Raw genomic sequence first — 72,089 nt, 5'->3', positions numbered from 1 at the left:
GTGGAAAGATCGACATTATGACAATAAATGATCTTGTATTGAAGTTGATGCTATTGACCATTAACCAAGTAGCTAGGGCTCAAGCATTACATGAGTCCAACAAAACCCATTTCCAATATGTGGTGGACTGTATGGCGCCCACTATCTTCAACTGGGTGGAAGCCAGGAAAGTGAACATGAAGTGGAAATTATCCAAATGAAAAGCAGGGAACCTGAGGAAATTTGGATATGGCTTTGTTCTAGTAACTTTCTTCTTGGAACGAATCCCACTGTTCCATTATCAGCTGGCGGAGGTGAATCCCCCGGTACCACGAGATCCATGAATGGTTCGATTGAGTGAGCTAATGCCTAGATCTGGAGGGGGCTAGCACATGTCTTACAAGCCCACCTTCTTTGTGTGGTTGAGGCGACAACTGATCATTGTGGAGGATTGGCCATATAGCGGGACTGACTTCCATGGTGATCCTAACATGTCACTCCCAGAGGGAGAGGACTTAGATGATGGAGGTGAGAAAAATAGTTTTGTTTTTTATTTTTTATTGTTTTTGAATATATGTGTTCGTGACACTTTGACTTTGTAATTGTAGATGTTGGACCAGAGAGACCAATCGGGATGTCCCCAATAGCTAGATGTGTAGCTCATTAATTCGAGGTCACTCCTTACAAAGGAGTTGATAGTGAAGAGGAGATTGATCAAAATCTAAATAACCTGAGGAGAGGAATCCTAGAGTATGCATGTATGGAGGAAATTCCACTTCATTATCAGCAGCACACGGTGGGAGTGTCGGATCAGATCCGCCGATCACTGACTCATGTAGTACGAGCAGTAACATGCTATCACGAGCATCACACAAAGTAGTTTGTAGTTAGAATTTACATTTTTGAGGCCTGCGAGCCACGATGTACTTGGAACACATATTTATTTTTTGGATTTTGATGTATTATACTCAAACATTATCGACATATATATGTTATATTTCCTGTTTACTATGATACAATGTTTTTTACATATTGCGTAAATGTCTGTCTAACACATAATTAGCCAATGCATCTGTTAATGTATTCATATGCCTAGGAATGTGATGATATGTAATATAATCAAAATTTATTTCCAAGAGATGAATACGCAAATACATTCTCAATAATTGAGGGTTTCTAACAGAATATTGCCCATTGAGCTGAAGACCCAGATATTCCACCTCTTGTATTCCAAAGAAACATTTGGAGCTTTACATATAATTGTTTCTCCTCCAATAGTTGTAACACCCTATCAACATGTTCAACATGATCCTTCCAAGACTTGCTGTAGATTATTATATCATCAAAAAATACTAACACAAATTTTCTAAGGGTTTGAAAATGGAATTCATCAAACCTTGAAATGTAGAAGGTGCATTAGTAAGGCCAAAAGGCATGACCAAAAATTCATAATGAACCTCATGAGTTCTAAATGTTGTTTTAAGAATTTCTTCAGTCTTCATTCTGATTTTATGGTATCCTGAACGAAGATCCAACTTGGTGAAGTAAATTGATCCATGCAATTCATCCAATAATTCATCAATGACAGGAATGGAAATTTATCTTTAATAGTGAGCTTGTTGAGCTCCCTATAATCCGGAAACATGCACCATTATCCATCCTTCTTGTGCACCAATACTATTGGAGCAAAGAAAGAACTTTGACTAGGTTGAATTATACTAGCCTCTAGCATTTCTACAACCATACGTTCAATTTCACTCTTTTGGGCATAAGGATATCTGTACGGCCTGATGTTTGGAGGAACACTTCCTAGAATCAAATGAATAGCATGATCTTGATCACGAATAGGTTGGAGACCTTTGGGAGTGTCAAATACCTTGGAATGATTGTCCAAGAGTTTTTGGAGATCTGAAGAAATAGATGATTTTGATGTGGAAACATCTAGCGAACATTATTGTGCAATTACACCTCATTGTTCCTTTTATAGAAGCTTTGTCATACCATTAGAGCTTATTATCTTTCCCGGTTTCCCTGCAATACCCCTTAATTCAACTTCCTTTCCTTTCGCAGAAAATTTCATGAAAAGTTCTTGAAAATTAAAAGCTATTGTACCCAAGGATTGTAGCCATTGGACTCCTAGTACAACATCAGCACCACCCATTGGAATGGAAAGCATTGGACTTTTCAATACATATTCTCCCATGAATAGCTTAATATTATGGCACTTTCCAAAGCAATTTATGGTTCCTCCACTTGCAACCATCACTTGACACTCTGGTGCTAGATATAGGAAGCAATTCAATTCTTTTGCTATCTTACAATGAATAAAATTGTGGGTACTTCCTAAATCAATCAACACTATTACCTTTTTCTTCTTGATATATCCTTCTATCATGATAGTTTGAGGAGTGGTAATTCCATCCAATGCATTACAAGATATGGTCGGATTTATTTCTTCTTTATCTAGGGTTTGTTCCTGGAGTATATCCTCTTATTTTGACATTTCTTATTCATTTTCTTCCTCCTCTTCCTAATCTATGTAGAATAATTTCTTCTCAGCACACTTATGACTTTTAGTGTAGTTGCTATCACAACTGTAACAAATCCCTTTTGCTATTTTTTCTTCCAATTGTTGTGGTGTCAACCTTATAGGTTGTGGAAGGCTAGGGGTAGCAGAACTTCCATCTTTATAGTTGTGAGTTGTAGGCTTCCTGGTTGCCATAATAATGCTTTCCATTTTTCTTGCTAACCTTAATGCCTTCTCCAATGAATCGGGTTCACAAAGGCGAACCTCATGTTGGATATTATCCTTTAAAGTCCCTATGAACACATCAATCCTATGCTCCTCTGGAATATCTTTTACCCTTATGTTCAATTTTTGGAAGTCCTCAATATGCTCCATCATTGAACCCTTTTGTTTTAGACTTATCAATTGGCTAAAAAGGGTGTTTCTTTTTGTATCCTCATAATGTGTTGTCATTTCTTCCGTAAAAATTGCCCAAGTGACAATTTTTTTACGAGAGAAAAGCCATCGATACCATACACAATGATTTGGTTCCAAATATAAAGTTGCAATACGTACCTTTTGTGTGTTTTGCACATTATGTAAATCGAAAAATTGCTCCATTTGTAGTATCCATGTTGCGGGATCCTTGCCATCAAACTTCCTCATATCGATTTTTGGAATATGGTGGGTCTTCAATCCAACATTAGAGTCTATGAAATCATGATTAACATTTCTTTTGTTCTCATCATGAGTTTCCTTTACTACCCTTTCACCATTAGTGACCATTTCTTGTAGCAACTTATTCAAATTTATCTTCAATTCTTCCATCTTATCGTCCATGCCATTCATCTTAGCTTCCATCTTAGCATCCATGCCATTCATCTTAGCTTCCATGCCATTCATCTTAACTTGCATGCCATTCATATTAGCTTCCACGCCATTCATCTTGGCTTCATTTACCTTTAGTGAGAGTGAAATTTGTTGTACTTGGTCTTGTAATTTTGATATATCATGTTGCATTTCTTCCTCTTCTTCACGAGTCATGCTAGAGCTTTCAGGTTGCTTACTAGGTGTTTCCATTTTCTTTCTTCGGGGCATTAATTAATGCTAATAATTCTTCACTATTCCCTTTGAATTCCTTCAAACTAATTTTTCCAACCAATCTTATGCAAAATAAAAAAATTACACACCTTTTTTTTTCACTTTGTAAGAGCTCGATATTGAATCTATTGTATCTCTGTAGCCGTGGATCTCGAATATCTAAAATATCGTCCTCTGGTAACCCTTTGCGTCCTCTTTCTAACCCCACAAATTCGATCAAGATTGGATTCTCCATGGAAGAGTTATGCCAAATCTCCCACAGTGACCTGATTATAGACTAGTTCAGTAGAGCGAACTTGTATGACGTGTCGCGGCTCATTGTTTCAACATTAGGTTATGAAAATTATACTCACAAAAACTACAATCCATCCTCTTTCTTTAAATTCTTACGAAAATTCAATTTGATATTCAAAGCGAAGATTATGACAATTTTCCCAAGGTGACCTATTTGAAATGTAATAACCCTAACTTACTCATATCATATCTCCGAGAATATAGTGAGACAAGCCCTGAAATTTGGTCCCGAGGTTCAACATGATTTTTTCTCAAATGGGTTTTTTTTTTCACTTCTGAAACGTTGCAGAAAAGAAGTTATAGCTAAAATTATACGATGTCCTGTTTTGAGCAGCAAAACCCTAGATTCCAAAGCTCTGATACCAAATGTTATGAAACCAGCTCACAAAAAGATAGAAAAGATAGATCAACGCCTTAGAAATAAGCCTCTTTGAGGGGGAAACCTCCTTTACATTACACAAATGAACAATTCTTAGATGATTCAAATGACAAAACCTCATTTCTATATATAGGAGTCTAAGGGGTCACAATATAACCAACCCAACCTAACAATAATAATATAAAGGCACAAAAATAGCAATAGAGGGATTCTATGGGGCATAGTAATAACAATATGGGGACAATAGGGGCACAACAATATTAATAAGGAATACAACTACAATAGTAATGGGGGAATCACTAGTATTATAGGGACCTAACAGAATATTTTCCCCCAAGTAACTGACGAGTTAGAATGTAAGTCATAAGGTTGCAATCAAAAATCATGATTGTAGTATGGAGGAGAATATAATGCCGAAAGTGTTGAACAACCTTAACAACAGCCAAATCCAATTTCTCGACATGAGCATAATGGGTCTCAGTGTCGAGGAGATTGCGACTAAGGTAATAAATGACATGTTCATGATCTTCTTTGTTGTCTTGCACCAGGACCATAGCAATAGTGTTAAAAGCTGTAGTTAGATAGAGGAAATAATCATGATGATAGTTTGGAGGATGCAATAAAGGAGCATTAATGAGGACAACTTTCAAGTCATCAAAAGACTTTTGGGCAGTCTCATCCCAAAGAAATGGAGTTCCTTGCTTAAGTAATTGGGTGAAACCTGAAGCTAGCTCAACATAGTTAGGCACAAAGAACGAAATCCGATTCTCCTTTCAAACTCTGTAATTGATGAAATGAAGAGGGAGGGGGTATATTAAAAATAGCCTTGACTTTGATAGGATCAAGATGAATACCATCTTTCAAAACAATAAAACTGAGAAGTCATCCAGACTCAACACAGAAGACACACTTATGCGAGTTAAGCCGAATGTTATAATGTCTGCAACGAAGAAAGATTTGTTGAAGATGATCGGGATAGTCATGGTGCTTACATGAATGAGTAGGAAGATCATCTAGATAAGGCTGAACGACTTTTTTAATGTCATGGAAAGCATGAGACATTGCCCGTTGGAAAGTAGCCCCAGCATTCTTAAGGGCAAAAGGGATTTTCTGATACGCAAAAGTCCCCCTTGGACAGATAAAGGTGGTCTTATATTGATCAGTTGGTGAAATGTTTATCTAGTTATAACCAGAAAAACCATCCATAAAGGAGAAAATCTCACTCCTAACACATTCATCTATAATTTGGTCTATAAAAGGAGTGGGATAATTGTCCTTTAGACAGGCACAATTAAGGTCATGGTAGTCAACATAGACGTGAATGGTGCCTTGTTTCTTAGTCACCGATACGATGTTGAACGCCCAATCTATCAGAGGTATAGGATAAATAAAACTAGTTTTAAGAAGTTTTTCAACTTCCCCCTTAATGGCAGCCGCTTTTCTAGGGTGCACAGGATGAAGCCGTTGATGAACAGGGTTCACGTTATGATACATTGAAATTTCATGCATGACTATACTTGGGTCAATTTTGGGCATTTCTTCATACAACCATGCAAAAACATCTCAAAACTCTTGAAAAAGGTGAGTATAAATCTTGATCTCATCAGGAGAACAAGTCACCCCAATATGAATGTTTTCAACGATACCAGGTTTAACAAAAATGTCAATAGGCATCGTTTGGGTAATATTACTGATGTTCCCTTCCGACCAGACTTCATGGGTCATGAGAGGCATTTGAAGTGGTTGGGTCAGGAAACGATAAGAGAACTTCTCAAGGCAGGTAGACATGACTCTCGGGCCAGGTAAGAACGAGGAACAATGATGAGTATCACTCCAAGGTGCTTCCTCAAGGGACATAATTTCCATGATACTTTCATCAGTAGGAAATGTCTTGGTTAAGGGATCGAAAGAATCTGAAGAACCAAGCCATAGGGATTGAGAATACACGTCAAGATATGTGCTCAAAGTAGTGTGAACAATAGATACCGAAGCTGAAGCCAAAATGATCTCCACATAATTAACCTCAGTGGGGCTTAACGGGATGAAATCATGCCATGAATCAACACGATCAAGAGGGGGAATGACCCAAGGATCAGACTTAACCGAGATCATGTTGATTGAAGTGACATTCAGAGGTGGGAGAGGAAAAATACCCATTAAGGAGGGATATTTGAAAATTCCAGCCCCCACACTCTCATATGGATCATCGGTATGCTTCACGTATGGAACATTGCCATCTGAGGAATAAGAGGCAAAGAAAGACAATTGGTTGATCGTGACAATTTTCACTGATGAGGAAAATGAAGCACGTGGAAAAGAGAGGAGGCTACAACATGCATAGCATGGGTCCAACTTCGTCAGAGTAGAAGATTATAGTTAATATTTGCATCAACAATTTCTACTTTGACATTAACTCTCTTACCTTCCAAGTTAATGGCAAGATTAGAAAGGACATTGAATGGCTGAGAATTGTGTCCATCAAAGGTTTCCAATGTGTTATGTGATTAGTTCAAGGTAGGAGAATTGATTTCCTTCCAACAAGACACAGACATGATGAAGGTGGAAGCACCTTCTTCAATGACGATCCTATGAATTGTATTTTCATTAATGATCACTTGAATGAGAAAGGAAATCTGATGGGGTATGTGCGGAACATGGTTTTCCAGATAAAAGAAAATGAGATTGGAATCAGATGGATCAACACCTCCAATAGCTGACAGCAATGCTTTCCGCTGAGAGGGACAGCTTTGAAGGACCTCAAGGGAAAACATGGTCAAAGGTGCTTGAGCCAAATTCTCAACAATATTGTAATGTTGAGCGGCTTGAGCATTTGGATTATACAAGGAATTTCACAGTACACCTTGAGAGGGTGATTGAATAGCAGAATCGGGACTAGGTCACTCTATATGGAGAGGACCAGAGGTAGACAGGATAGAGGAGGAAGGGGTACTTTCATTCTCTTTCCCTACTGTCGGAGTAGGTGTTTGATAATCTTTAGATCTGGTAGCCACATTTATAGGCATATTCATCATAAACACTTGAGAACCTGTGGAAGTGGAAGACTGAGGCTGGTCTACCATTTGGGTTTGCTGGGATGGAAAGGGTTCTTTTAAGACAGTTGAGGTCCCTTTTAGCAAGCGACTAACTTTAGATCATCGAGGACAATCTTTAGTGTAATGATCCTCCTCACAGATGAGGCAAGGATACTTTGGCTTTCTTTGAGAAGCATTGCCAGCAGAAGATTTAGGAGGGCCCTATTTCAAGGCAATTGCTTTAGCCTTGCCTTTTCCCTTCTTTTTACCCTTAGAAGTTTTGTTTGTTGCGGTAGACTAGAAAACATGAACTTTGGAGGTCTTACCAGGACCAGATGAATTTCAAGAGAGATCATTGGAACGAGTGTTCGTGACTGATTTCTACTTTGAAGAAGACTTCGTGGGAGTGTGAGACATGGAACCAATCACTCCATCAAATGGTGGTGTATCCGGAGACTTTGATGCTGTCAAATTAGATGATGGTCTTGGAGCATTAGGCAATATCTCATATAATGTTCCATATTGCGAGTAGACTAGGTCTAAATACTGGGCACGAGTGATGGCTTGCTCCTTAGTAACACACCCACCCATAGCTATGTCTCTAGAAATTGGGCTGATGAATGATTTTGTGAACCATTCTATCAGCAACTGATCAATGATTTCAAACTTGATTAGGCGACACCGACGTCTCCATTCATGGATGTGATAGGAGATATGGGTAATGGTGTTTTGCTTAAGTGATGTAAGCATATAGGTGCCAGTTTCATAGTGAATTGGCAGTTGGAAATGAGTGAGGAAAGCCATAGCAAGAGATTTTAAGTCATTGTAGGTACCTCGAGGTAATTCGATGTACCACTTTGTTGCAGCACCTGTGAGAGTTCTTTGAAAAAGTCAGAGATGGATGGAATCATCAACATACGAATTGGAGGAGCACCAGAGGTGATATGTCATCATGTGGGCTTGTGGATCCTCCTTCTCTTTTCCCTCAAATTTGGGGCAATCGCTTGGAATCTTGGACAGAACTAGAGGCCAGTATGGCAAATGAAGAATGGGATCATTCGTAAGCCTGGAAACATCAGGCAACTCTAATGTGGCCAAGAAAGGCAATTGCATATTAAATGGCATATAGGGCCTTTGAGGATAACCAAACTATGAAGTCCATCCTTGTTGGTAAGGATTTTTCCCCCATAGTGGCAGATTTTGTCCATATGGAATCTTTATTCTACCCCCACTAAGGGTTACCTTTCCCATAAGGAGGATTTGGTCCCAGGTAGGTTTGATAATGCCCTGCCATAGGCTGCTGATAAGTAGTGTATGCAACATATGGGTTATAAGGTTGTTGAACCTGTTGACACTGGACGTAAGGATTTTGAACCTGTTGCTACAGGACTTGACCTTGACCTTGTAAAGGCTAGCCTTACTGATATGAATACAAGGCTTGCTGCTACCCGGGTTGATCCTGTTGCTGCAAAGGCTAGCTTTGCTATTGTAAAGGTTGTCCCTGTGGCTGCAAAGGTTGACCTTGCGAAGACATAGGTTGGGAGGATTACTGAACAAACTACATCTACGACTGCAAAGTTTGTTGCGACTATTGCAAGGGTTTCCCTTGCGGTTGTAGCAGTTGGCCTTGTTGCTACAATGTTTTCCCTTCCTACTGTGAGGATTTCCCTTGCTGCTGTGAAGGTTGCCCTTGCTGTTACGAAGGTTTCCCTTATTGATGCAAGGGTATCTGAACAGTTCCTTGGGTGACACCCTAAGCGTATTGATAGTTCCTGAATTGGATCTGGCCATATCCACTAGGCACAGTGGATTGACCAGGCTAAATATAAGGCCCAACTTGAGGAATGTAAGGCGGATTCACCATCACTTGTGAACCATATGGAACATAAGCCAGTTGGAATGGAACCTAAGCCATATATGGCTACTAGTATTAGACGTTACTTGACCCAAATTCACAAATAGGGTTTGGGATAGCATCGTAAGAGGGTTGATTCATTCCAGCCATGTGAGTTTGTAATCCACTCACACTGATTCCACCAGACATGATGGGGATATTCATATCTTCCCCCCAGGTGGTGGCATGGTCTGTCCACTCACTGGAGGGGTAGAAGAACTTACCGAGACCTGACTCGAGACTGTTGGTTGAACCAGGAGAGTTGGTTGAAATGACGAAACAAGTTGAGATGGAATGGTAGGTTGAACCAGAATTGAAGTGACTACAATTTGTACAATGGGTCAAGATGTCATGTTCTGAACGAACGAAATTGATGTAGGCATAGCACTAAAAGACCAGATGGGGTTCTGATATAACAATGAGGCACTAGGAGTGCCTAAAACCAACTAAGCTAGAGAGGTATAACCATGTGGTAATAAGGGCTCACTATACTCTGGATAGACACTAGACGGGATGCTTCTCGTATAAGGGAAACCTTCTGTAGGGAACTAATATCCATTCTCATCAACTATGTGAGGAGTGTGTGTAGAAGAAACATCTTAATGACCTGGAGACAAGATTGGGATCTCGCTTTTTGACTCCATGGGTGGAAACAAATGGTGACAAGGAACCGAAGATGTCCGATGAGATAACTCCAAAGGAATACCAGGTCGATCGTACGGATTGTACGAACATTGTGGAGATATCACAACAGGATTGAATAAGGTGTTCGGTGGATAAACAACCATTCTTTACAGACTTTCAGGAGTCAGCAGACTCTCGGGAGTCTCAATAGGATTATCAGGAGATTTTGGGCCAGATTCGTAAGGTGACCCAGTATCTGATGGAGGTGGAAAATATGACAAAGGTTGAATACTCAAAAAAATTCCAAGTTCAACACCTTAACCCTCAAGTGACTGCGGAAGTTTAGGGAAAGCTTCTCCATATGACCTTTTAGATGGAGGAGAGGAAGAGGAATGAGGTGAATGTGACAGTTCAGCCATGATGACTTTGTCTGATACAAAACGAGAAGAGATATTAATTTCATGGATTCTTTAAAATATATTAAGGGTATACTCACAATGTGGTCCAAAATAAAACTATCAAGAATGTGACGTGATCGTGGGCAAAAAACTTTAAGATGCTAAAACAAACTGATACCTTTTCATGCTTTAAGAGTCGATAACAAGGCAAAGATGACTCTAGTCACTTTCGCTTTGAACAAGATTGAAAGGACAAGTGATTGATGATCCTTTAAATTTAAAGAGTTAAGAAAACCAAAATGGCTGCCTAGGATAATCTAGGCAAAAAGAATTACCAGGTAACGGTGAACTGCATAATACCTCTCGGTGAACTGATAAGTACGAGCAGGCAATCTCCCTGAATGTTTTGTTCGGTGTATCTCGTTTACAAGGCAATAGACTCAGATTCCTATAGATAAAGGATTGTAAACCTAGTGGGGTCTCCCTTTATATACACAACGGTACGGGGAGCACAAGTCCATACTAGCATTGTTTAGTGCCAAAGCGAACGACAACTACTAGGTTTAAAGACGCCAGAACACGTCTCTAGCCTAGACCTCTAAATGTGAGCATTTGGTTTCAAATTCACCTTAGTTTAATTGAATATATTTTAAAGGTTTATCTTGAAATTAAGTCTCAGTTTTTAGGCCCTATCAATGTCCCCTGAAATACTCTTATGTGAAGCTATATGAGACAAAACCCTTTCAATTTAATGAATTCTTACACTAATTGAGAGTAGAGAAAACAATCAATGCAACAAACAAGCAACTGAAAGTAAGATGACCTTCACTACTTCACTTTTCAAAACAAAATAATGAAAATTATTTCCACTTATTATTTTTATCAGATGCACTTCAACTAGTCCTTTTAATAGTAAAATAAGTTCATTTCATTTCAAATGCTCATGATGATGTAATTCTAGTTTTCAATGATGCTACTTAATGCAACATATCAATTAAACAAACTAGAATGATGTATTTTCTTCAATGGAATGCTAAAATGAATCTTTCACATAAACATTTCAATGAAAATTTCAAACAACCAAACATCAATCATATGCAAAGCACGATAAGAAGAACCCCTTTCAAACCAAATATGCAAAGATTCAATCAAAACAAATTTAGAAATGTAATCTATGCTCAGAAAAGAGACATTCAACAAGAGAAGAGCAAACGAAACTTTTTCATTCGTTCAATTGAAAACAAAGCAATATAGGTATAAGGACTAAAACACAAAATGCATGACCTAGATGCCCTAGGAACACAAACCATCCAAAAACTCAAAAAATCAAGTAATGCCATCTCAAGCCAATCAAGCAAACAAATTAAGCTAATAAATCTTTCTAGCTAGGGAGAATAAAGGCAAACAAGCCAAGAAATAGAACCTGTGAGGACAACACACACTGGCAATGATTTAGGAGAAACCTTGATTTTAACCTACAGGAATCGGTGTGACTGTTTGACTAGCAACAGGCACCATAAGCGGCTGTGGCATGATTGTTCAAGAGAAACTTGCGCTGGTCGGTGCTACTGTTAGAAAATTAACAGCGTTGATCGAGGGATTCAAAGAAAAACAAAAAAAAATCACAAAGCAAAACCAAACCTGTCACTCTAAATTCAAGAATCAAAACAGTAAATAGTCTAAAGCACAAATCACAAAAAGAAAGAGTGAAACGAGAAAATTCGTCACAAATTATGAAATGAAAAACAATCCAAAGAGAGGGATGGCTCCCCAATATGTTTGCTAATTTGTGGAGTAGGAAAATTCTCTCTACAGACAGAGACAATCCCTCTAGCCCAGGGGGGAGGGTCTAGCCACAAATAAGACAATCTGACATAACTTCCCTTAGATTGAGAATGGATAAGATCCTACCTCTTGTATCGCTAATCCTTTTTCGATGAAGTCCTTGTGTCTTTGTTCCAACGATCAAGTCCTTAATGTCTATCAAGCACCTCAAACAAATAGACAAGTAACCAAAGCACACATGATATCATACAATAAATTCAACCTACTTAAGAGGCTAAGGAGTCTTAAGCTACCAAATACCATATGCAATTGATATAGGAAACAAAATATCAGTTTTTTTATTATGACAAAAAGGAAAGTACAACCTTCGCCTTAGCGTTGCAGGTTTCCTTCGACGTGTCTAGGTTCCAACACCACTATTAGCATCTCATGGTTCACCTTAAACAATGGAAGTTCAAGACTTCTTCCTCTTTGCTCCAAACCAAACAAACTACAAACTTATTCTCCCTTTACAAGCACAAACTAGAAGGCTAAAGTTATCAATATTCTGTTGGTTATTCAAGCTCCTTCATTAGTTAGCTAAGGTTGGAATAGGAGAGGTTTATATATCTTTGAGAGAGGGGATATGGATCCTCTTATGATGGGAGAGGTCTTATCTCTTTTAGTTTGTTCCATTTTAATAGGGGAAAGGATCCCAAACAATCTCTCTCAGCTCTATCTCGACTAACCATTTACCATATTTCTATTCACGAAGCTTCTAGACCTAGAAGCTTCGACTCCATTTTTAAAAATTTTCCAAAAGATGATTGATGTGGGTAATGGATGGATACCAGCACCGATCGGCCCTAGGCTCAATGTTAAACTCTGCAGATCGGCGCGGGGAAGAAACTGAGGGATAACGTCGCCCTTTAAAACTGAGTTTGAAGGAATATTCTCTGGAAATGATGTAAGAGGGAAATGTTCTGCAGACAGAGAGTGATGTAAAGACATCCTCTTCATGATGGGAAAACACATGAGGTTCACTGTAGAGGTCCTCCAGGATCGAGGAACAGGGAGTATAGGGACAATGACAAAATGTTGTGTAACACAATTGTAGTAGAAGCTTTAAGATATATTGATGGAAATGTTCTCCTACCCAAGCCTAGCTCCCATCTATTATCTTCAAAAATTTTAATCAATTTTATAGTTTTATACTCCTTACTTTCTATTTTAATACTCTAGTTTTATTGCTCTAACTTTTCTTCTATAATTAGCTAATTCTAATTCTAGTAGTTTGAGACTAGTTGTTTCAAGGTGTTAGGTGAATTCCTCGTAAACCCCCCCCCCCTCCCCACTTCACAAGTTGTAGGTATATAACCTATCATTGCTTATTGTAACTCCTCTCAAACTTTGTATCATGTGGCCTCTATTATCTAATACCCATGTTATTTTGCTTCCCTTGCTACTCAAGGCCCCTCTCCTACTATGGCTTCTAAATATGACAAAAATGGGCAATGAATTAGATCCTCAGTCTAGTAAAAGAGGCATTAAGAGGGGTCCAAGAAAAAATTCCTCAAAACCTACCCCTTATAAGGCATCATGGTATGTCACTAAAGCCGAGAAGAATGCCATAAAGGAAGTTAGGTATTTCTGTGAAAGTTTATTTGTTGAAGTAAAAGAAAAGATGGTACAATTACAAAACTCATACCTGCAAAAAAAAGGGCCATATAAAGAGTATATTGAAGCGAAATTTGAGGCTTGGATCCCTACTACAGGGTTATCACTCATAAGGGACACAAAACTCTTTAGGCTCACTAAACTTTATTGATTCAACAAAGCATTTGTAGCTCAAACTATGGAGGAAATTGGAATGCAACGAGAGGCTATTCTCCATAAATTGAACTTGATGGACCAAAAAATTGAAGTTATCTTTAAACTAGCCTTTGATATTGATATCATAGTATCCAACCCCCAAGGTAGCAACAATGATTCTCTAGAAATTCCAAAGTGCACTCAAGGGTCAAAAGGCACACCTTCCAACAAAATTCTTATTTATGAAGACCACCTAGTATTGAGAGATATAAAGAATGTCATGAAACATAAACCAAGCTATGTACGCTTGCCAATCTGATTTTGTCATGTCATGTTTTCTATGGTGCCTAAAATTATTACTCTATCATGGTTGCTATCTTTTATTTTCTAGAATGATATTAGGAGTATTAGTCCTTTTTGTTATGAATATCAAAAACTTAAAGAGTTTATTGGTTTTTCTCTAACTTGATGTGATCTTGGTCCCCTTAGTGGAAAGCCGCAATTAGATATGAATGTAATATTTTCTGTATATTATTAATACCTATCTTACAAACACAAATAGACTCACTCACTTGCAAACCAAAAAATATTATGTTAATTTGAGCATGAAATTGGAACATCTATTTATTTTTTCTATCCACTTATCTTTGGGTGTTAGATTAATTGTAGGTATGGATAATAGAGTGCAATAATTTCTTAACTGGAGGAAATAAAGTTGATAATGAACAAGTTTAATGTACTAATAATGGAAGCTGATGTATATTATATAGACGTTGTCCTTCCCATTTTTTACTCTAATTTAAAAAAAACATAACATTCAATATATAAATTTTAGTGGGCCTAGTACTTAAGAACAGGTGTTTCCTAACTCAAAAAAAAAAAAAAAAAAAAATTAATTTAATTGATTTTCTTTTATCATAAAGAAAAATAAAATACACATAATTTATAACAAAAGGTATTTCTCAAATTAAAACACTATATTTTAACAAAATTAACATAAAAAATAATATTTCAAACTATAATCAACATTCACAACTCTTTCCCCCTGGATTTGGTTGTTTGTAATTACTCAACCACTTTCCCCAACTTAGAGTGAACTCGCATTCCACCTGGAATTCTCTCCCCATGGCACGATCACCCATGTTCCTTCCCTTCTTTAACTCTCATCCTTCATCACGTCCTCGCATGCTCCAACCCATCAAGCTCCTAACCACCACCTTGTATACATTATTGTTGAATGCCATGCCAACAATCTCGATTATCCCTCCTTATCCTTTGGTTGTCTCACTCCAGACTCAGTCTTGCATGCCCACCTGTCTGGCTCCCATGACTCCTATGACCCTTGTTCTTCCTTACAACCACATTTCCTTTAGCTCCCATGATTCGAGAATGAGGTCGAGCTCAGCGTGGTGTTCATGGGCGAGAGTGATGATGCTCTCTTGCTACCTCAACAATGGAATCATAATTGGTTTTATTCAAGAAAAACATCCCTACCCACATCTATTGAAGGGTGATTGGACTAGAAGCAAAGGAGGTTCACCATGGGGGGAATTCCTCCTAAGCTCTTCACAATCTCCTTGCATGACACCTCCTCACACAGGAATGAGACCACTCCAACGCTACCAAGAGGATTTTTAATGTCAATGCTCACTCCAGCCATCTCTACTCTTCCCCCTGACATCTCTTGTGACCTAGGCATTGATATCCCTCTGGATATTCCCTCATCATCCTCTCCTTGTCCCTCTTCTTCACTCTCTATACCTCCTGTTAGCTACCTATACCAATAGGTTTCATATTTCATGATTGGCAATGAAAAGGTCCAAATATGCTCTGCTTTGATGATGCAAAGATCACATATTTCCAAGAGAATACAATCTGCGCTTATAGCTTGATGTGGACTCAATTTTTGATGGATGGTCCAACAGCCTAATCTGGATCATGCCATGTTTTAAATTTTCAGTTGTAGAATAGAGAAAGAATTTTGTCCAAACTGTTTAATCTTGGCAGACAAGTAGTTTAGGTAGAGAAGAAAGGCTCCCAACAGCTTAATCTGGGACCTTGGAAGAAATAAGGGTAGAAGTAGATAGACCATCAAAAGAAAAAAGCCAAAGAAAAGAAAAGGCAGGTAAGGGTCTGCAAGCCTAAGTGCACCCTCCAAGAAGAAATAAAAAATGCTAGGCAAGTAGATGGGTAGGCAGATGGGGTTGCAGAAGTATCATTCCTTATAATTGAAGGTATGCTAAACTATTTCACAAAAGCGGAATCAATGGATTGAAAAGTCCTTCTTCTCTATCAGGTTGCAGCAAAGTAAAGAAGCATGTCTAACTTCCCACTTATCCCCTTTCCATTCATTACTGATATCCCCTCATCAGTTGTGATTCATGGAAGAATCGATGGTTTTATGGTGGTTTTTAGTCCCTTAAAAGCCACATTTCTTGTCTAAAACTCTTTTCATTTTGCTCTACTCCCTAAGCTAAGTTATTTTCAAACAAACTTAGTGGTATCTCCCCTCATCCACTCCTTTCATCCATATTAACCCTAACTCTATTATATAATTCCGCTATATTACCCTGTCCCTAGTATTATAACACCATGGTGTATAAACCCCAAACATTGTATAAATATCCCTCCCCTTGGCATTATAGCCATATGTTCTCTGTCAGGGATCAAAATGACATCTGGTCACTTTGATAAACCTAAGTCTAACCCCCCTCCTCTCTTCTGAATCCATTTGGCCCATTAAAACCCTCATTTGCTAAGAAAACCTTGGAAAAAACCCTTTAACCATAACCCGCTTTGTATTATGAAATAACACCGCCCGCATTATTTCATTCCGAAAAAATACATTGAAAAACATTACAACACACCATATCCCTAAGTTTTTCCGCCGGGCGCAAACTCCAAAAAATATGTTATTTTAATCCTTCCCCCGCGTCCGTATCATCCGATCAAATCATCAACCCGTCAACCGTCCGATCGGGCACTTTTAATCGGATGGCTACTATGAATATCGGGTTGGGCCCGAGGTCCGACGTTTAGCACCCGAGAAACTGTCAGAGGGTGACGTCAGGCCTCTGTCATGCGTCGCCCTCACAATTTCTCGGGTCGACCTCTGACAAAACCGTCGCTGTATTGTAAGCGGTCTGAGAAAACCATTACCGCTGTTCCGCTTACCACCTGTTTTGCTGGGCTTGCGTCATCCCCACGTCACTGCCACCTCGCCGTCGCATCAACTCCTTCGTCCGCCCCCGCGCTGATATGGCCGCCACCTCACTATCCCCGTGGACCAATAGCAGCCTGCCACATCACCCGGTGACGTCATGCTGACGTCATCCGACTCCGACCCCACCCGATGACGTCATGCTGACGTCATCCCAAAACGCGCCAATATTGCCAAAAATCCATATTTAGGCCAAAATGTCATGTTTTTTCCACTTTTGGCAAAAGAAACTCTAGCTATTTTTGCATGCTGCTCACGTTCAAACCAGCGCCAACCTGCTAAAGCTGATTCCAAGACCGCCGGCGCCTCCATTGCACCTGTATTTGCAACTCTTACCGGCGAAATTACCAGGTATTCCTCAAAATCATTCCATGAGCCTGGTTTTATCCGTATTTCCTCAAGCAAACTGTTAAGAGACTGTAAAACACTGTTTGTAAAACACATTTTCACCATCAAATACACAGTGACTTGCACCCATTTTCAACCAGTGAAGCCATAAACCTCCTGCAGAGCCGCATTTGACAAATTAAGCTGAATTCACAGCTAGTTCGCGCAATCATGAACTAGAAATTTCAATTGACCAGATTCACCACAGAAAATACTCCTGGCCAGTCCTGCTACTGTTTTATCAATCCTTTAGACAGTATTTCAACTGCTGTTTATTCAATTTGCCTTCTGTTTCTTACAATTCACTTCCATTGCAAGAAAACATTCCTCTCTGTTGTTCTGCTCGATTGAAACTGGTTCACCTACAGTTCAAAAGCTTCAGTAGCCATGGAGACACCAATAGCCCTGAATGTCCAGCCTCTGAATGCCCCTCATAGGGAAATAGCATGGAAAGCCCTGGGAGATGTGGATTATCAGATGTTAGATTGGTTTCCAATGGGTTCCAAGTTCAATATTCACATGCTCAATGAACTAAAAGCCCAACACCTTGGTGGAGCTGATATTTTAGGGATTTGGGACTCAAATTTGCCCATTTACAACCTCCCTCAAGTAAATGCCCTCCCAGATTTGATCCATAAATGCCAGGAATGCTATGATCCTTGCCAGAGAGCTGTTCTCAGTCCTACAGGCTCAGTTTTGTTCTTTATCACCCCAAAAACCATCAATGAGATGCTACATTTCCACTCTGCAAGGCCATTGACCCCTCTTTCCATGCTGGACTTAATAAAGAAGGGGAGGAATCTGTCAAGTGCCCAGATTACCAAAATCAACCAGCTATTTGTACAGCCAAGCTCTGAAACTATAAGGACTCCTCCTATTGGATATCACTACCTGAATGACTTGGGCAGAATGCTAGTGGATTTGATCAGCTATGTCCTAGGCTTTAAAGGAATTGAGGATGTTGATGAGACTATAATGGCAATGCTGTCCATATTTTCTCCTGGAAAGCCTCCAGCTGTACACTATGACTATGCCACTTATATTGCAGAGAAGATCCATGAACAGCTAATGAATCTACCAAGGGAAAGGGTGTTCAGATACACCTCATGCATCTACCACCTGTTCTTGTTTTATCAGCCAGACAGTTTCTCCATTCCCCTCAAGAAACTTAATGTCCAGGGGAATCCAAGGTCAGTTGTGTTTTGGACTCCAGTCTTCCATCATGTTTCTCAATCGCCATACACATACTGTGAATTTATAGACCTGTTCATTCACCCAGCTATGACATTGCTGTATGGTGTCCCTCCTCCAAGGTTAACCGATGACATGCAGAGAATTCTCCATCTCTCCAAATCCTACAGCATTGGTGATTGGTATTTTTACCAGCATCACATAGTAATCAGAGTATATGGCTGTGAGTTGGACCCTTTTAGGCTTCCAAGGTATGTCCCCATGAGACTTTTTGCCTTAGAATATTTCAGGCAGTTTGGATATGCTGACTACTTCCATTTCCAAAGCAAAAACAAGAAGGTACAACTGAAGGTAAGGAGCCAGCTAGGCCCCTTTTTGTACAACAAAAGAGAGGAGGGATGGAAGGAGGCAGATATGATCCTAGCAAGCCTCAAATTGCAAACCAATTTCAAATGGTCACCTTATGACCGTAATCATTTTATTTCCCTCAGGAGGATAAAACACAAATTAGGTACCTATTCACATATTAAGCTACCTCATATTGAAAAATATGCAAATTCTTTAGGCTGGAAAGAGGGCACTCTAGAAGAGCCAATCTCTAGAGAGCAGATACTAGACAGAGAGGCTAGGAATATGCAAAAAGAGGCTGACTTGGAAACTTGTGGACATGTTTCCTTATCATATCAAAGGCAACTTGGAGCAGCTGCCTCTTCTTCAACAACACATCAGCAAGCTGCCATGGACACTCAATAAACAAGCAGCAAAGGCAAAGAAAAGCAGGTGGAACAAGAGCAACCACCTCCCATAACTGAAGGGCAAGCAGAAAAAGAGATGGAGCAACAAGAAGAAGTGCAGCAGCAGGGAGAGCAACAACAACAATAGGAATCACAGCAAAGAGAAGGGCAGCATGACAGAGAGCAGCCCATACAGCAACAAGGGGCAGTAGAGGCCCCAATTCTCACTGAGCAGCAGGCTCAAAACATAGTACCTCCTAGGCAAGAGGCTGTTAATGAAACCTCAGTCCTCCAAACTCCTCAAAAGGAGGATGTAAGCAGGAAAAGGGATAGAGAGACTCCCTTGACTACATCAACAAGTCATGCTGAGAAGAGGCACAGGATGAATCCCCTTTCAGAGGAAGAGATTCCTATAGGGCAATCTTTGGGTATGGGCCCGCCCAGTTTAGAGGCATCTGCAAGTTCCTTCCAACAGGAACAAGAGAGGATAGTGGGAGGAGAAGTCAGCTCCTCTAGCCAGCAGAGAGAGGGTGAACTGAGCATTAAACAACGGTTCATCGAAATAAAGAAAAGAAATGAGCCCATAAAGATACAGCTGTATAACCATTTGTTGAAAATGGCTCCCACCAACCAGCAGCGACTAATGTCTGCATATGATGTCCAGGAGGGCAAGATGATAATGAGTCACCTCATACCAACTACATTGCAGCCACAGTCCCCTTCAGATTACTTGAGGACCAATCTTGAGGTCTTGGCCAAGGACATCCACCCGATGGATAAAATTGAGTTGCATAAACAAACAGGTGAGATGGTCTATGCTTCCTTGGCAGACAAGACATTGGATAACTACAGGCTAGAAAATAGCCTTAATAATACAGCTGCCCAACTTGAGTTGGAAAGGGCATCATCACAAGCAAAGGACAACAGAATAAGGTCCTTAGAAGATATAATTATTGAGATTGGGCATGATCCCAAAGATATCAAGGGCATACAAGAAATATTAAAATTGAGGGATGCAGATATGGCAGCTTTGAGGAGAAAGATCAAACTCCCAGCCACAATTCACCCTCAAACAGATGAAGTAGCTCAACAAAGGCATGATCAAGATGCCACAGCTTTGCTGGTGTCTCTCTACAAGCAGCTTATCCAGACACAAGAAAAGCTGGGAGAATCAGAGGCTGCACAGGCAGCGTTACAAGCAACTCTGAAACAAAGAGAAGAAGGTCAGACCTCCCAGCCTCCTCCTCAAATCATTAACCTTGAGGAAGCAGCTCCAACTACTATTCCTCCTCCTCAACAGACTGAAAAAGCAACACCATCTACTTCTGCACCACCAACAACAGAGCAGGCCCCTATCTTGGATATGCAAAAGCTAAGGAATGAGATTCAGGCCCTGGAAGCTCAAATGACAGAACTGAATGAGACCAGGGAGAAATTGGCCAAAGTAAATGATAGATATGACAAGTCCAAGCAGTCTGTGGCAGAAAAGGGCAGGGAGATAAAAGCCCTCAAAGACAGGATCAAAGAGCTAGAGAATGAGCTCAGATTAGATAAGGTTGTGGCTGAGCTTAAAATAGTGCTGTGGGCTAATATTGGCCAATCTATTAATGACCAATGGCAGTATATTGAAACAATCCATGAGCAGTTAGAGCTCATTCCAAAAGCACAGACTGAAATTCAAAGATCAAGAGTTGCTCTAAGCAATATGCCTGAAATTGCCACCAGGATGATTAATGTGCTTAACAATAGAACAAGTACTCAGTTGGCTGCCATGGGAGTTTCAAACAGAACTGAGCACATTCAGTTAATCAAGAGGGTTCTTACACTGAGAAACTTGGTGCAGACATTAGAGAGAAGAACCCAGGACATGCAGACTGAGGTAAACAGGTTTTTGGAGAAGTTTCAGGTATTAGAAAACAGATGGCTCCTTAGCTTACTGAACAGCGCAGGGAGACTGTTCACACATGAGCAGTATGCCAAAAGGGTTAATGCATTTGCCACAAGTCAGATCAATGAGAAGCCCAGCACCTCAGAGGAAACATGGCCAGCCACAGGACAGACTCTCTACAACAGAGTAGAAAGTTTATTTTTTATAATGAATGAAATTAAACACCTGTTTGAAGTGCCTCCCAATTTTTATAAATATACAGAGGCAGAGGAGACTATGGATGCAATTCTCAGGCATCAGCTACCTACACTAGAATGGTGGACTAAGGCAATACAGATGATTTTATAAACAGGAAGCCGTTCAATAAATTTTGTTCATGGAAAATGCAAATTGTCATACACAGTACAGTTTAAAAGAATCAGCATGCATTAAAGATTAAAGCTGAGCCAACTCAGCAGAATTTACGGCCAACAAAGCAAGATGAGAAGCTACAGGTGTCCAGGCTGAGAAGCTACAGCAGAGCAGCTCCAAAAGCGCATTTCTCAGCATTAATGCAGATCACTACAACCGACTCGTTGGCTTCCAAAAGCCAAAATATCTTCTGACAGATAGAAAGATGCATTTATGTTGTATTAAAGGCAGCAATAACTTCTTATCTGCTGTTTTGAACAAAGTTGTTGAAATATTTATTTCTCAGATGACTCAACGCCTGAGATATTTTGTAATACTGATTGTATATATTTTCCCCTCGCACAAGCTTGCAGGGGTTGTTGTTGATTTCTCTTGAAGAAGTTCTTATGCTGTAATCCTTTCAAAGTTTAATAAAGAAAGTGATGGAATTTCTCAAAGTTCTGAAGTGTTGAATGCGTTCTGGTGTCTGTTGAAAACTGCAGGATTCCTGTGTACCTCGCAATACAATAAGTTTTTTTGTAACTCTCTTTGTTATGTGCTTCAATCTGTTACAATCCATATATGTTTCTAATTCCTAAGTATTTAGCAACAAAGAAAAAGAATAACCTTCAGGATTTATTCATGCAATACCCTGAGTTCAATCTATGTTGTTAATGAATGTTTTCTTCAGCTATAATCTTGATAAGTGTAATTCTTAATTGCTGCACTTTCAGAATATATCTTTCACAGTGACCTTTGTTTCAGGAATTCAAGTTTGCTCCTCAGCAACATGTTTCACTTTCACATCACCGGCTTAATGGAGAATTCTTAATTGCTTTCTGTTAGCTGACCATACATCACCACTTAAGTTTAAATTTTGTTTGTTTGAGATACCCAATAGGCCCTGCAGTCTGAACATCATCATTCCAGCCTTTCAAAACATTTCACAGCTCTAGACTCCATTGCCCAATGATATACTACTGTCTGAACACTACATCTTAAGCACTGAAAGAAGTCCTTCAACCAAAACACAAACTAAAAACCTGAGCATAATAGCTAGCCTAAAACACTATCAGAACAGAGACAAATTATAAAGAGAGAGCCCTCTTTGATTACAGTTTGGCTAGAAACTGTAATCCAAAGATTGGTTAGTGGTTACCCCGGCCGTATTCCCTTGGGAGTCATAGGGAACAACCTGGGTGTTAACACCTCCTAGCTCTTCTTCGCTTTCCACTATTTACATTGCAGGGCGTAATTCCCCAACTAACGACTTGTGGGACACCTCTCTCTAACCCATGGATGTGCAACTTACTAGTGATAAATTCTCTCCCCTTCACCCCAATCCATACAGTTGCTTTATCATGGAAGAACTGCCTAAAGTGGGCCCCTTCAGCCCCGAGAAACTCAATGGTTATTGGTCCTTCCAATGGAGAATGCGCTCAACAATAGAATTTCCATGCTCCCTCTAGCTTATGTGGTGCTAGCTTAGCTTGACTAGGTCCACTCTGTTGTTGGTTTTGTTGTCGATATTTATTGTCACCAATTTTTCTCACAATCCAATGTTAGATAAGTGGAAGTGGCTCTCTATCATTTACTCTTCCCAACCCTCTTGTTTTGGTTTTGCAAGACTCTTTAACTATAACAATGGCACTAGACTTCTACTTCAAGAGCAGACCATCTGGTTTCTTCCTCCTGGGGCAGATTGTCTCCCTTTTGCATCCTTCTATGGTGCCTTCGGGTCATGACTCTTCATGCTTATTTGCTTGTGCTCTATGTATTCCATTTTTGTTAATATAGTGTAAATCATTTGCCAAAAAAAAAACATTTGCAACTCTTTCTCTTACAATATAAGATCAATACAATAAAATTGAAATAAACTATATAAATTTAATTATTATTAACTCAAAAATCTATTTTAAATTTAATTTAATGGGTTTTCTTTTATATGGAAAAAAGTTTACATAAATATAACTAAATCAAAATCATGATGATATTTTCAGCAAATTTCACAATAACAACCATATCTAAATTCAAATATCACAATTTATTTCATCTTTTGAAGTATCACACTTTGGTAAAATAAATAAATAAAATATTATATTTTTGCAATTTATCATATTGCAATTTTGGCAAAATAAATAAAAATTATTATATTTTTGCAACTCATTATGTTGAGAGACACCCTCTAGCCCAATATTGAAGAGATGTTGTAATGTCTTGTCTTATGCATTTTGATTCGATCAAATTACAAAATAAAATAAAATTAATAATTATAATTATAATTAATTATTAAACCAGCTTAATATATTTTAACTCCAAATTTCTTCATGTAAAAATCTCTTTTAAAATAAAAGATATTTGATACTTTTAAGCACTCAGTAAATCCAGAAATAAAATAAATTAAAGCTAATCATATTACAAATAAAATATAAGATTGTTTTCAACCAATTGTAAAAGGTGTAATATAATTCAAAATCACATTAAAACAATTATATGTGAAAAAATTATTTGTGAAGATTTTTGCCAATTATATTACAAATAAAATATATGGTTGCTTTCAACCAATTGTAAAATGTGTAATATAAATCAAAATGACATTAATACTATGATATGTGAAAAACTTATTTGTGGGGATTTATGTTTTTCCAAATCAATAATTTTTTAATAGAGAAGTATTATAGCCAGTATACTTAAAAACACATACAACACCAGTAGCTCTAACCAACTGATTAACATGTGCATCTAGAATGTTCCAGGTCCAAGTATCACAAATGACAACTATAAAAAATAGAAATCTTGGTGAACTGCCAAAAAAAAATAGAAATCTTCGAAAAGCTGCCAAAAAAAAATACAAATCTTGGAAAAGATAGAAGGTGGTGGCTTGCTCTTGTTCCTTAACCCACTATTCTTTCAATCATCTCCTACGTTCAAAACTATAAGATTTGGTTACTTTGTAACTAGTTATTGTCAAATCAATATATGTATTCTCATGGGTCTAGAATTGACAGTGATTAGTGTACTATTAAGTTATTCTATGATGGGAAGTTTACTGGTTCAAAATTTTGTGGAAAAAAAATCTAGCCATGTTAAGGGCTGGTGTGCCCTAAGCCGGATAATTGGACTAACTCATAGAAAACAAAAAAATACACCAAACAAAAACAAAGCAAACAAACCTCAAAATGTCTTCTAAATTTATTAATTCTAGAAATTTATCCATGATTTTGTGTAAAACAATGAATATTATTTAACAATGAAAAATGTTATGAATCCACATGCATGTTTCTATAATAAACTTATATTGTTATGCATATATATAACAAATTTAAAATTTTACATTGCTCTGTATCATGTAAACTACTATCTATCATACTACATAATTATGCCATACTACATCATTATGCCAATTTATATAGAGCAATTTTACATGATTTGTTAATTACTCTTTCTTTTTTCTAGTGAGCAGTTTCAAGATATTTATTGAAGATTATGTCCATAGACTACAAAGCAGATCCCTCAATTCTTCAACTTCATTGGTGTCTTCACCATTGTTAGACTAGTCCATAACCTACCTACTCGACCCAAAAGTGTTGATATTAGAATCAGAAACAACATTACCAACTTCTAGTGGTTGTGTAAATGGCATTGTTGATGCAATATCTGAAGCAATGATACCAACTCTTGGTGATTGTATATATGGCATAGTTAAAGCTTGCAAAATCTCCTGTGATTTGATAAATTGAACATCCTTGTTGGAAAAATGAACATTAAACATGGGATCATTAGATATGGACCCGTAGGATATAAATTACTAAATGTGGAAGTTTCTCGAGTTATGGTAGCATTTGTTGCATTTGATTGCTCGACAAAAAGTTGTGGCCTCGACTCAATAGTATCACTAGAAATACTAGTTGCATTGCGCCACCCCATGGGGAATATTTCAATACTACTAGTATAACTAGTTGTGTTGGGCTCACAAAGTGGATTAGAAGAAAAAACCAGCATCAAATTACTTTCAATAGAAGGAAAGGGATGCAGATATTGGGTACGACTTGTAGATTGTTCAACTAGTTGTTCTTGTTGTTCTTGGTGCAATAAATCAAAGCTAGGATATTGATAAGTTCTTGATTGTTTAGTATCAAATCTGGGAAACTGATAAGTTCTTGATTGTTGAGTAGGTAATAAAGGATCAGGATGAAACTCAATGTTACTCCCAATATTCATGCTCTCTAACCTATTAAAGAAGCCATTTCCAATCTTCTCATTCGTTTTGATTCTGTAATTTCAGTCTCTAAATATTCTACTTCCGAGAAACGCCTTAACCTTCTTACTGGATCACCAATGTTGATATCAACTTTATCAATAGAGCTTTGATCTTTAGAATATTTGATGCCTCCTAGAGTAAAGTAATTATTGCAATCCAAACATTTGTAGATATTTTTCTTATATATACCACCCTAAGCAATGTATTAAGGGTTGGTTGGTTGGTTGTTAGTTGAAAAACTCATTCTAGACTTGCGCTGTATATTTTGAGAAATTTTATGAACAAAGATAGCTGGAATGCTTTGCTTTTGAACTGTCTAGTGTGGATTTGAGGGCTGAAGAGATGATTGCAGAATTCTAGTGCTACTTCATGGAACAATAAGTCTTTCTTACCTGTTTTCAGTTTCTATGTTTGTAATATCATCTATTTGTCATGATCTAGGTTGCAGGAAGAAAGAATAGTTCAGAAGTTACTTAGGTGTATTCTGCTCTCAATTTCTGTGATTTATCTATGTTTTTCTTTTGAATTAGTCCTGAATATGAATACTTCTTTGCTCATATTTGAACTAGTTCCTTCATATATGAATGTTGTTTAGGAATCCTTGATTGCTCCTATATAATGTTCACTCACCTTCCCTCTATTAGCATAATGAGAGCTACTTAGTTTCCTTTCATTCCCTGACCACCATTTCACCCTTATTCCAGCTTGAAATTGTTCCTTGTTTAGCTATCTTGCTCTGTAATCCTTCTTTGCCAAAGAAGACACACCCAGCAGCCCATAATCCTTGACTCCATGCCCAATGGTCTGAACTTCTCACTTTTCATCCCAACTCTGTTTGAAAACACCACCCATCCCACCAAACTTAAAACAAAACCCATGTACACCATAACTAGCCTAAAATCATATCAAAACAAAGCTAAATTACAAAGAGAGAGCCCTCTCTGATTGCAGGTAGGCTAGGACCTGCAATCCAAAGATTGGTTTGTGGTTACCTCGGTCGTATCCCTTAAGGAGCCAAGGGACAACCTGAGCGATAACATCATTGGTGACTCCACTGGGGATCTGAATCATTTGTTTATCACTGCACGTCTAAGTACTTGATCAGTTTGCCTCTTGAATAAATCATAACAGTTGTTTTGAAAAATCACAAAAAAAATCTAAATAATCATAAAAATCTCAAAAATATCTTGTTTCCTGGAGAAAGTGCCCCTTTTCTACAGAATTATTTCACGTTTAGATCTGATCTGTGTTGGTGGACAGGGATTAGACACACAAAGGTTAAAATCATCCACCTGGCGACTCCACATCATTTTCATAATAAAGACTCCACTGGAGGAACGAACCTGAAAGAGAAGTATCAAAATATTTTTGTTCAAAGATCCAGAGCCTCAAGTTTCAAATTAATTCTACAACCAAATAATCCCATTTCAAAGCATTAACATTAAGATAGGATGACCGGGTTTGTGGAAGACCATTCAGTAGAACAAGTTTTAGATGAATCTAGGGAGGTGTTATTGAAATTTCAGCCTGATGAAGAATTTTTAGGAGTGGTGTTTTTAGCGGCCAAAACAGCAGGATGTCCGCATGAAGTCAATATGTATCTTCTTGATCTAGTTGTTGAAAAATATGAAAATGAAATTGAACTTTTGCATTCTCAAATTCAGTCATATGATTTTCACGACCCTAAAGAATTCTTGTGAAATCTTCCTTCTCCAAGTCATGGGGAAATTGTACTACCTTCTGATTTGCAGATTGAGGATAATCATGCTTTCACATCTACTTTCCAAAACACGTTTTCTACACCTTCGTCCACTACACATACTCCTTCTATTATTTCCTCCTTCATCCCAGGTGTTCCAGCTATTCCATTTCTTCTTGCTATTTCATTTATCCCTGTAAATATGGACCAAGAAGACCCAGAAGAAGCTATCACACATTATGCTTTTGTTGATCCTATAGCAGATTATATGGAGGTTCTTCTCAACTCCAAATCTTTAGCATGTTTTCTCTATGAGGACCAAATACATCAGCAGCGGCCTTTCTGTGTCACAATTTTGATTATAGGAGCACATGATCCAATTATACTTCTGATTTCACCGACTATCAGTCAAGCAGTTCATTTCTTTCTGCAGTTACTTGATTGGCTTCATTGGCACTTTTGTGTTGTTTAATTCAACCTGGTTTTCAATAAGAATAGAGTAGGTAGGATTTTGGCGTGGATAGTAACTTGTTGTAGTTGAAGCCCGAAGAGAAGGCCCTAAGCTCTACAAGTGTGCTGTCATGTTCATAAATAAAGCAGCCAGCAAAGGGAAGTTTTCAGTTCACAGCAAACAGTCAAATATAAGGCCATCTGACCTGCTGTTCTTGACTTTTCACAAGGAAAATCCATCCCCAAGTGGAGCCACCATTAGCCTCCTATTACAATAGGTTTCATATTTCATGTTTGACAATGGAAGTGCCAAAAATGTTCATCTTTTCCATGCTCCAAAAGTTCCATTTTTGAAGGATTTCTCAGTTAAGGGAAGGCCAAACAACTTAATCTTGGCTTCCCTAGGTTTAAATTTCTTGTTTTAGAAGATAGAGAATAAAGATCTGTCCAAACTGTTTAATCTTGGCAGATTGTTAGCTAGGTAGAGAAGCAAGGGTGCTCAACAGCTTAATCTGAGCCCCTGGAAGATATAAGGGTAGATTTAGATAGGAGGATAGCCAAAAGAAAATAAGAAAAGATGGGTTTGCTAGTTCAAGTGCACCCAAACAAAAGAATACAAAATGCTAGGTAAGTAGGCTGGGTAGGTAGTTTTGAGGTGGCAGAATCAAGGATTGTGATCAGTTTTGTGTTTCAAAGTGCTAATCTACTTCAGATCACAAGTTCAAGGCAATTTTCCCTTGGAGCTGCTCAAGCAAGGCATGACTAACTTCCCCTTCATCCTTTACCCCAAATCATTCACTAATTTCCCTTAAAGATGTTAAGATCTGCTTAATATCTCTAAAATTCATCATATTCCATTAACATTTGCCTAAGTAAAGATCTGATTTACTTAAGGATGCTTATATTTCTTCTACAAGTCCTATTTCCCCTTTTGTAGCCTAAGATTTCTATACTTATCGCTTTCTTCACAAAGTCCATATTAATTCCTAACTCTATTATGTAAATCCCTAGCTATTTCCCCTTCCCCTACTAAAAATATGTTAAATATTCCCCTTATATACATATCCCCTCCCTCTGGTTGAAACATAACCATAAATATGCCTTGGGAATTACTAAGTTTAGTTGAAACTTAGTAAGAACCCTCATTTTGCTCAAAAACCGTCTTCCTATGCATTTGGACCCCTTCCGATGCATTAAAAATCCTTCAAAAGCATATAAAACCCCCCCTCTAATTTCATAAACCCTTCTCCGATCAAGGGAATCTCCCTCCGATCACATTGACCCTCTTCCGATTGAATAATTCCTCCTCCGATGAGCTTTCCTCCCCTCTGACGCGATATCGCTGTCGGAGGTCGCAACATTCAATTATCGGCCCCCTTTTATAACACCCCGATATCATTTCGCCGATGCGATTTCGCAGTTGGCAGTCACAATGGTTTAATGCCCTTTAACATTCGTCCGATCACTTCCGCCGATGCGATATCGCTATCGCATCCAAAGCGATATCGCCGTTCGTGCGCCAGCCATCCGATTGCCCCCGCTCGTCCAACCGTCCAGATCATGTCGCATCGCCCGTTATATCGCTCATAGCTATTTGTTAAAGCCTCCACCCTCGATATCCGATCGCTGATGCGATATCAACGATCGCTATGTCGCAAGTCGCATATATGTAAAAGCCTCCTCCCCATTCACCCCACCGATGCGATATCGCCGATCGCGCGGTAGCCATCCGATCTGCCCTCAGATCAATGGTCCACATTGTGTCGCAAGCCCCCATTTCGCTATCACATATATTCAAATCCCGACCCCTCGTCCTCCGCCGATGCGATATGCCGATTACACACCAGCCGTCATCGCTCATCGCTATTGTTTAAAAGCTTCCACCCCCAGGTCCCCGCCGATTGCGATATTGCGACTTATCCTCAGCCATCCGATCTGCTCTCCTCAATCCGACGATGGACGGAAACAGCAAAGTGGCGGTGCGTTAGCGTCCGATAGAGGGTGGTTTTTCTCCTATACGCAAGGATGCGTGCCCTGTTTTCATTGTGTCGGGTCTCCTCTGACACTTACCGCCCCCGTACAAAAGGCGGTCTGATAAAACCACTTACCGCTGTCTGCCTGCATCCCCGCCCTGCCACCGTGTCACCGCCACATCATCGCCCAGTCAGCTGCCACATCATCTTGCCGTACTCGGGACCCGTCGATGACGTCATGCTAACGTTATCACAAAAAAAGGCGCACCAAAATGCCGTGGAAACTCAAAATTGCTCCAGAGAACGAGCACGACCTCAGTATAGTCATGTTTTCACAAATCCTTTGCCATTTTTTGCAGAAATTCTTCCTTTTGGACAATATTTTGATCGGCCAATGCCTAAACATTCCCAAAGTCCACAGAAAGCGCAGCAGCAGTCAAATCTCACCATAAAGAGGTAGGCAAGGGCGATTTTGCAGTTAAAGAGTATCAGTGGGGCAAAAGAGTCACGATTCAGCGAAAAGTGTATCAGTTCAGCAGTGCGTTAAAGAGTATCAGTGGAGTAGTAAAATCCAAAGCAAATGAACATTTAAAAGGATCCAATAAGTCAAAGAGTATCAATACAGAGTTAAAGCCATTAAAAACTAAATTAGATCAGAGTTAATGAGAATCAGAGCCACCTAAGAGCAGCGGATCAAAGCCCAAAGCACAGTTATTGCAAGCTGGCCAGCGCAGAGCTCAAAGGACCCGTATTTACTCATTTTTTATGCTGTTGCTTCCAGCGCAACATTAGATAGATATTTGTTACATTTATTGCAGGATAAGGTAGGTTAATCAGAGTTATTGCTCCAGATCTTTTATTAGATCTGTTTTGTAGATATTTTGCTTATATATACCACCCTGAGCAATGTATTAAGGGTTGGTTGGTTGGTTGTTAGTTGAAAAACTCATTCTAGACTTGCGTTGTATATTTTGAGAAATTTTATGAACAAAGATAGCTAGAATGCTTTGCTTTTGAACTGTCTGGTGTGGATTTGAGGGCTGAAGAGATGATTGTAGAATTCTAGTGCTACTTCATGGAACAATAAGTCTTTCTTACCTGTTTTCAGTTTCTATGTTTGTAATATCATCTATGTGTCATGATCTAGGTTGCAGGAAGAAAGAATAGTTCAGAAGTTACTTAGGTGTATTCTGTTCTCAATTTCTGTGATTTATCTATGTTTTTCCTCTGAATTAGTCCTAAATATGAATACTTCTTTGCTCATATTTTCACTAGTTCCTTCATATATGAATGTTGTTTAGGAATCCTTGATTGCTCCTATATAATGTTCACTCACCTTCCCTCTGTTAGCATAATGAGAGATACTTAGTTGCCTTTCATTCCCTAACCACCATTTCACCCTTATTCCAGCTTGAAATTGTTCTTTGTTTAGCTATCTTGCTCTGTAATCCTTCTTTGTCAAAGAAGACACACCCAGCAGCCCATAATCCTTGACTCCATGCCCAATGGTCTGAACTTCTCACTTTTCATCCCAAATCTATTTGAAAACACCACCCATCCCACCAAACTTAAAACAAAACCCATGTACACCATAACTAGCCTAAAATCATATCAAAACAAAGCTAAATTACAAAGAGAGAGCCCTCTCTGATTGCAGGTAGGCTAGGACCTACAATCCAAAGATTGGTTTGTGGTTACCTCGGTCGTATCCCTTAAGGAGCCAACAGACAACCTGAGTGATAACACAACGCAAGAAGGAGGAGGCCAAGCTCAAGATGACATAGCTGACCGAAAAGAAAAAGAAGGAGGTCACTAACAAGGCCCAGTTGGAGCGTGATGCTACTCAGCAGACAACGAAGCAAACAGGTGTAACAGATCGAGACTCTAATAAAGACACGAGGTCACCTTCACCCGAGACAGAGGAAGAGATGGTCAAGCAAATAGAGCAGCACGACGCAGACCCACAAGCAACATCTGCCCACATCAAGCATCCAAGGGAGCAGGAGAAAGGAGGGTCAAGGAAGAAATCCAAGGCCACTAAGACATCGCTGGACCCAATCACCCTCACAGAGGGTGATTTGCATGACATCAATGACATTATGCGAGATGTCACCGTGGAGGCCCTATAACAGTTTGAGCAGTAGCAAAAACTAATCTTGGGGGCTATCTAGATAGGTCTGCAGAATCTTCAAACCCGTGCATCACAGGCTAGCACGGTGTCCACCAGCCTTGCTATCGGCACTTCAGAAGTTGCCAAGATACTATGCACAAAGGCCTCCAGTGCGATAGTGCTACCTGATGGAGCACTAACCATGGAGAATGAAGCTAATAGACCCACTATCAGTGCCCTCAAGGGGCTAGGGTTGAATTTGGCAGTGCTCCCTGGTGAAATGCTTCACCTATTGCAGGATGGAGTGATTGCAGATTTAAGGGCCCATGAGCACCGTGCCCTACAGGTGGTCAGCGAGCAGCAAATTAACAATGAGTAGATGGCACTACAAGGAGACTCTACCATCACCATCGTGACTGAAGTGACCAACCAAAACAAGTGTATAATGGAGGTCGTGGAGGAGGCATGCCGAATGGTCCCAGAGTTGGCCATTCCTGAGGAAGAACTAGTCAAGGTGCACATCCATAAACTAGCTACAGTGGTGCTCAACGCTCATAGAGAAATGGCGAGGGTTCAGTTGGAGTTGAACCTACAGATCACAGAGTTACATTTGAAGGCTCAGCCTTCAACTCCGCTAGAAGTGAAGGAGTAGCATGCAACCACTGTCACAGAGGCAATAGTGGCGGTTGACAGTGCAGTAGCAGATTGCACATAACTTTTTGAGTAGTCGTTCAAGGTCCTGACAAGCTTTCAGGAGGACCCTAATGTACAACGGCTGGAGACAGAAGAACTTGAGCTACAACAGTGCTATGATGAGGTCAAAGGCATAGCACGAACCATTGCACTCACACAGAGACTGGCGAAGCTGTAGGAGGCTTTGAACCAGGAAAGTGTTCCCTCTGTGGACAGAGGCAACCCCTCTAGCCATAGAGTGGGTCTAGTCACAAACAAGGACAAATCAACAACAATTCTCCTTAAGTAGTTCAAGTTAGAGGCCTACCTCAACCGGTGATCGATGAAGTTCCGTTGCACTGCTCCAGCTTCCGCTTCTTTCTCCTAGAGAGTAATCAACCTCAAGCAAAGCAAGGAAATACAACAAAGCACATAACCGGATACAACAAAGAACTATTTACCCATAAAGTCAAGAAATCATGAGCTATCTAGTACATTGCATACAAGGCATAGGAAAACATCATTGATTGTATTAAATATGAAATAGAGTAAGCTTACAACCCAGGTCTTGACGTCACAAGCCTTCTTAGGAGGGTCCAGCCAACATGTTCCTCAAGCATTCACCCTTGAAGATGGGTCTCCCAATACAAGTCTCTCTCACTCACAAGTTTCACACAAGATCAAAAGCACTTCACAACCTTCCTCAAGCTCTCAAACAATCCCACACTTGTCACACCATCTACCTATCAAGCTCACAACACTATCAGCAACACTCCAAAGACTAAGAATTCAAAACTAGCAGCTCATGGCAATGGTGAAAGCTTAAATAGGAGAAGGAGTCTCCATGGATGGTGGGAAGATGAACTTATCTCCAAGGAAGGTAGCACAAATGACGGAACAACCATGCCAGAAAAGGGAGGGTGACATAAGCAAGGCCAACAACCAGGTCTGGAGTCATCTGGAAGCCTGACTGTTAGAACAAACTCGCCCAAATTGGATCATCGCGGGCACATAACTGGTCTGCTGCGCTGACATCGCTATTGAATAACGTAGCTAGTCATGTCATCGCGGGAATATACGAGCGACAGATGCGCTGGCACTTGAAATTTGATCATCGCGAGAATCACGTGTACTTCCGTGATGGCAACGCATATGGTCTGTTTTGGAGCGCTCATCAGCACGTTTATTTGGAAAGCAGTCACGATGATGTAGAAACTTTGGCAAAGTGGGTCATTTGGCAACATCAGAGAGCATGAGCATGAATGACTTTGGACTCATGACACAGTAGGAAGACTGGGATGAAGGCAGTGACAAACTACTGTGTAACAGATGCCCCCTAAAGTATGAAGCCCGAGAGAGTGGGAGGGGTGAAATGCTTTACAAAACTGACTGAACTAGAACACCATCTGGAAGAACCTACACGCAAGTACAACTGATATCTCTGATAATGAATTACATGTAGTCTAGGTATGGGTGCAGCCACCCAAAAGACATACGAAATAGGTCTGTGGTATGGACGCAGCCACCCAGCTAATGAGACCATGATGATAATAAAGGTATGGTCGCAGCCATCCATCAATGAGTCATGTAATCATAAAAAAAATCCATGCAGCCCGAACATGTGTAAGCTGAGTTCGGGGTCTTGAACCCACCTGATCATAGTACAAATCCTAACATGCGAATAAAGGTGTTGCGGTCGAGCATGATAGGATATCGCTTGATTACCGGTCAATGATGAAAACCATAAACAAGCGCGAGAGAAACCACCAATAATGCCAATGGCTCTCAAGGTACTGTCAAGTACAATCCATGAAGTGTGAAAAAGGAGTTGAATTTGAACACTTGTGGAATCACCCAATCGACGACCAATGATGAAAGCCAACTGTCAGGTGCAAAGAACTTGCCATTGAGGCATGCAAGCTCTAAGGTACCATAGGGGATCTCTAGGTCAATCTCCTAGATAATGAGCTGATGTCAACAGGAGATGGCCTGTCATAGGAGGGCCATAATGTTTCCCTCATCAACGATGCGAGATAAGGAACAAGTGGTAGATGGCGGAGCAGAGTACTAGAGGAGGAGGCGAGGGTGTAAACTGCAGAGGGATTATACTCTTGAACATATCGACGACACGACTCTGGAAGGGAGGCGACGGCATTCAAGCAATGATGGAACAGAGGCATGAAGGAGGTGGCATGAAATAAGGCTAGAATGATGACCCAAAACCACGGAAAGCGAAATGACGATGTATGGATGACCCAACCCGACAAAAATCAAAAGTGTCGATGTTCAAGAGTGACGAGCTGCCATAGACAATCAATGATAAACCGGTTTTTGAATCCAACCTAGTAATAGTTTAATGAGCCCTAGGAAGGAGAAGCTCGAGTCTCGTCATGATGACGATTCCAATGTCGTCAGGGTTTAACGAGTCCGACATAGGTGAAACTCGGAGCCTTTTCATGTTTAGAGAGTTTGAAAAAGACACGGAAAAGAAAACTCTAGGGGTCCTTTTTCGTAAAGTTGTGTCTCTCAAGCCCGAAAAAGTATAAAACAATACTCGAAAGAACTGCCCGACCAATATGATCGAGGAGTAATTTTCGTAAGTAGTAACTTCGACCCGAAAAAGTAAAAAAGCAGTTAGAAGCACGTTGTTTCGTAGCCAACAACGAGTCTGAAACGACAAAAACCCAACAATCTTTTTATGTTTTAAACGGTCGAAAAAAGAGCTTAAAGGCGACCGCCTCTCATTTCTTTTAACGAGTCAAGAGGAAAACTCGACCATATTTTCATGTTTCAAGTCAGAAAAGAGCTTAAAGACGACTTTTCGGGATCAAGTGCGCATAAAACTGTCGTAATTCCACCACCTGAGATCCTGCACAAAGAACACTACACACGTAAACCCGTTCAAGATAATATGAACAATGCGCATAAAAACATAGTGAAAAACCATATTTTGACCATGCATATAGCAAAAACCATGATAAAAACCAACATTTATGAAATATAAATATAATATTTAATTTCACAAAATTACCATAAATAGGGGGGTTAAACCATATTTTTTACCATTGTGACCATCCAGCCATTATGGAGCGACTTGGAGCATTGAGGTTGGCGAACGAAATTCGGCCCCGTACGTGCATCATTCGTCCCGAAACCAGTTCCAGGTAGACACACATTGCCCTACACTCTAATTTAATGCCTTTTTTACTACATTTGACGGTGGAATGTGATTATTTGGGCGGTTTTTCAATTTACGTTCCGCCCTCGATCATCGTAGATTTCGCTATCGGGTCCGCAATGACCGATAAAAATTTACACAGACCGCGCCCGGATCAGCGCGAAAAAGTGATGTACTTCTGCGCTAACCCGGGAAAAATAACACAGGCGCCCATTATCAGCGCGACTATTTTAAAAACAGTCGTGATGATGCTGCGCGACAAAATTTAAATAAAATTCACGTTGAAAATTTTGGACACAAGGCACTAATGGAATTTTTCATCATGCAGGGTTATAATGGCATTCGTCTGGCAAGAACGTGCACATGATAACAATGATATAGAGGCTTTTGCTGATGCCAGGTGCCGAAACGCATTGCGGGGGTGCGGATTACTCAATTTTTTCTTAACTCCACGCTTACGGGCACAACCTGACCTGCTGGAGCTACTGATCATGGCCTGGAATCCCATAGATGGGAGATTTGTCATCCGAGGCCGGGATATTGAGTTCGATTCTACAGACATCTATTTTCTTACCGAGATGTCTCATTGAGGAGAGAGGCCCATTCTGGAGGGGCAACGACCCGGGGGTGATACCTTAGATATGCTGATGGCTCAGGTGTGCCCACGGGCATGCAAGTCAAGGAGTAGAAAGGTGGCAATCCCAATTGTGGAGGACATAATCCTTCATGCGATGATTTTCATGGTGACACGGGCAGCGGGCTCCCAAGCCCAACATGAGGCCTCGAAGACCCATCTCCGACTGGCCCTCGAATGTCTAAATCCTACCATGTTTAACTGGGCAGAGGCAGTAACGACAAGCATGAAGAGGCAATTGACCAACTGTCATCGAGGAGAGACGAAACAGTTTGGTTATGGATTGATCTTACTCCTGCTCATGCTGGAGCGGGTGCCGACACTGTAGTTGCAAGACATGGCTTTGGACCCTCCCAGGCCACGCGAGATGAGGGCCACATGATGGGCTCACGTCATGCCACGAGGAGGTGGCGGCCGACCAGTGGCGTGGGGGAAATTTTTTCGAGAGTGGTTGGAGCGACAGACGATCTTCGTGGAGGATTGGCCATATGCCAACCTAGACTTCCGTGGAGATCTTGACATGTTGCTGCCTGCTGGGGAGTAGTGGGATGATGGCAGTAAGACACTCGATCACATTTTTTGATTTTTTATTTTTATGATGTTTTCGATTTTTTCATGTACATGTCCTAATGACGAACGCTGTGGTATGCAGATGTAGGACCGGCGAGACCCCTTGGACTGGCTCCAGAGGAACAGAGGGATGCACAGGGTGTTGGAGCTCTAGCCCTGGCTCCTCCGGAAGATGGCATGATGGAGACCATGATTCGGAATCTTGAGGGCCTGCTAGCAGGGGTTCCAGATTATATGGGGATCGAGGAGGTCCCCATAGCGTCCCAGATCCACACAGTAGGAGTGGAACCCATGATGCACCGCCTGTTGAGGCAGGTGGCACGAGCAGCTGTTCAGTATAGGGAGCACAACTCGCCACAGTAGACACCTAGGTTTTTATTTCCTGCTGGTGATTTTTTGAGAGACATGTGTCTCGGATGTACAGAGAACACAGACTCTATTTAGACATGTACACTTATTTTTGAGCGCCTCGGTGCGCCACACGATATACATATATACATATTCCTATTTTTGGATGGATATTTTACATGTGATGATGTTTTTATATGCCATGCAAATGTCTGACACAAATGTGATCTAATGTATCAATTGCATAACAAACGACCCAATGTGAAATGTATTTAATCACACATATTTTATTTTACACAAGCTTGAAAGCACACATGACCACACCTATGCAAACTATGCTTGGAAATGGGTCTTATTTTTATGCAAACTTAAAAGCACACACAACACACTAGCTAAAAGCACATGTATGTACAAAAAATAGAGTGCACGCATGATGCTTGTTCAAGTCAGGCCCATTTCAGGACTTACCCTATTGCACCATTGTGTGACCGACCTAGATAGTGTAGGCATCGTCTCGGCCTGTTTTGTAAAATGATCAATGACACCGATGATCTGCCCATGCCCCCCGGCCGAGCGAGGTTTACAAGGTAGATAATCAATGCCCCCCTTTGCAAAGGGGCCGAGTGTAGCGACAATGTGCAATGGGGAATCAGAACGAGCGGAAATCAAACCGATCGAAGTAAGATTCGGAGGTGGGAGTGAGAAAACACCCATGAGGGTAGGGTCTTTAAAGAGCACGGCTCCTACACTCGAATGGAATAGAGGTATGCTCCACAAAAGGCACATTGCCTTCGGAAGAAGAAGCGAAGAAGGAGAGCTGGTCTACCGTGATGATTTTCCCCCGATGAGGGAAATGAATGACGTGAAGGAGGGACGAAGCCATGGCATGCATGGCATAGGTCCAGCTCCGACCCAAAAGGAGGTTGTAAGTAAGATTAGCATCGACAAATTCAACTTCCACTTCAACGGCCTTCCCTTCCAAAGTAATCGGCAATCGTTGGAGGATACCGTAAGGGTGAGATTATCTCCCGTCAAAGGCTTCCAGTGTCGTTGGAGATTGACTCAAAGTCGGAGACCCAATAGCCTTCCAACAAGCAACAAACATAATGCAAGTTGACGCACATTCATCAATAACTGTATGATGAATCGTTTTCGAATTGATGATGAACTGAATGAGGAAGGCAATCTGGTGAGGCAATCTCGGTACATGGCTCTCAAGATCAAAAGTGATCAAATCCGAGTCAGCCGGGTCGATGCCACTGATGGCCGATAGCAAGGACTTCCTCTGGGGGGGGCAGCTCTGGAGAACTTCTAAAGCGGACATAGCTGACGGGGCCTGAGCTAAGTCCTCAACGATGTTCTAGTGCTGGGCAGCATGAGCATTAGGGTTGTAAGATGATCTCCGGAGTATACCTTTAGGAGGGGGTCAAATAGGCGTCTCAGTGCTAGGTATCTCGATATGGAGCGGACCAAAACTAGACGGATGAGTGCTTGAGGAGACCTCAGGCTCTTTCCCGATGGATGACGGATATTCCTTTTCTCGAGTCGTAATATGTATGGGAATTGTTCCAGCCATGAACACTTTGGAACCAAAGGGAGAAGAAGACGAGGATGGGTCAGCCACCATTTGCGTTTGCTGTGAGGGAAAAGGCTCTTTGAGCATAGCAGGAGTCCCCGGAGCACCATTCAACAATCGACTAACTTCAGACCGCCTCGGGCAGTCTTTGGTATAGTGATCCTCGTCACAGATAAGACAAGGGTACTTGGGCTTACATTTGGCTCCTTCCTCGGGCAAAGGTTTAGGGGAGTCCTGTCTGGGCTGCTCAGATTTATTCTTCGCTTTCCCCTTCTTCTTTACTTTTGAGGCTTTATCAGCCGTGGTGGACTGGACGGCGTTGACCTCGAAAGTATTTCCGGAATTAGATACACCCTGAGAAGTGTTTTCGTTTGAAGCATTCGACTTTTGCTTCCCGGGGTTCGCAAAAGATTTCTTAGAGGACAGATTTATAGATCCAATGACACCGTCAACAGATGGCTTTGGCGGAGCTTTGGAAGTTCCGGGCCTCGAGACATCAGACAAATAATCATATAAGGTACCTGACTGAGAATAAACTAAGTCGAGGTACTGAGCACGCACATAGCTTGCTCTTCAATTACACAAGCTCCCATAGCAATGTCTCGCGCGATTGCAAGGACAAAGGAGGTCGTAAACCAATCAGTCAGGAGTTGATCAGGGATCCAAAACTTGATCAAGCGACGACGCCGTCTCCATTCATGTATATGATTGGATATGTGCATGGCCGTGTCCTGTTTAAGATACATGAGGAGATGCATTCTGGTCTCATACCGAATGGGAACTGAAAGTGAGTTAGGAATGCCATTGCCAACGAGTTGAAATCTTGAAAGGATCCACCAGTCAACTCAATGTACCACTTCGCAGCCGAGCCGATGAGAGTCCTTTGGAAAAGGCGGAGTTGGATGGAATCATCAAGCCACGAATTTGACGAACACCAAAGATGATAAGTCATAACATGGGCTTGAGGGTCTTCTCCAGCTTTGCCATCGAATTTAGGACAATCACCGGGTATCTTGGTTGGAACTGGTGGCCAGTATGGATTATGAAGGATAGGATCATTAGTCAATTTGGACACATCTGGCAGTTCCAATGTTGCTAAGAAAGGTAACTGAGGATTGAAGGACATCTGTGGCCATGGATAAGACGTAATACCAGAGTTCCAACTAGTTGCTGGTTGCCCCCATTGACTTTGTCCGGACGAACCTGGCCCATAAGGGTTCTGTCCGTAGGATTCTGTCCATAGGGGTTATAACCATGACCAGATGGTTGACTCTGGATTTGCCCCCCAGCACCCCATTGATTACCAACTTGGCCTGCAGGAGCAACATACTGTTGCTAGTAATTCTGATAAGGAGTGACCTGCATTTGTTGATAATTTTGGTACGGGGCCAACTGAGCTTTCCCCTGGGGTTGTTGTAACCATACGGTTGCTGGGCTCCATACTAAGTCTTGGGACCAGGCTGCACTTAGTAAGAAGGTTGGGATTGAAACCCACCTTGCATTTGAAGACCAGTTTGAGTCTAGGGCCCAGCCTGGGGCTGAAAACCGGGTTGAGCTTGAGAAGCAACCACCATTTGCATGCCCGGTTGAGCAGGCCCAGAAAGATGTCCTTGAAAGGATGGAGATTGGGCCACCTGGTCGAAAGGTTGCCCTGGTTGAGTTTGGGATGGACCCACTTTCCCAGAAGGTCGAGCTTGCTGGGTGTTAGGTTGTCCTTGTAAAACCGAGGGTTGTCCTTGCGGAACAGATGGCTGAGCAGACTAGACGGTTGGTTGACCCTGAGGTTGACCAACTTGTCCAGATGGTTGACTAGGCTGGGCAGTGGGTTGGCCTTGCTACACGGAAGGCTGACCACCCTGCCTAGAAGGGTACCCTTGCTGGATTCCAGGTTGTCCTTGTTGCATATAAGGTTGTCCCGAGTTTCCAGAGGGTTGACTAGGCTGGGCAGTGGATTGGCCTTGCTGCACGTAAGGCTGACCACCCTGCCTAGAAGTGTACCCTTGCTGGATTCCAGGTTGTCCTTGTTGCATGTAAGGTTGTCCCAGATTACCAGAAGGTTGAGCAAAATAGGTAAAAGACAGACCACCAGAGGTCGAAGGTTGTTCCTGAAAGGGTTGTCCTTGTGGGCCCCCAGGTTTCCCTAGATAAGACTTCCCGTAATACTGCTGCCCTTGAGAGGTTTGCATGTAAGGCAGTTGGCCTTGATTAGGCGGTCCCTGAAGCTGTGTAGGTGATACTTGGCCACCATGATAAGTGGTGGTGCCCCAAGCAACGGATAATGGAACCGAGACCTCAACAGTAGGCTGAGATGGCAAGGGTTTGGAAAGATAAAGGTAATGTCCTGAGGGATCGTAGTAATAGAACGGACCTTGCGAGCTCGGATCCTGGATAGCTTGCAAATACTGATCGTATGCCCCCCTGCTGGAGTGGAACCAGAAGAAGGTGGGGCACTTTGTGTAGGATGAACAACTCTGGGTGTTTGCACCGGCTGGCCACTGTTTACTGGGCCATGAGACGGACCAGCAACAGTAGTTACAGTCGAAGATGCCGTAACGGCACTAACAACTGGTGTTGAATAAGCTACACAAACAGTTGGAATAGTCGGGACTGAAGTGACGACTATATTGTGAACTTGTGGGATAAAAGATCCCGTAGTGGGAGTGATGTGGTGATCCCACATGGTACCTGAAGAGGGGTTCCTAGAACCCAAATTATCCCTCAAAGCCTTATAGCGTGAGGGTACCGGGGATGTGGCTGGGATGGGAGTTTCGATACTTGACAAAACAGGTGTCTCACTTGCTGTAGGAGATGTGTCGTCCATGTCAGAGGAAGACATTGGGACCGAAACACCAGTAGGAGTAAAAGGAATATCGTCTTTGTAAGGCTCCCAAACGGGGTTCTAGTGAAGTTCGTAAGCTTCGTCGTCTGGAGCGCGAGAGTTTATCGGTTGGATACTCGGAATAATAGGGAGAGTATCACTCACAACCGGTACCTCAGGAGCAACAGAGGAAGGAGACCCTTGGTCACTTGGAACGGGAGACGGGATCGGTGATTCCGCCAGGATGACAACTTCAAAAGATCCTAGGCAAACTAACGAGAAAGGACCCTACTCAAGCTAACGCAAACAAGATCTAACCGGGTAAATGTGAATCGTGGCCGAATAAATTTTAAGACACAGGAACAAAACTTGACCTTTTCATTTTTAAAGAGTCGAGAAAAGGACAAAAGATGACTCTAGTCGCCTTCGAATGTTTAATGAGCCTGAAGTGACAAGTGCTCAGATGGACCTTTTCTTTTAGGGAGTCTGAAAAGGAATGAAAGTGACTACTCTGGAGAGATAGGCAAAAAGGTTTACCAACAAATCCATAAAATTGCATATACACCATGGCAGTCATATGAAAACCAAGGACTTTCTGTATGGCAGTCAATCTTCCCGAATGCTGTGTAAGGCGGAAAACACGGCTTCCTATGGATAAAGGATGATAACCTAGTGGGGTCTCCCCATATACTCGACAGTACGTGGGAGCTCAAATCCGTACTAGACCACTATTGCGTCACGGAAGGAGGAATCACCCAACCTTGAGTGAAACAAAAGTGACTAGGTTTAACGACGCTGGAGCACGTCTCTAGCCTAGACCTCTAAATGTGTGCGTTATGTTACAATGCGTTGTTACATTCATTCAGTTCATTTTAAAGTTGATCTTGTATTATTTTTCGGTTTTCAGGCCTTACCGTATGTAATGTCTCAAAGCCTAGAATGCAGCTAAAATGAATGAAGTATCCTTTTTCTTCTATGAACACCTACCTATGGGAGGGTAAAGAGATCATTCCCAAACCAAGAAAACCAAGGAAACACACAGCCACTCAATGCAAGCAGACATCAATTCCTAAAATGCATGAATACTACTAATGAGAGATCTAAACATTCACTTTTCAATATGCAACTTTGAAATGCAAATTTTCTTTCACTTTCGTATGCTAAATGAGATGCAATTTTTTTTATTTTGATGCCTTTAATCTAAAGAAATTAGTAAGCAACAAACAAATGTGGAAAACTGGTTGACCCCAAACAATTGTAATCTATGTCTGGGTAGTGAAGAGAAATTGAAACAATGCCAAGATTGGTTCAACAATAATCACTTAGATAATCAACCAAAGGCAAGCAAAGGAGAAGGCTCAATCAAACCAACAGCAAGCAGCAAATGAATCTTTGCAAACAAGCAACCAAGCAAAGCTGATCCAGCAAACTTGGAACAATAAAACTAGGTCACAAAGCAAAAAGGCAAGATTCGCTCAACAAAACTCACAAGAGAGTGCTTCAACCTCCAGACAATGAAAAACAAGTCATAAACCAAGTGAGAACAGCAGGGGATAGCAAGACTAACAGATTCAGGAGGCAGAATTGAAGAAATTCAATTCTACAGCAATCAGCGCAGATAATACACAGCAACAAAGCGCTGATAAAGAACAACGCGTAGCAAAAATGCGATGTTAGCGCGGAAGTACACGACTTTTCTGCGATGGTCCAGTAAATAGAACCGTCGCGACTGTTAGGTGTAATAATGTGATGAACAGGAAATTACAAAAAGGGTGGCGCAATGACAGTACAACTGTTTAATTAAAAAACGTGATGATGTTCAAAAATAGCCATAGTCGAGCCAAAAACTCCCAAACCAAAACAGTCAATCTTTAAACAAATAAAACATCTCCTAGACTGAGCCAGGAAATCCAGAAACAAACAACTAATCCCCAAAGTTTTGAAAAGAGACCAAAACAAAAATCAAGGCAAGAGTGAACAAAAAGGGACAAAGGCCAGCCCTCCCCAGTGGAGTCGCCAATTTGTGAAGCAGGAAAGTGTTCCCTTGTGGACAGAGGCAACCCCTCTAGCCCTAGAGTGGGTCTAGTCACAAACAAGGACAAATCAACAACAATGCCCCTTAAATAGTTCAAGTTAGAGGCCTACCTCAACCGGTGGTCGATGAAGTTCCGTTGCGCTGCTCCAGCTTCCGCTTCTTTCTCCTAGATAGTAATCAACCTGAAGCAAAGCAAGGAAATACAACAAAGCACATAATCGGATACAACAAAGAACTATTTACCCATAAAGTCAAGAAATCATGAGCTATCTAGTACATTGCATACGAGACATAGGAAAACATCATTGATTGTATTAAATATGAAATAGAGTAAGCTTACAACCCAGGTCTTGACGTCACAAGCCTTCTCAGGAGGGTCCTGCCAACATGTTCCTCAAGCATTCACCCTTGAAGATGGGTCTCCCAATACAAGTCTCTCTCACTCACAAGTTTCACACAAGATGAAAATCACTTCACAACCTTCCTCAAGCTCTCAAACAATCCCACACTTGTCACACCATCTACCTATCAAGCTCACAACACTATCAGCAACACTCCAAAGACTAAGAATTCAAAACTAGCAGCTCATGGCAATGGTGAAAGCTTAAATAGGAGAAGGAGTCTCCATGGATGGTGGGAAGATGAGCTTATCTCCAAGGAAGGTAGCACAAATGACAGAACAACCATGCCAGAGAAGGGAGGGCGACATAAGCAAGGCCAACAACCAGGTCTGGAGTCATCTGGAAGTTCGATTGTTAGAACAAACTCACCCAAACTGGATCATCGCGGGCACATAACTGGTCTGCCACGCTGACATCGCTATTGAATAACGTATCTAGTCATGTCATCGCAGGAATATACGAGTGACAGATGCGCTGGCACTTGAAATTCGATCATCGCGGGAATCACGTGTACTTCCACGATGGCAATGTGTATGGTCTGTTTTGGAGCGCTCATCAGCATGTTTATTTGGAAAATAGTCGCGATGATGTAGAAACTTTGGCAAAGTGGGTCATTTGGCAACATTAGAGAGCATGAGCATGAATGACTTTGGACTCATGACATAGTAGGAATACTGGGATGAAGGCAGTGACAAACTACTGTGTAACAGAGGCCAAGCCGCTGAAAGAACAGGTGGATGCAATGCTGCACAAGGAAGCAGTAATGAAGGTACGACTGAAGCCATGGTTGGATGAGGCTTATATGGTTATAGCCTCTATCAAAGGAAATCTTGTGACTCCACAAGAAACTTAGCAAAAGCTTCAGGACGACAGTTCCGGAGCAGTGACCAAGCAGGTGGTCGAAGACATGAAGCAGGTAGCCGCACAATGCACTACTGAGGTTGCGGTCATACAGGTCGAGATGGGGGGTCTTTGCGCTAAGATATATGTGCCTGCCGAGTGACTCGAGGGTGAGTCATGATGTTTGTGTTGGGGAACTGTTGGGAACAGGATCCCCTAAGGATAGTTTTGGGGCTAAAAGGCCATGTTTTGGGTCAAATTTTGTAATAAAGTTGTAAATACTCTGCATTTTGTGGTCGTGGAGTGCGAAGGTGTTATGATTCATGAAGAGTTGTTCACCCTTATTTTGTAAAGTGTAAAGTTGGCTATAAAGATCTACCCATGGTCCGCGTACCATGGGATTGTATAAAAAGAGTTAAGTAAGTAACCTCTAAGTAGGCATAGATAAGTTTGGTAGAAGTAAGACGTCTTGAGAGATAAAGAAAGAAGTCTAAGTTTCAGGTCTTAGTGTAGGTAGAGGCTCTGCAGTTGAGTGCGCAGAGGCCTAGGGTGGAAGTCCATAGCTGAGTGCGCAGACCCCTACAACTGTGTGCGCAGGGCGAATAGAGTTTGTAATCATCTAAAGATATCAATAAAGAGAAGCATTCTGCGAATTCTGTGTCTTTGTTTCTTGTTAATGCATCTTGTCATATTGTGTATGAATTTCATTTACAATGCTTATGTGATGCGTGAATGTATGTAATTACTTTGAACGCAAGTAAGAATATATGTTTACGCAGTGCTAACTGTGATTGTTTAGTAAGATAATTAAACACTTAAGGATAACTTGGAAACATGTTCTATACACTGCTTTAGCAGCACAAAAGTACCCGAATTGAAGGTTAGGGCTGTGTGAAGGTCAATCGTACCCATTCGAGGAGGTATCGAAGAGCGGAATAAGGGGCTAGACAGATAAAGCCCTAGAACTTAATGACCTGCGCCAAAGAAGGAACAGAAGGAATAAACCGACATCATGACCATCTCAGGGTGCGGAAACTTGGTTCCAGCACCCCCCCATACTGCTTCGGGTGAGACTTTGGTAAGTGCTCCACGGGCTAATTCCAAAAGGGCCAGTAGTGTAGGGATTTGTTTGGCTAACTAACGCTAAACCTGGGTCAAGCCCCATGTAGTCAACAAATGGTTTAGTTTCCTCTGTTAAAACGCGAAGACGAGGACTTGGCTGAACATGAGAAGTTCCCACACTTGGCGACCAAGCAGCTGAGGCGCCACATTATTGATACAACCACCAGGATTACCGCATTGGAGCTGCAGACGTGGCTTAGAGGAGAATACAAGGCAGGTCTGCTCAATATGCTATGGGTGCCACACTACAACTGCACCCTGATTACAGTCTTGGTCATCAAGCAACTACTATGCTTGGTGAATGATGGGTGTCTGTGGCTGGAGGAGCTAATACCCATCACTGACAGATTGATCCATAGTTTCACATGATTTCCCTACACACGAGAAAATCGAGCCATGATATTTGGTGGAAAAGGTGGTGAGCATACCTTAGCGGAGGCCATGAAGGAGAAGTTTAAGCTGGTGAAGAATTTGTGTGGGTATGCCATATCAAGCATCTATGACCCTGCTGTAAAGGTAGCTACACAAATATTAGCAAGGAAAGCGATGAGGAAGTGTCGCGTCGATGAGGTGCCGACACCTATCGTCGCACTAGCAGCCTAGTGCACCGAAGGAGTCTAGTTCAAATTGGGTGTATTATCTTCTTGGTGAGTTCCTTGCGAACTGTATCGAGGCATAGGAGCTCAGCAAGACGTTCCACTGCGTGTGGCTCTTGTTGTCCATTGTGCTAGTAGCATGGGAGCTATAAGAGGACAGTCAATTCCCTTCAGTCGTGCCAGACCTACCAGAAGTAGTGAAGTATGCTTCGCTGTGGGTGACCAAGGATGCACAGCGTATCAAGGACAACAATATCTTCTGGATCTTGATGGAGATGAACATCCGCATGGCCATCAATCACAAATCGTGGCTATCACCTACGGTGTTTGCCAACCTATAGGGCTATGCAGAGTTTAAAGAAAATTTTCACCATGTGTCCATTAGGGCACAAAAGAACCCTACACAGACATGGTATGACTTGCCTTACCTGGAAATGGATGACACCATTGATGTAGTACTTGATCTTTGGACAACAGAATGGCACACTAAAACAAACTTGGCAGTGGGAGGAAGCAAGTCTGCCGCACAATGCAAGGAGGAGGCCAAGCTCAAGATGACGCAACTGGACAAAAAGAGAAATAAGGAGATCATTGACAAGGCCTAGGCAGAGCATGATGCAGCTTAGTAGATAACAAAGAAAATAGGTGGAACAGAGTAAGGCTCTGACAAAGGTGCGAGGTTGCCTTCACCCGAGACAGAGGAAGAGACAGACAAGCAGATAGAGTAGCACAGGGCAGACCCACAGCCGACGTCCGCCTGCATCAAGCATCCAAGGGAGCAAGAGAAAGGAGGGTCCAAGAAGAAATCCAAGGCCATTAAGACATCGCTAGACCCAATCACCCTCACAGAAGGCAATTTTCATGACATCGGTGACATGATGCAGGATGTCACCATGGAGACCCTACAATAGTTTGAGCAGTAGCAACAACTAATCTTGCGGGATATCTAGACATGTTTGCAAAAGTTGTAGACCCGCGTGTCACAGGTTGGCATGGTGTCCACCAGCCTTGTTATTGGCACTTCAGAAGTTGCCGAGATGCTGCGTACGAAAGCCTCCAGTGTGATAGTGCTACCTGATGGAGCACTAACCATGGAGAATGAAGCTGACAGGCCCACTGTCAGCACCCTCAAGGGGGTAGGATTGAATCTGGTAGCACTCCCTGGTGAAGTGATCCACCTATTGTAGGATGGAGTGGTTGTAGATTTAAGGGCTTGTGAGCACCGCGCCCTACAGGGGATCAGCGACAGCAGATTAACAATGAGCAAATGGAACTACATCAAGACTCTTCCATCGCCACCATCACCAAGGAGACCAAACAAAACAAGAGTATAATTCAGGTCATGGAGGAGGCATGCCGAATGGTCCCAAAGTTGGCCATTCCTAAGGAAGAACTAGTCGAGGTGTGCATCCGCAAACTGGCTACAGGGGTGTGCGACCCTCGTACAGAAATGGTGAGGGTTCAGTTGGAGTTGAACTTGCATATCACAGAGTTACAGTTGAAGGCCTAGCCTTCAATTCCATCAGAAGCGAAGGAGTAGCATGCAACCGCTGTCACAGAGGCAATAGCGGTGGTTGATAGTGCAGTAACAGACTGCACATAAATTTTTGAGCAGTCATTCGAGGTCCTAACAAGCTTGCAAGAGGACCCTAATGTACAATGGCTAGAGACAGAAGTGCACAAGCTACAATAGCGCTATGATGAGGTCAAAGGCGCAGTGCAAACTGTCGCAGTCACACAAAGACTGGCGAAACTGCACGAGGCCAAGTAGCTGAAAGAACACGTGGATGCAACGATACACAAGGAAGCAATGTTGAAGGCGTGACTGAAGCCCTCACTGGATGAGGCTTATACGGTTATAGCCTCTATCGAAGGAAATCTTGCGACTCTACAAGAAACTCAGCAAAAGCTTCAGTCCGACAGTTCTGGAGCAGTGATCGAGAAGGTGGTCGAAGACGTGAAGTAGGTGACCGCACAATGCACTGCCGAGGTTGCGGTCATATAGGTCGAGCTGGGGGGTCTTCGCGCTAAGATCTTCGTGCCTGCTAAGTGACTCAAGGGTGATTCACGATGTTTGTGTTGGGGGGCCTGTTGGGCTCGGGATCCCCCAAGGACATTTTTGGGGCTAAAAGGCCATGTTTTGGGTCAAATTTTGTAATAAAGTTGTAAAGTCTCTGCATTTTGTGGTCGCGGAGTGCGAAGGTGTCATGAGTCATAAAGGGTTGTCCACCCTTATTTTCTAAAGTGTGAAGTCAACTGTAAAGATCTACCCATGGTCTGCAGACAATGGGATTGTATAAAAAGAGCTAAGTAAGTAGGCTCTAAGTAATCATAGATAAGTTTGGTAGAAGTAAGAAGTCTTGAGCGATAAGGAGAGAAGTCTAAGTTTTGAGTCTTAGTGTAGGTAGAGGCTCTACAGCTGAGTGCACAGAGGCCTAGGGTGGAAGTCCGCAGCTGAGTGTGTGGACCCATGCAGTTGTGTGCGCAGGGCAGATAAAGTCTGTAATCATATGAAGATATCAATAAAGAGAAGCATTCTGCAAATTTTGTGTCTTTGTTTCCTGTTAATGCATCTTGTCATATTGTGTATGAATTTCATTTACAATTCTTATGTGATGTGTGAATGTATGTAATTATGTTGGTTAATTGAACGCAAGTAAGAATATCTGTTTACGCGGTGCTAACTGTGATTGTTTAGTAAGATAATTAAACACTTAAGGATAACTTGGAAACCTATTCTATATGTTGCTTTAGCAGCATGAAAGTACCTAAACCGAAGGTTAGGGTTGTGTGAAGGTCAATCGTACCCTTTCATGGAGGTATCGAAGGGTGGAATAAGGGGCTAGACAGACAGAGCCCTAGAACTTAATGACCTGTACGAAAGAAGGAACATAAGGAATAAACTGACATCACGGCCATCTCAGGGTGCGAAAACTTGGTTCCAGCATCCCCCCGTACTTCTTCGGGTGAGACTTCGGTCCTTGCTCCGCGGGCTGATGCTGAAAGGGCCAGTAGTGTAGGGATTTGATTGGTTAACTAACATTGAACCTGGGTCAGGCCCCACGTAGCCAACACAGAAATAAGAGATGCAAGTGAAAAAAAAACATTCAAAGGACATAAATAAATTATACAAGATGGATCTAAGGCTCCTGTGATGAGCAAGCCCAAGTAAACTCATATTCCTATGAAGGAAACCAAGCTTTAGAAGCTCAAAATGGCACCAAACTTCATTATTTGAATCAATCCAAGTACATCCCTACTAGAAATGAAAGTGGAGTTGCTAAAGAACAAGATTTCTCCACAAGAAGACTGAGAAATAAATGACCCTAGAGGCCAATTCGAATTGGTACTTATACAAAGTGATGAGGAAACATTATCCTTGAAAGGATGAATATTTCCCCTCCAAAATCCCTCACATAATGGATATGGTTTCCAACACTAGGAATTTGCATTAAATGACAAGGAACACATCCCTTGATTTTCTCAATCAGTGGAGCTCCATAATTTGTCAATAATTTCATGATATTTTGTTCATTTATTATCCAATCTTCATCTGTATTATAATAGGGAGCAATTCCCTAGATTATCTCCTCCTCCAAATCTTCATAATATGCCCAATATTCTCACAATATTCTACAAAAATAAATAATATTAGGCACGAATATGCAATTATCTCTAAACCTTCCTAATGAGCATATTAAAGTTCAAAATATGTCATCTAATGAAAAAAGAGAGGTTTAATGTGTTAAAGGATGGTCAGATAGGCCTTAATTTATGTATAATTTAGAGGCCCATCAGTTAGGACGACCAAATTATATTGGAAGGAAGCAAAGCATGTTTTACGGTACCTTAGAGGCACTACCCAGTATGGATTATGGTACAGATGGACAGAGGGAGTGAATTTGTATGGCTTCACAAATCTAGATTGGGCAAGGAGTCCATCCAACCAAAAGAGTACATCGGGTGGAATTTTCACTGTAGGGTCCGCAACGTTTCCTGGTACAGCAGGAAGCAAATATATGTGGTGCTCATCTCGACAGAAGCAGAATACATGGCTGCAAGTTAAGTAGCATGTGAGACGATATGGATGAGAAAAATACTTGTGGTACTTTTTGGTGAGTGATGGATCCAACTATAATCTATTGTGATAATCATATTTACATTAAGCTCTCTGAGAATCCGGTATTTCATGATCGATCCAAGCATATATATATTTAGTATCATCATTTATGGGATTGTGTGTAGAGGCGGATAATGTTGCTACAATACATTCTGACAAAGGACAATGATGCTGACATCTTAACAAAGGCTTTGTCAAGAGGGAAGTTTGAGTTCCATAGGTGAAGGATAGGGGTGGTTGATAATCCCTTTCTTGCTGAGAGGGAGTGTTGAGAAGTGTAGTAAGAAAGTCTCAATTTGATTTTTCCTTAGTCAAATTGAGAAAATTCAAATTTCCACATCAACAAACAACTTGGATGTAATTAACTTATGTGACATGTCTCTTGTCACTCATTTAGCTCAATAAATTCGAGTTAGATGGCTTGGAGTTTAGTTAAGCGTATATAATTGCTAAATTTTAGTAATCTAGTTCAATTATATCCAGTTGAGTTCAGTTAAACTAGTTCTAACAGATGGAGAAACTATTGGTAGGTCAATTATGTAGTGGGACAATAGTCTAACTCAGTGATCATTCCGTTAACTGATCAATTAGCCAAAAATAACTAGTGCATGCAGAGAATTTGAGTTCCCAACTGTGGTGGAGATTCCAAGGCAGTGTAACAAGTAGTTGTAAACTAGTTTGAGTGTATAGATGTTGCATGCAGGTAGATGATCAAACCTTGAAAATTGCGCAATCAATTGGAGGAATAATTCCTAAAAACTAGGGGCTAATTCTATAGGAATTGCGCAAGGAAATAGGGGCTCAAGCAGAGGAAGAAATTGACTAAGTCTGGGTCAGAGCTTCTCATTGAGCAGTGAGATAGGTTATTCACTTGCAGGTTGAGCTCAAACTGAGCTAGCAATTGTAATACATCTCTATTCATCTAATTAATGCAAAGAGACTTGAAGTATTTTTCCTAGTTGGGTTCCAAAAATATTGTTCATGTGTGTTATTTCTCCTTGCATGTCTAAGATTGTTGTTCTAAATTGTGAATTGAATTCCACATATCGATAGAGTAGAATTGTGTCTCTTGATTTAGATTAAAATTTCTTGAGCAGTTGCAATTCTATCACCATATTTCTACAAAAAGTAAAATGTTGTTCCCTTTCATGAAAATATTGCTTTATATGATATCAACAAGCATCATTCATACCTAGAGGTTCATTGTTGAATAGTTTGTGTGGTTGGTGATTTATATAGAAGCTATAAAAAAATGTGGGGTTATGTAATTCTCAAGTCGTCTTTGTAGAACTTTGTAATACTATAATATGCATTGTATTTCCTAAAAATCATAGTCAATGTACATATTTAAGGTAACAAATTTGGGATTTTAGGGAGAGAAAAAGTATTTCGTTACACCCTAATGTGGTGTCACACACTAGGACTATTACACTCCCCACATGCCTTGAGAAGCCTTATATACATACTAGAGCATACAGACATAGTGTGATAGAGGAGTAGAGGGAGGATGCAAGTAATTAATTAAGAACTATCCCATTCATCCTACATGTCTAGGAATGATTTTGAAAATTTGACAAATTTGTGAGCCATCATGGAGCTAGAAGGTATTTGGTTGTTTTAATCCATTGTTGATTGTATAAGTCTAGGGTTCACAATAGTAGTAGAAGCTTTCAAATATTGTTGGCAATGTTCTCCTACCCAAGCCTAGCTCCCATCTATTATCTATAAAAAAAAATAGTCAATTTTCTAGTTTTATACTACTTACTTTCTATTTCAATACTCTAGTTTTATTGTTCTAACTTTTCTTCTACAATTAGCTAATTTTAAAATTTTGAGAATATTTATTTCTATGTGTTAGGTGAATTCCTCATAAATCCTCCCCCCTCCCCACTTCACAAGTGCTAGGTATATACCCTATTGTTTCTTATTGTAACTCCAATCAAACTTTGTATCATGTGGCCTCTATTATCTGATACCCCTGTTATTTTGCTTCCCTTGCTACTCAAGGCCCCTCTCCTTCTATGGCTTCTAAATATGACAAAAATAGGCAATGAATTATATCATCGGTCCAGTAAAAGAGGAATTTAGAGGAGTCCATGAAAAAATTCTCAAAAACCTACCCCTCAGAGAGCATCATGGTATGTCACTAAAGCCCAAAAGAATGCCATAAAGGAAGCTAGGGATTTTCGTGAAAGGTTCTTTGTTGAAGTAAAAGAAAAGATGGTACAATTAAAAAACTCATATCTGAAAAAAAAAAAGGGCCATATAAAGAGTATATTGAAGCGAAATTTTAGGGTGGGATCCCTACTACAAGGTTATCGCTCACAAGGCACAAAAAATATTTAGGCTCACTAAACTTTATTGACTCAACAAAGCATGTGTAGCTCAAACTGTGGAGGAAATTGGGCTACAACGAGAGGTTATTCTCCATAAATTGAACTTGATGGAAAAAAAAATTGAAGTTATCTTTAAACTACTCTTTGATATTGATATCATAGTATCCAACCCCCAAGGTAGCAACAATGATTCTCTGGAAATTCAAAAGTGCACTCAAGGGTCAAAAGGCACACCTTCCAACCGAATTCTTATTTATGAAAACCACCTAATATTTGAGAGATATTATTAGGATATTCTGACACATAGGAAATAGTTAAGTATAACTTGGTCTAATGTAGATTTAGGTAAAGTTTGTTTCTTTACTATGTAATTTTGTAACATACAATCTGACGGTCATGATATGTTCTAGACATGAAGTGATTTAACAGTTCATTCTCTCCTCGGTATTACTGACACTTGATCTGTGGCTTAACACCAGATTGATCCATGTTCTCCATTTAAAGAGAATGGAAGGTCATTTGTAGTGTGACCATTCATGAGAGAAGATTATGTAAATTTTATTTCTTTTACATTAATAAATTTGCCTGAAGTGGCCGCGTTGGCTCAGGTCGTGGACTGTTTCCCTCTTTGATGGTTTTAACCATGTCAAGAATACTAGTGTATTGATCTATGATTTGTTTATGAGTGGTGTCCCTTGGTGTTCTATTTAAGGAACTTACCCTGTAAATTCCTATATGGTATCAAAGCTATTTGCGAGCCGCATCTATTGGTGATCCAAATCTGGAGCCATTACAACTGCATTTGACTGTTGTTTCCTAGATCTACTGTTTCTTACTGCTTTTAGGCCAAGAGGACAACTCTATTGTGTTAGGAGCATCTATTCGAATGAGGAACCTCTTTCGATTCACACGAAAAGGTTTCTGGTAGCCCTAGTTATGTCATTTTTAATATCTAGAGGTATATAGTCTGTATTTTCAGTTTTAGTTATTTATCTCTCTGTTTATTTCAGTTTATTTGTCTCTCTATTTTTATTACTAGATCTATGCCTTTAATTTTTGTGTATGCTCTTTGCCCCGCGACTCTGTGCGGTCTGGGAAAATCAGAAACAGAAAGGAAGGATTTTCCTCATGCATATACTCTTTTTCGTTGCACCTTAGTGGGATATCGGAAAATCACAAACATTGAGGAAAATATTTAGTTTTCGACGAAATCTAACTTTAAGTCGTAAGGCTTGTTTTATTTGCATGTTTGTTTTTGGGTTGTGTGGTTTTTTTTTTTGTAGGCAAAAAGGGGTTTTTCAAGTAAGCACGCACCCCAAAGCTTTAGTGAGTAAAAAACAAAAAAAAAAAAAAAAAAAAAAGTCCCTCATATTTTCCAAAAATTACTAACCTTTTAAACTAGCTCACTTGGTCCAAAGTTACTTTATGAGAATAAAGGTCTTGGGTTCAAGTCTTTCTTTTTGTTGAGTTACTTTTTCAAAAAACACATGTAACTTATGTTTTAAAGTTACTTTATGTAAAAGTGTTCTCACCCATTATAAAAAGTGAGTCACTTATAATTCTAAAGTCACTTTATCTTTTATTTAGGTTACAATTTAGTGGGTAGCTCATAAAGTACCATTGTAAAAGTGGCATTCACTTATTTATAAAAGTGGGGGACATAGAGTAATTTTTTTTTAAAAGTGAGATAATTAGATTAAGTTTGGGAAGGGGGAGTTTAAAATATAATATTATCATTCACTTCCGAACATTCACGTGCTTCGTCAGCATCCTCAACAGTTTTTTTCAAAATGTTATAACTTCTTCATCTGAAAGCCATTTTCAGAGCCTTTTTTTTAATCGGCCTAATGTTTCGAGATATTTCCATTGGAACACTTAGTTTCAGCATCTACAACTTCAATTTCTATTAAAATGGAAATTCCATGTCAAGTTATACTTGACAACACCAACTACTTCCAATGGTTGTCCTACATTGTGGATTTACTTAGAAGTAAAGGTCTTTATAGAATAGCTGCAGGCCAATAATCTAAACCTAAAGATGAAGATAAGCAAGCCAAATGGGAAAATAATCAAGATCAAGCACGAGGGTTGATAGGGATGTCTATTTCTCTAGACCTTAGATTCCATATTGCAGAACTTGATACCCCTGATGAAGTAATGAAACAACCCAATAAATGTTTTGGAATCAAAAATGAAATTAGAGCCCATCAACTCTAAAATGATTTGCTTATGTTGGACCCCAATAATTTTTCTTCCATTGAAGATTTTTTGTCCAAGTTCAAGAACCTTAGACTTCACTTGGAAGATGTTAAGGTTAAGAAAGAAGATGGTAGCCTTATCTATTCCATTCTTACGAAGTTAGGACCAGCCTACTCTGTGTTTGTTTCCACCTTCCATTCTACTATAGAAGTCTTTATTTCTCAAGGACAAGCCTACAAGTCCCCCTCTTTTGATGTCTTTTGTAATTCTTTAATAAAAGAACAAGAAAAACTCTTACATCTTGGTCTTCTTAATACTGGAAACTCTTCTAAGAAAGCCTTAGCAGCCCAACAACAACCAAATTCAAAGAATCCTAAGAAGCAGTATCCTAAAAAGAATGGTCCTAAACCAAACAAGGGTCTTAAGAAATTTCAATCTCAAAATGAAAAATCAATTCAACAAAATGATAAGGCAAATAAAAACAAAGGGAAGAAGACTAATAGAAATTGCAAATTTTGTAATCGAGAAGGCCACTTAGAATCAAATTCTTTAAGAAGATGGAAGCCTTGGAAGCAGAAATGAAGAAGCATAACAACCATTTGGAGCACTCTTTAACTTCAACTTCATCTTCAGGACTATCACTTTTTGCATGTGGTTGTCAAGCATCTCGGTCTGGTTATGCACTAAATGTATCTTCTTCTTCTCATTCTCATGAGTGGCTCATTGACTCTGGAGCTTTTTATCACATGGCTGAAAACAAAGCCATGTTTTCTTCTTTAAATGATTTTAACACCAAAGATATATATGTTGGTGATGATAGATATATTAGTGTTTTAGAGACTGGAACTATTCATATAGACAATGGTCAATTTAATGATGTATTATGTGTTCTTACCTTATCCTACAACCTTCTATTTGTATATCAGATCACTCTTTTAGGTGAAGGTAAAATTGTTGAATTTTCACCTCATGATGTTGTAATTAAGGACCTAAGAGATCCTAGATAGGTTTTAGCTACTAGCATTGTTGATGATTCTACAAGGTTGTATAAGTTTAACAACTTTGGGTCATCAACTCTTCCCTCTGTATTTGTTTCTCATAATGATGAAGTGAGAAAACTTTGGCATGAGCGATTTGGTCACTTAAACTATCGCTCCCTTCAAAATCTATGTAAAGAAAATATGGTGATAGGTCTTCCTATGGTATCTTGTAGAGATGGTGTTTTTTCTAGATGTGTACTTGGAAAACACCATCAGGATAGTTTTGAAAAACGTGCCTCTTGGCACACCTCAGCCCCTTTACAGCTTGTGCATAGTGATTTATGTGGTCCACTTCCAGTTGTTTCATTCTCTGGCTACAAGAATTTCTTAACTTCCATTGATGATTTTTCTAGACGCACTTGGGTATAGTTCTTAAAAATCAAGAGTGAAGTCCTTAACATGTTCTTGGGCTTTAAGGCCTTTGTTCATAAACAATTTGGACATCAAATTCTTAAGCTAAGATCTGATAATGGTGGAGAATATCTTAACAAAAAATTCATCAACTTTTGCACTAAGCATGGAATTCAATTGCAACATACTGTTCCATATACTCCATAGCAAAATGGTGTAGCTGAAAGGAAGAATCGCACCTTAGAGGAAATGGCTAATTGTATGCTTCAATCAAAAGGACTTAGTCTTAATTTTTGGGAAGAAGCAATTAATTGTGCAAATTACAAAGTAAATCGCACTCCTACTAAGATTTTAAATAATATCACTCTAGAAGAAGCATGGAGCTCAATTAAACCAGATGTAAGTCACTTTCTAGATGAGAAACATAAAGCCTTAGAACCTAAGAGTGAAAAATGTATTTTTGTTGGATATTCTGAAGATGTCAAAGGATGTAGACTTCTTCCACCTAAATCTAAAAATGTTATCATTAGAAGAGATGTAAATTTCGCTAAAAATATATCGGCCTACGAGCCTAGTTCAGCGGATGTGCCACCTCTCTCTATCCCTTCTACTTCTGAAAATATTTCTTTAGGTGATGACAACGAGGATGAAAACCCTCCCCCTCCTTCTCGGGATCCTCATTCAGCTCCTCAACTTCCAAAATGGGTCTGCGTTACTCGGGATGTAGTAGGTGCTCTTGCAGGTGATCCTACAGATCAGTGGTGTACACGTTCTTAGTTTTATAGAGCCTTTTCTTTATTGGCTCAAGCTTCCACAGATTATGATCCTGACACCTTTGCATAAGCTACAGGCCATCCAGATTGGGACGCGGCTATGAATGAAGAATATCGTTCAGTATTGGCAAATGATACATGGGACCTTGTTCCTCTTCCAAAGGGATGAAAATTTGTTGGATGCAAATGGGTTTATAGAACTAAGTTTGGACTTGATGGAAAAGTTGATAAACATAAAGCTCATATTGTTGCTAAGGGTTTTTCACAAGTTGAAGGCATTGACTATACTGAAACCTTCTCCCCTGTTGCCAAAATGAACTCTATCCGCCTTGTTCTTTTCCTTGCTGCCTCTTTCAAATGGGAAGTTCATCATATGGATGTTAAATCTGCCTTCTTGCATGGGGACTTGCATGAAGAAATCTATATGGAACAACCTCCTGGCTTTATACAAACAGAATCCAGCCTTATATGTCAGCTTAAGAAATCCCTTTATGGTCTCAAGCAATCCCCTCGGGCTTGGTATGCCAAAATGGATAGCTTTCTTTTAGATATTGGTTTTTATAAGTGTGATTCTGACAATACTGTCTACACCAAGAAAGTGGGTAAGTCTCTTATCATTCTTGTTCTTTATGTTGATGATATTATCCTTACTGGTAGTGATCTCAGTCTTATAAACCATGTGAAGACCAACCTTAAAAAGAAGTTTGAAATGATGGACTTAGGACACTTGCATTATTTTCTTGGTCTTCAAGTCTTGCAATCCAAAGAAGGTATTTCCCTTTCCCAGTACAAGTATGCTTGTGATCTTCTACGCCACTTTCACATGGAAGACTATAAGCCATCCCCTTCTCCCTTTCAGTCTGGAGCCAAACTTTCAGTCACTTGTACTTCCCCTGAAGTTGATGTTACCTTATATTGTCTTCTTCTAGGAAAAATTTTGTATCTAACCCATACCTGTCCTGACCTTTCCTTTGGTGTTAGCCTTATTTCTCAATTTATGCAAAACCCACATGAAAGTCATTGGAAAGCAGTTAAAAGAATATTTTTTTATGTTCAAGGTATAGTTCAATTTGGGATTCATTACAATGCAGAAGCATCTCCTCTATTGGTTGGTTTCATTGATCCCAATTGGGCTGGTGACCCTGATGATCAGAAGTCTACTGCAGGTTATGTCTTCAGTCTTGGTTATGGACCTATTACATGGGCTTTCAAGAAACAAAGTGCCATTTCTCTTTCTTCAGTAGAAGCAGAGTATCATGGCGCCATAGAAGCTAGTAAGGAAGCCTTGTGGCTTCATTAGATCCTGTCAAAGTTTGGATTTCAACAACAACATCCGACTACACTTTGGTGTGATAATCAAAGTGACATTCAACTATGCAAAGATCCAGTCCAACATCAGTGCAGCAAACACATTGAACTACACATGCACTTCATCAGAAAGCTCATTCATGACCATGTTCTTGAAGTGAAATATTGTTCAACCGATGATCAACTCACAGACATCTTTACAAAGGCTCTAACAAAGGCAAAGTTTACTAAACTTAGATTTATGGTTGGATTTTAGGAAGTTGTCACTAAGGGTGGATAGGCTCTAATGCCTCCTTCCTTCTCCTATTGTGTCATATTTGTACATCCTTCAATCCTATCCCAAGTTGTTCTTAAGGGGGGATGTTAGGATATTCCAACACAAAGGAAATAGTTAAGTATAACTTGGTCTAGTGTAGAGTTAGGTAAAGTGTGTTTATTTACTATGTACTTTTGTAACTTACAATCCGACAGTCACGATATGTTATAGACATGAAGTGATGTGACAGTTCATTCTCTCCTCAGTATTACTGACACTTGATCTGTGGCTTAACACCCGATTGGTCCATTTTCTCTATTTAAGGAGCATGGAGGTTCATTTGTAGTGTGATCATTCATGAGAGAAGCTTATGTAAATTTTCTTTCTTTTACATTAATAAATTTCCTAAAGTGGTCACGTTGGTTCAGGTCGTGGACTGTTTTGAGGGTTTTAACCACTTCAAGAACACTGGTGTACTGATTTGTGATCTGTTTGTGAGCGGTGTCCCTTGGTGTTCTATCTAACAAACTTACACTGTAAATTCCTACATATATAAAGAATGTCCTGACACATAAACCAAGTTATGTAGGCTTGCCAATCTAATTTTGTCATGTCATTTTTTCTATGGTGCCTAAAATTCTTACTCTATCATGGTTGCTATCTTTTATTTCCTAAAATGATATTAGGAGTATTAGTTCTTTTTGTTATGAATATCAAAAAGTTAAAGAGTTTATCAGTTTTTATCTAACTTGATGTGATCTTGGTCTCCTTAGTGGAAAGTCACAATTAGATATGAATGTATTTTTTTTGTATATTATTAATACATATCTTACACACACAAACACACTCACTCACTTGCAAACCAAAAAAGGTATTTTGTTAATTTGAGCATGAAATTGGAACATCTATTTATTTTTTCTATCCACTTATCTTCGAGTGTTAGATTAATTGTAGGTATGGATAATAGAGTGCAATAATTTCTTAACTGGAGGAAATAAAGTTGATAAAGCACAAGTTTAACATACTAATAATGGAAGGTGATGTATGTTAGATAGACAGTGTCCTTCCCAATTTTTACTCTAATTTAATAACAACATAACTTTCAGTGTATAAATTTGAGTGGGCCTAGTACTTAAGAACATGTGTTTCCTAACTCAAAAATTTATTTAAATTTAAGTTAATCGATTTTCTTTTATCCTAAAGAAAAAAGAAAATACACATAATTTATAACAATAGGTATTTATCAAATTAAAACACTATAGTTTAACAAAATTAACATAAAAATTAATATTTCAAACTACAATCAAAAAATATCATAACTATCTTAAAATCGCGCGCGCCTGCTGCTCCCTGCCTGCAGCAGCCTGCCCAAACCCTTGCGTTCTGCGACCTCCACGCCCCTCGCGTCCCCCTGCCGATCCAATGGAGGGCAGCGGGGATCCAGATCCCCCTCGAGTACCACCGGAGGTGAGGGCATTTCGCTCAATGATTGCCGCTGGAACTAAGCGCCCGCCCACAAGTATGCAGAAGAAGTTTGTGAAGAAGCTGGATTTGATCCCCTCAGTAGCTTTACCCGAACAAGAAACTTGCAAAGCCGCAATGAATCTCACGGAAAGAGGACTCATAGGCCAGTTCACAGGCCTCTGGCCATCACCTAAGTCAGTAGAGGATTGGACACAAAGGAACTGGAAGCCCCTGATCAAAGAAGGAGTCAAGAGCTATTTCGTAGGTAAGGGTTACTTTTTGTTTGTCTTTGAAAACCCAGATGATAAAAGCTTGATATTTAGAAATGGACCGTATTTTATGGGGCCACAGGGCCTATACTTGAATAAATGGGCACCAGATTTTGACCCCACTCAGGACATCCCTACTGCAGTCCCGGTCTGGGTCAGACTCCCTCATTTGCCATTGCACTGCTGGAATCAGAAATCTTTTCAAATCATAGGTAATGCCCTGGGAAAGTATATAGATCAAGCAGAGAGAAAAGACCAGTACTCATGTGCCCGCATTTGCGTAGAAGTGGACTTAGAGGAAGGGTTACCGGAAGCAATCAATCTCACAGTAGCTGGGTGGTCGTATGTTCAGGAGTTGGATTATGAACAGTTACCCTTTAAATGTAGACACTGTCACAGTCATGGCCACTTTGCAAAGAACTGCAAAAAGAGAGCAGAGGAGCAAGCAGAAAAGCAGAATGGGGAACAATGGACCCTCGTACAGAAGAATCCATCCTCCAAAAAAAAAGGAAATGGTAAAGGAACTACGGAAGGAGAACCCAGTACCAGTAAAGTCAATCAAGAAACAGAAGTAAATCCTAAAGATACGGATAAGGATCAGGCTAACCAACCGATCCTAAATCAGGAGAATGAAGAACAAGAGGAAACCTCTATTCCAAACAAGGAGGTAGAGGAAGTAATACAGAAAGAGATTAATCAGGGCAGCCCATTGAACCCTACATATGCAGAGATAATAAAGAAAAAACCAATTGAAAGTTCTAGTTCCTCAGAGGACGAAGTTTATGAGCGTCATGCGAAAAAAGCAGGAAGGAAATCCCGTAAAGAAAAAAGGGAGGAGGAAGCAGAGAGACTTAAAACGCAAGGAAGCCAAGCCACCATAGAAATGACTATTGGGCGAAATACCAGACCAAGGTCCTCCAAGGGAGGGCTCATCACCCCTTCAAGTAAATAATGAATATCGTCTCTTGGAACTGCAGAGGGCTGGGGAACCCCTCCAAAATAGAGGCAGTCAAGGATCTTATGAAAGCAGAACCCTCAGACATACTCTTGCTCCAAGAGACTAAAATAGAAGGGCATGCCCTTCTAGAGATCAGTAGCTCAAAGTGGAACAAAAAAGTAGGCAAAGCGGTCAGCTCAAGGGGTACATCTGGAGGACTGGCAACACTCTGGAATGGAGACCTTTTTCAGCTGGAAAATCACAAGGAAACGCAGCATTGGATCCAAACTGAATTAATGCACAAAGCAAGTAAGTTAAATATCAACCTTTTTAATCTTTATGTACCTGTATCTTACCAGGAAAAGAGAGAATGTTGGAGATCTCTATCAGCTTACCTAGAACAGATTGCACCCAGCAACATTATCATAGCAGGGGACCTAAACATTACTATGAAAGCTAAAGAAAAGAGGGGAGGGACATATAGCAGAGACCCCATGCTTGATGAGGTGGAGGATCTCTTCCAGCGCTGGGACCTGCTGGACTTCAACCCCATCAGAGGTATTTACACTTGGTCCAATAATAGAGTGGGAAATGACCACATCTCAGCTCGGTTAGACAGATTCATGGTTCAAAGCTCCATAATGATGAAAAAAAAAATAATAACCACAAAAATTTTACCCAAACTGGCATCGGACCATAAACCCATCCAACTCCTGCTTGAAGATGAAAAAGACTTAGGACCCATACCTTTTCGATTCAGCCCCCTATGGATTGAGAAGGAAGGCTTCGAAGAGACAGTGAAGGCAGCCTGGGACAAACCGGTTTCGGGATCTCCTAGTTATGTCTGGGAGCAAAAGCTAAAGGAAACTAAATATGCGCTGAAGAACTGGATAAAAAAGCCAGTGCATACCCCTACAGAGCAAAGAAAGGAGTCAGTCCAGGCACTTCAAAATTTGCAAACAGAGATGGAAAACATAGATATAACTGCAGATCTGTTGGAGAAAGAAACAAAAGCCCAATGCTCTGCTCACCAAACCTTCAGAAAGGAGGAGGAATACTGGCGATTAAAATCCAGGAGCTTGTGGTTGAAGGCCGGAGACAGAAACACTTCCTACTTCCATCGACAATACAGAGCAAGATTGACCAGGAATCACATAGCAGAGATTAAAACTCCAGAGGGCAGTGTATGCAACAGTTATCACCAGATCAAGGCAGCTGCAGAAAACTATTTCAGGAATCTATACAGGAAAGAAAATCACAGTGACGATGAAGAAACTGAGGACTTCATGTCTAATATCCCAAATCTGATTAGCCCTGAAGAAAATGCAGAGTTATGCAGGCCAGCTACGGAGGAAGAAATTATTAAAGTAGTCTGGTCCATGGATGCAGATAAGGCTCCCGGACCCGATGGATTTACAATCCATTTCTATAAGGCGTGCTGGCATATTATAAAAGTTGATCTATACAAAATGATAAGCAGATTTCTGAAAAAGGCTAAGGTAGGCGGAGGAACAAATTCAACATACCTCGCGCTAATTCCCAAAGAGACCAACCCGGAAACATTTGCCAGGTTCAGGCCGATATCATTGTGCAATGCCTCTTACAAAATCTTGGCAAAATTGATCGCTAACAGGATCAAGCCATTGCTAAAAAAATTGATCTCACCTTCTCAAGGCGGATTCGTGGAAGGCAGAAATATCTTAGACAATGTAATACAGGTCCAAGAGATTATACATTCCAGCAAACAACGGAAGGAAAAAGGCATGCTGGTCAAGTTGGATATGGCCTGCGCATTTGACAGAGTGGACCGTTCATTCATTTGCAAGGTTCTGTTGGCATTTGGTTTTTCGCAGCAATTTATAAATCTAATTAATGCCTGTATAGGAAATCCTTGGATCGCCCCGCTAGTCAACGGGCGTCCCACGAATTTTTTCCAAACGCAGAGGGGCATCAGACAGGGATGCCCCCTCTCCCCGTCATTGTACATCTTAATGGCGGAGTCACTAAGCCGAAAACTTGCAGAAGAAAAACTAAGAGGCAACATTCCGGGCCTGAAGCCATTCCATGGAGCAGAAGGACAGAACCACGCGTTATTTGCAGACGATACAATTCTTTTAGGAGGAGCCACCACAAGAATCGCCAGATCCATAAACGCAACCCTCAACAAATACTGTAGAGTCTCAGGGGCGTTAATAAATGAAAATAAAACAGAAGTTTATAGCTGGAATATAGAGCAGAGGGAGCTATCAGACATAACCACACTCCTGGGATTCAAAGGACAGGTAAATTGGGACAGTTTCAGGTATTTAGGTCTCCCCATTACATCAGGAACAAACAAAAGATCGTTGTGGAGTGAATTAATATCGAAAATAAAAGCCAAAATCGCAGCGTGGGGAGGCCACTGGCTGACGAAGGGAGGAAAGGTAATCTTAATTAAAGCAGTACTCTCAGCACTACCAATATACCAGGCAGCGTTCCTCCTAGCTCCAAGAAATGTGACAGAGCAAATTTCCAAATTGCTCAGAGATTTTTTGTGGCAGGGAGGAAAGGGAAATGAAAATAAAATTCATTTGGTGAAATGGGATGTGGTAAAAAAAACACAGGCAGATGGAGGGTTGCAGATCAGAGACCCAGCCCTCATAAATTTAGCTCTGGGAGGAAAGATTCTCTGGAAGCTGTTACACGAACCCACACATCCGGTCAGCGAAATACTGAGGTCCAAATACAGTCCCAACAAAAACCTCAGCAATCTTCAGAATGCAAATACAGTCAATAGTACACAGGTATGGAAACTTTGCTGCAAGAGCAGTAAGTTTTTCACCAATCATCTCTACAAGATCCCGGGCAATGGCAAGCGCACTCACTTATGGAATGACAGAATTATGGGGAAAGAACCCTTGAGGGACAAAGAGGAAATAGCTAACCTCAGGGAATGGCTAAAGCAGGCAGGAGTTAACACTGTTTTTGATTTGTCAAAGTGGGATCAACGCGGGGATTGGGCAGGATGGGACTTCCAAGGAGTTCCAGAGAGGTTAACACATCAACAAACTTTGATTGAAGATTTGCTGGAGGAAGCAACGCCTATCAACAGAACCATGAAAGACAAATGGGGGTGGGGCCAGACTGGAATCTACACAACAACAGCAGGATATAGAGCAATGCAGACCTTAAATAACAGCAGAGAAAACTCGGCCTTTTGGAAGAATGTATGGGATCCTTTAGCCCTACCGAAGGTAAACTTCTTTTTCTGGACCCTGGCTCATAATAAACTGTTAACAGGTGACAACTTGGCAAAAAGAAATATAGCAGGACCTCACAGATGTGCACTTTGCAACAGCAACCTAGAAACAGCTCAGCATCTTTTTTTGGAATGTAATTTTGCAAAACAGGTATGGAGCATTATCTTACAAAATTTTCAGATTACTATTCCTTCACAAATCTCTGTTGCAGATTTATATGCCAACTGGAATAGAATTTACCCCCAGGGCATCCCCTCCAAATCGTTCTGGAAAAAAATATGGACAGCTATCCCAAAGTATGTATGCTGGCAGCTTTGGTTAGCTCGAAATCAGCAGATCTTCAGAGAGATAAGTCACACTCCATTGAAAGTAGCAGCAAAAGCTAAATCTTTCCTACTGGAAGCAGCTCAACAGCACTATTTTAAAGAAGATCATCTGTTAATGCCTGAAGAAAAAAGATGGCTTGGAACGCTAGAGCCTCATCCTCACAAGCAGCTTTCCTCTCCAAAAAAGGCAAGCCAGGAATGGCGCATAAGAGAAGAAGATGACAAATTCCAACTATGGTGGCGGGCTCAGAATTTAACCACTATCTTCTTTGACGGAGCATCCAAAGGCAATCCAGGAAGCGCAGGAGCAGGGGGAGTCATATACTCCATAGATGGGATTGCAAAAGACTGTTTCAGCTGGGGACTCGGCCAAAAATCTAACAATCAAGCAGAAATCCTCGGGCTTCTGAAAGCATGCAACATTGCAAGAGACAAAGGAGTTAAAGATATCCAAGTGTTTGGAGACTCAGAACTAATAATAAAGAGCATGAAGATGGCAAACCCTTTTAGAAATGCTAGTCTAAACAAAATTCAGGATAGGTTGAAGAGAGTCATGTTAGACTTTAACTCCTGTAAGTTTTATCATATTCTCAGAAAGTCAAACGGGGAAGCAGATCAGCTGGCAAATAAAGGCAGCTCTTTGATGAAAGGTCTCCTAATCGTAAACAACGAAAGCACTATATGTATGCCGTGAAAAGCAAGCAGATCTAAATAGTAATAGGGTGAAGTATGTATTGTAACTGAAGCTGCTTGGGATCAGACCCAAGATTTTCCAAATTAATAAAAATATAAGCGTTTGAGTTAAAAAAAAAAAAACTACAATCAACATTCACAACTCTTTCCCCTTGGATCTGGGTGTTCATAATCACTCAACCACTTGCCCCAAATTAGAGTGAACTCACATTCCACCTGGCATTCTCTCCCCATAGCATGATCACCCATGTTCCTTCCCTTCTTTAACCCTCATCCTTCATCGCGTCCTCACACACTCCAACCCATCAAGATCCTAGCCTCCACACTATATACATTAATATTGCAAGTCATGCTAGCAATTCTGAGTATCCCTCCTTCTCTTTCAGTTATCTCACTCCAGACTCAGTATTGCATTCCCATCTGTCTGGCTCCCATGACCCCTATGACCCTTGTTCTTCCTACAAACTACATTTCCTTCCAATTTGCTCCCATGATTCGAAAGCGAGGTCGGGCTCAGCATGGTGGTCATGGACAAGGGTGAGGACGCCCTCCTGCTACCCCAGTAATGGAATCAGAATTGGCTTTATTCGACAATAACATCCCTACCCACATCTGTCGAAGGGTGATTGAACTAGAAGTAGAGGAGGTTTGTCGTGGGGGGAATTCCCCGTGGGCTCTTCATAATCTCCTTGTCGGCCACCTCCTCACACAAGAACGAGACCGCTCCAACGCTGCCAAGAGGATTACCAATGTCAATGCCCACTCCAACCATCTCTACTCCTCCCCCAACCATCTCTCGCGACCTAGGCATTGCTTTCCCTCTGGATATTCCCTCACCATCATCTCCTTATCCCTCTTCTTCACTCTTTGTCCCTCCTAGCTCTTCTTCGCTATCCACCATTTACATTGCAAGGTGTAATTCCCCAGCTAGTGACTCGCGGGACACCTCTCTCTAACCCATGGACGTGCAACTTCCTAGTGATAAATTCTCTCCCCTTCACCCAAATCCATATGGTTTCTTTATCATGGAAGAACTACCTAAAGTTGGCCCCTTTGGTCCCGAAAACCCATAGGCTATTGGTCCTTCCAATGGAGAATGCGCTCAGCAGTAGAATGTCCATGCTCCCTCTAGCTTACGTGGTGCTAGATCAACTTGACTGGGTCCACTAAGTTGTTGTTTTTTTTATATGTATTGTCACCGATTTTTCTCACAATCCAATGTTAGATCAATGGCAGTGGCTCTTTATGATTTTCTCTACCCAGACCTCTTGTTTTGGTTTTGTCAGACTCTTTAACTCTAACAATGGCACTAGACTTCTACTTCAAGAGTAGATCAACTGGTTTCTCCCTCCGGGGGCAAATTGTCTCCCTTTTGCATCCCTCTATCGTGCCTTTGGGTCATGGCTCTGCATGCTCATTTGTTTGTGCTCTATGTATTCCATTTTTCTTAATATAATGTAAATCATTTGCCAAAAAAAAAAAAGCATTCACAATCTTTCTCTTACAGTATAATAAAATTGAAATAAACTATATAAATTTAATTATTATTAACTCAAAAATCTATTTTAAATTTAATTTAATGGGTTTTATTTTATATGGAAAAAAGTTTACATAAATATAACTAAATTAAAATCATAATGACATTTTCAGCAAATTACACAATAACAACCATATCTAAATTCAAATATCACAATTTATTTCATCTTATGAAGTATCACGCTTTGGTAAAATAAATAAATAAATTATATTTTTGCAATTTATCATATTGAAATTTGGAAAAATAAATAAAAATTACTATATTTTTGCAACTCATTACATTGAGAGACACCCTCCAACCCAATATGGAAGAGATATTGTAATGTCATGTCTTATACATTTTGACTCGATCAAATTACAAAAAATATAAAACAAAAATAGATAATTAATAATAAAACATTTTGACTCAATCAATGTACATAAAAAATTAAAATTAATAATTATAATTATAATTAATTACGCCTAATCCATTTTAACTCCAAATCTTTTGAGGTGCAAATCTCTTTTAAATTGAAAATGGATTTAATACTTCTAAACATTTAGTAAATTGAGAATTAAAATAAATTAGATCTAATCATATTACAAATAAAATTTAAGGTTATTTTCAACCAATTGTAAAATGTGTAATATAAATCAAAATCTCACTAAAACTATGATGTGTGAAAAAATTATTTGTGGGGATTTTTGTCAATCATATTACAAATAAAATATAAGGTTACTTTCAACCCATTGTAAAATATGTAATATAAATCAAAATCACATTAAAACTATGATATGTGAAAATTTTATTTGTGGAATTTTTGTTTTTCCAAATAAATTAAATTTTAATAGAAAAGTAGTATAACCCGTATACTTAAAAACACATACAACACCACTAGCAGAGCTAATGGATATGGATAACTAACTAGATAACCAATTGAATAACATGAGCATCTAGAATGTTCCAGGTCCAATTATTACAAAATTACAACTGTAAAATATAGAATCTTGGAAAAGTTGGAAAAAAATAGAAATCTTGGAAAAGAGAGAAGGTGTGGCTTGCTTCCATTCCTTAACCCGCTCTTCTTATCGATCATCTCCTACTTTCAAACCTATAAGATTTGGTTACTATGCAACTAGTTACTTATATCAGCTATTCACAACTGTTCTAGAATGGACAAGATGGCATGTATTATTACGACATTTTGTGATGGGAAGATTATTTGTTCAAAATTTTGTAGGTAAAAATCTAGCCATATTAAGGTCTCGTGACCTAAGCCTAGTGATTTGGCTAACTCATACAACTTGACAAATAAACATAATAAAAAAAATTAAAATTAAAATTAAAAAACAAACCTGAGAATGTCTTCTAAACTTGTTAAATCTAAAAATTTATCCATGATTTTGTGTCAAACCTTGAGGATTATTTAACAATAAAAAATGTTTAACAATCCACATGCATGTTTCTATAATAAACTTATATTTTTATGCATATATACAACAAATTTAAAAATTTACATTGCTATGTATCATGTAAACTAATATCTTTCCTACTACATAATTATTTCATACTACATCATTACGCCTATTTATATAGAGCAATTTTACATAATGTGTAATTACTCTTTCTTCTTTGTAGAGATCAGTTCCAAGATATCTATTGAAGATTCTGTCCCTGGACTACAAAGCAGAGCCTCCAATTCTTCAACTTCATTGGTGTCTTCACCATTGTTTGACTGGTTCGTAACCTGCCTACTCGACCCAGAGGTGTTGATATTAGGATCAGAAACAACGTTACCAACTAGTGGTTGTGTAAATGACATTGTTGATGCAAGATTTGAAGCAATGGTACCAACTCTTGGTGATTGCATATATGGCAGAGTTAAAGCTTGCAAAAGCTCTTGTGATTTGATCAACTGAACAACCCTGTTGGACAAATGAACATTAAACATGGGATCACTAGAAGTTTCTCGAGTTGCAGTAGTAGTTGTTGCATTTGATTGCTCAGCAAAAAGTTCTGGCCTCGACTCAATAGTATCACCAGAACTGCACCCCGTGGGGAATATTTCAATACTACTAGTATAACTAGTTGTGTTGGGATCAATGAGTGGATTAGAAGAAAAAACTGGCATCAACTTACTTTCAATAGAAGGAAGGGGGTGCAGATATTGGTTACCACTTGTGAATTGTTCAGCCATTTGTCCTTGTTGTTGCTGCTGCAATATACCAAATCTGGGAAATTGATAAGTTCTTGATTGTTGAGTAGGTAATAAAGGATCAGGATGAAACTCAATGTTACTCCCAATATTCATGCTCTCTGACCTGCTAACAGAAGTCATTGCCAATCTTCTCATTCGTTTTGATTCTGCAATTTCAGTCTCTAAATCTTCTACTTCTGAGAAACGCCTTAACCTTCTTACTGGATCACCAACATCGATATCAACTTTAGCAATAGAGGTCTGATCTTTAGAATATTTTTTGCCTCCTAGAGTAAAGTAATTATTGCAATCCAAACATCTGTATCTAGCCTGCAAAACCTGGGAGGAATTGTTATCAAAGTATCTGAACTTGGTATTCTGTTGATGACAAATGTTGCACGTAGGCTTAACTCCAGACTCTTTCAAAGCTTTTCTCAATTCTTCATATCTAGGCATCTTATACACAGGATTTGGAACACGAATCTTGTATGGGCCATTGATGTGAGGAGAACCTTCAATCTGTGCTTCTGGCATATAAGTTCGAATCAAGTCTATCAGATTTTCATCCATATTGCACTAATAAATTCTGGTTGTAAATAAAAAGTATAAAAATGAGATTTAGATTATGAATTGTATTTATATTTTTCTAACAAATTTAATGGCTTTTTTTAACTTTATAGATATAAAGCAAAAAAATACTTATTTTTATTAATTTTATAAACTTATCCAGTTAATTATTCAATATCTAAAACATTTTATTTTAATTTTTTAATTTTTTATTTTTTTCCAATAAAAAAACATTTTCTTTTTATTAATAGAAAAAAAAATCCATTCCATATATTTCCTATCAATAGCTGTAAATATTCCTACCATACTTTGGAGACAAAAATACACCTAGATTTCCTATACATATACCTCAGTGCTCATAGATTCCCTGTCTTATCTGTAAGAGTGCTATTGTATTCTACCCTTCTTAATTACAAAATAGAAATCAGTTTCGGGTCTACAAGTTCAGGTTTATCAATAGAAAGGATGTCACCAGCATAAAAAGTAGCAAGTTCAGGTTTATCAACACAAAGGATGTCACCAGCATAAAAAGTAGTAGAATATTAAAAATTTATTATCAATATATACTATAGCGTGATGAAGTATATTACTTTCCTGATGTATGTAATTTTTTATAATTATATTATATATTAAATTTTTTTAATATATGTACATTTCGTTATTTATTACGATATTAATTAAATTTGTTTATTCAAATTTGTTTATTCATTAAGATATTAGTCAGTAAAATTAAAAAATATTTTATAATATTTTCAAATTAAATATTTATTATTTAAATTATATATATTTGTATTTTTTTAATAAAATATATTAAATTTAAATTCATTCCACATATATATATATAATTTTAAAAAATGTATATCAATAATAATATTTCTTAAAAAATACTAAATAATATTTAAATAATTTTTATAATTTTTAAAAACATTTTAAATAAATTTTATAAAATTTGTATTTAAAAGTATCATGTAAAAAATTTAATTAATAAATCTGTTCAATTTTATTTTTGAAGTTATATTATTAAGTATATGTACATACCTTCACCTCTTATTAGCGCAACCGGTTGAGGATGGGCTTTGTCAGCAAGTCGACCGAGGATCAAACCTAGTGGGGGTGGTTGTGCCATGTGTTAAGGGGAGGAGACATGCTAAAAATCTAGCTTAGGGTTGGTGTGGCCCATGTCGGGTGCTATCCCCGAGTGACTTGGATGACTTAAATACCCCCAGGTCACGGCTCCTCAAACCTGGAAGATCAGAAACAACTTTACAAACAAAAAAATATGTATACATAACTATTTTAAAATTAAAAATAATATTTTTTTATTTAAATATAAATTTTAATATTAAATACAACAAAATATTTTTATATAAAAATTTTAATCATATAAAAAATTAGCAATACTATAGCATTAATAAAATGGATTAAAATAAATTAAATTGTAATATAATAAAAATATTAATAAAATATTTAATAAATATTTATTTATTTTATTTAATTGATATGTTTAAAATTAAAATATAAATATTAAAAAATTAATATAAATATAAAATTAACAAGTTTTTCTTAAAAAAAGTACCAGTCACTTATTATAACTAAAATAAAGTGAATAAAATTAGTAAATA

Source organism: Pinus tabuliformis, chromosome 9, assembly GCF_031772625.1.
Source record: "Pinus tabuliformis cultivar Carrire ecotype Pingquan chromosome 9, CPIR1, whole genome shotgun sequence".
In the NCBI taxonomy this organism is placed as follows: domain Eukaryota; kingdom Viridiplantae; phylum Streptophyta; class Pinopsida; order Pinales; family Pinaceae; genus Pinus; species Pinus tabuliformis.
This window is presented reverse-complemented; position numbering follows the sequence as displayed.